The following is a 72,089-nucleotide window of genomic DNA, read 5'->3' on the forward strand; positions in this document are numbered from 1 at the left end:
AGATTACCAAGCCATTGCACATCATGTATCTAAGCATGTGTTAACCCTACATGTAATAACCTAGTTAACCTCTTCCACTTTTTTTCTTAATCTTTGGCCGAACCCACCCCTCACCACCTTCAGTTTTCTTTCAAACTCTCTTAAATATCCTCTCAAGAACCCCCCCCCCCCCACCCTTTCCTCCTCAAAATTTCGTGAGTTTGTGTTTGTGTTTCAAGAGAACTTCATCAAGAATTCATCCATTTTGGTAAGCTATTCTTACTCAAGAAGTTTAACTTCATGATTTTGTTAAAAATTATTACTCATTTTCTCTTCAAACCGTGATCTATGCACCATGAAGCTCTTAGAACTCGAAAAACTCATCAAGGGGGTAGACTAGGCCGAAAACAACATCATTTCCCCTCATCTCTTCATCAAAACCGAGTCCAAACCCCAAAGTGAGTTCATACCCCTTGTTTTCAGTTTTACTATGTTTTGGGGGAGGATACAAGTTGCTTATGTGATTGATATATGTATTTGTGCATGTTTATGTCTGTTTTCTAAGTTATATGTTGTGATTATGTGAAGAAACATCATAAATCTCGAACACCCTATCAAATCTTGATAATATTTGTAGACTAAAACACTTTATGCAACTTACCATAAAGATGAAAGTGTTAAATATGTTAAGGATGTTGAAAAACTAAAAAAAAATCTTGTAAAGGGACCATTTTTTGACAAATGAACAAAAAGATGAAGCTTTTATGATACTTACGGTTTTTTTCAAGGACCAAAGAGTCATTTTTGTATAAAAATGGGTCTTTATGATATTATGGTTTAAAAAAGGGCCAAAAGAGTAAATTTTTCACAAAATGGGCTTAAATTGGGCCTTCACGATTATATGGGCCAAATTTGGAAAAATTATGGTTAAAACGCCACGACAGACAAATTCATCATAATCAAGTATGGTTAAAACGACTCACATAGAGATTCTCTCCATTATAATTTTACGGAACACTTATAAAATCTTGTCGATACGAAAACATACATACACTGATAATCGGTCTTAGGGTTTTGAGACCACGACACTTTTATAAACAGAAAATATCGGATTTTCTAGAGAAACATACAGTTAAACAATATCTTCTACTTACAACAGGAAATACATGATTTTTTTTCCGGATTACATTTTTATATACATTCCAAAAACAGAATACACACATGCATTAATACTTGATCTTGATACATCACTTTCAAACCATATTACAGAAAATATCGGATTTTCTGGTCTTTTACGAACAATACAAAACTTTTCATTCAAACATATTTATAAACTCACCAACATTATATATGCTGACATCTTCAAAATAACTTGTATTCTCAGGGAATCGTTAAGCGGAAAGGTCAACAAGAACATGTAGAATTTGTCATATCTTGTTACCATCAAACATTGAATATTTTGGCATGTAATTTATGATACTATACTTGATGTAAACAATGTTGGTTGTATTTTGATATATATGATGATGGTGCTGCCGTGTTTCAATTATATACATTGTAATGATATTACAAGATGAAGTCACCCAAGCCCCCGTACGTTTCCGCCTTTGGTTCGAGGGTGTGAGATTCTGAGACTTCTTTGGTATTTTTCTCTTTAAGTCTATTGACTACTGGGTAGGCTAGAAAGGCGTGGTAGCCCCTCACATCGGTACTTTTGAAGTTCTGAAGCGAGAGGTGATATAAGGGTTTGTGTTATGGATTGGTACAATTTCATCTGACGGTTGATTAAGGGAAAAGTTCCTTTACACAACATAGATATTTTGCATGGTAAGGACCAAGCCAAACCATGTCGGATGATGATGTCGGAACACCTCGACGTAATAGATATTAAGTTGATTTGGAATAAGTGATGACTAGGACGATGAACTATCCTACGTACATATGTTTTCAGTGCCTTCAGTTTTATCCTTGGTATTATTACTATGACCCTATTGTACCAAAATTAACAAGTACAAACTAAACGAGGGTTCTGATAATTTGAAATAAGGAACTTTCATGAAATGATCCATACTAGGTCTCTCTATAACCGTTTGGTGTACACTAGTCATGTATAATTAAGATTGGAAAGACAGTTGACTGAGTGACGCTGCCTAAAATCCACAACCAAACAAGGAACAGGAAATGAGGCGAAATCACTCACTATAAGTCCACAAATCTTAATTATAAATGACCCTAATGTATACACTAAACCATCATAGCTTGACCTGTTAGGGTTCTGAGTTTTATATGAGTGATGTGATTTGGTTCGAACGAGAGAGTAATTATAATTATAATTAATTCTTGGGGTTTTGAAGCATATCAAAATTATAGCATGGTTCTTTGATGCTTCCCCATATTCTGGGGTCAAACTCCTCCTGCTCCCCCGCTATTTTTCTCTGTTGGACAGTCCTTCTTGAAATGTCCTATTTCACCACAAAGGTGAGATATTTGATTGGTTCCAACATTGGTGGTTGAAGTAAGGTGCCGGATCGGATTTCTACAGAAATGGGTTGTGTGCCCGTTCCTGTTGCAGTTCATGCAATGTACCACTCATCAGACTCCCAGGTGATGGAAGTTGCACTTTTTGCAATTGGGTAGATTTCCAGCATAATGCCTTGCTGGGATAGGGGTAACCGGGACATCAGTAGGAACGGTAGTAGGAGCAACAGATGTCGTGGCCGTAGAGGCTACCACAAGTTGTTGTCTCCTGGCTAACTTTTAATATGATTTGCACTTCTTTTTATCCCAGAAAATCCGTTTCTTGCTCTTAGATTTGAGGTCCGGAGTGTCTTTACAAGCAGGCACTCATTGTTGTACTTGGTTATCACTGTGATTGGGATTGTCGATAACATTTGCATTGTTAGCATTAAGGTGATTCATGATAGCTGCTACAACAATTGTGACTGCAACTTGAAAAGTAGCCGAATCTATCTAAAGGATTGGTGTTTTGCCAGTGGGTTGGTTACGTTTCTAGGGAGGCATGATTATGTTACACGATAAGAAAATGAGTTCGTGAGCAACGATGGTTGTCTCTAGATGTATTCCAATCATTTATATATATACATATATATATATATATATATATATATATATATATATATATATACATATAAATTTTTTGTTTTGTTATACTGTTCTCAATGATTCAACCTACATCCCTATGATAAAGTCCTGGTAAAGAGTAGAAGTAAATTTCTAGAATGGTTATAAGACGAGTGTCATCGGAACTAAGCTATCTTTGGTTGATGGATATCATGTTCGAACTTTCGAAAAGATTTGAAAGTATTTCATAATCGAGTCTACATAAAATAGACTTATGAAATTGAGAAATAATCACTCTCAATTGAGATTTCGTGATCTGATTTATTGTTATTAGTCATGATAAGAAAAGACGATAAGCTCAATACCTAATCTGACTAATGTAATCACTAACTCACTAGGTTGCATTAATTATTAATTATTAATGTGACGAAAAGGCACTCAAACACTTCGTATGTAACACACATGGTTTTCCTCTATTCTCCGTTCTATTATGGGTGGTAATGATTTGTTCTCTCTTGGTATCTATATGGTGTCCTTCTCCTCCATGGGTATATTGAGTTCCTGTGTCGTCTTACTTCCGATTCCAACACTACTCCCCATTACTTCATAATGGAGACTTTGAATCTCGGAAGTTCATGCGAACCTCTCATCGGTGCCCTTAATAAGGTAAAGCCATTTGGTGGTTTCTATAGTTTCTTTACTCCTCATATGTTTGTTTCTCGGAATTCACCTAATGAAACTCTGCTAGATGCTTGTTGATTCCTCTGTTGGTTGTTGTGGTGAGGTGGTTGCATCTATCTATGTGTTTTACACGAGAATGGGAATGTCTACAGAATCTATGAGATTAATAAAAATTATTTTTTTATGGAGATGATCCTTTCTGGTCTTTCTATAATCACGAAGTGTGTACAGATTATATATAATCCAGATCAAATAGACCTTCGAATAAGTGATTCTACTCTAAAACCACATCCAAACAAGGAACATGAAGTAGGGTGAAAATCACTTATGCTAAGTCTATAAAATCTCAACTATATATAACCTTAAAGTATACACCTAGTAATTATAGACCTACCACAAAAAGGTCTTTTTAACAATTCCCTAAAGTTATTTATGGTACCTAAAATACTTCTATAGTATTTTAATTATATGTTTGATTCTTGAACTTCTAGATATATGAAGTTGATAAGTTTTCAGTTTTGTTGTTACAGCATCCTAAAATACTCCTATAGTATTTTAACCTTTATGTTTGGTTCTAGAATTCTTCTGGTACCTAGGTAAGTTTTAGACTTGTTGCAACACTACAATCACTCCGAAACACATGTTGGTCATATTTCAAATAAATATAGTTGATCATGCTATATTGATCCCACATAGGATTACATAACTGCCCACGTTTAACTGTTGTGTCCAACATCCAAATACTTTTGTTTTGTTCTTCTTGTGATACTCGTTCTAGTGTGTGTGTGTGTGTCTGTATATATATATATATATATATATATATATATATATATATATATATATATATATATATATATATTCTGTATGTATTTATACTTTTATAAAATATTGCTATATTTTAAAGTATAACTCTTGGTCAGAGTGTTTTTATCCCAATGTATTTATAGTTGTATATCTTTTATAACTGATATATACTGAGTTCACTATAAACAATGCTCCGATACCAATTTGTCACACCCCCAAACCAGAACGGCGGAAATGTTCGGGAGCGGAGGACGTCATGTCAACTATCACAACACATGCATTATAGTTATCAAAGTACAAAGAACCAATGCATTGATAATGTATAAGGTTTTACATAAGTGTTTAAACATTACATATTCAAACATCAAAAGTAGACATAGTTAAAGACAAAAGATGCAGCATGGTACTAGGATGTCTTCTCAAAAGCTCTGGGAGTGTACCTGTCTACTGGATTCCTGAGAATACAAACTATTTTGAAAGAGAGGATCAACATTTAATTTGGTGAGTTCATAAGTATTAGTTATTATTGCTTTAGTTTTAAGAAGGTGATTGATTAAGTTTTATAAAATCCTATATTTTCTGCTTTACAATTGAAAAGTAGCTTTAATCTCATAAAACAGTTATGTTTAAGTATTATTGTACTTATAATATAGTTTAACATAATTTTAACTCTCGATAAAATTATAAGAAAAATGTTTTCCATTTTGTTTGTGAAAGGTAGTTTTAATCCCATTAAACCGTTCTGTAAAGTAGTTTTAATCCCATAAAATCGTTCTGTAAAGTAGTTTTAATCCCATAAAACCATTCTGTTTCGTTTGTGGAAAATGATTAATACGATAGTATTTCTTAAAAATACACTATCGGTGTAACAACTACCCTATAATTAAACTGGTGAATTAGGGTTAAAATATGATGAGGTTATAACCATGCTAATTGACTAGTATAAACACGACGATCTTCTAGCATCGAAACTGATGTAACATTTGTTACCCCTTGGCTTGTCTGTCGGACTGTAGCTAACAGTTGGGATGTAGGATTGTCAGTCTCGTATAGATCTATACACATAATGACTGCTCTCCCTCCAAGAGACCTTGGTTACAAAATGCGACATAACAAGTATAATGCTATTCCGTTAAGTAGTATCTCACATTTTTGGTTTATCTAGTTTTAAGTAAAGATTGAATTATATCCTTCTCTTAACAAAGTATTTTAAAACTGGTATACTTATCTAGTAAAAATAGATTTCTCGTTTTTTCATAAATTATACTTATTATAATTCATACGTTCGTTAGCATGATCTCTCATGAATGTACCCTTTTGCTCAACGTGATACAAAGGTAACAATATTGATGGAAGTAACCTTATATATATATATATATATATATATATATATATATATATATATATATATATATAAGAAGGAAACGACATTCGGACAAATAACATCACCTTAAGCCCACATCCAAACAAGGAAAAGGAAATAAGGCAACTCATTTGTCCTAAGCCCTTTAAGTCTTATTTATATACCTAGACATATATGAACATGATTTTGACAAATATAACATAAAAGAGTTTATAAAACATTTTCAAAGACTTTAACAGTATTAAAAGAGTTTAACAATATTAAAAGAGTTTAACAGTGTTTAAAAAGAGTCTACATGACTTTAAAGAGTTTACATGAATTTAAAGAGTTTACATTACTTTAAGTCATTTTGGAAGTATTTGGTACTCTTTTATTGTTAACACAATATTTAAAAGCATAAGAAAACCTTTTATGTGATTGATATCACAGGTAAATATTAACACAATTTAATTGTGTTCAACTTGCGTTACCCCCCCCCCCCTCCCCTTAAAAGCATTTAAAAACATTAAAAAGGTAGATTATAGGGGTATGAACTCACCTTATGTGAGTGATTCGATTGAAGACTGGGATAAGAGTGTTACTCCTATGAGTGGAGTTCCTGAGCACAAATGAGTCCTAAATAACATATAATTATACATATAGGCATGATAATAGTGATTATAACCACAAAGGTGTGAGGGAATCAACCTAGGATGCAAGAACAACTCACCAAATGAGGGTTGGAAGCAAGTTATTAGGTTGAATGAGGGTTCACGGCCCTAAGGATTGATCACGGCCCAAGAACACATGAAGTGTTCACGGTCCACTTTAATGTTCACGGCCCAACATGAATGGTTCATGGCCTAATGTTGAATGTTTGAAGGGTTCACGGCCAGAACCTTGAAGATCTTGAAGTTCTAGATGAGAAGATAATGAATCAAAATGAAAGGAAGAGGGCTTTCAAGTAACAACAAGAAGAAGGGTGAGTTACTTACATTGTTGAGGTGATAGAAGGCCCTTTTGTGGATGATACTTGAGAGAGAACTCAAGTTCACGGCTGGAAGGAGTAGAAATGAATGAAAACTGAAGCAAAAACCTACTTATAGGGAGGAGATCACGGCAAACAGAGAGTTCACGGCCGTAAACAAGGTTTACGACCATGAACCTCACATGATGGTGTTCCTGGCTCGGGTGCAGTCTTCTGATCTCAAGCTAATACTTCATAACACACAACTCTTAAGTGTACAAGGCTCAAAAACCTATAATGTAACACTTAATAAATTAGAATGACAATAGAATGAGTCTGGACCTTTGATTGGTTTGGTTGACTTATAAAATAGAAATTTCGGGTCGTCACAGAGTGCATGAAAAAGCTCTCTTTTCTCCATGCTTGACGAATTAGCCATTTTTGGATACTTTTATGATCTAGGGTTTAGCTTTTAGTTGGTATGTGGCTAGTGTAAGGATAAAGTTGGAAAGTTTATCCATTAGGTAATTGTTTATTACGAGATATGAAAGTATTGGCCTTTGGCTTAAGGGTTTAAGAGGTTTTTTTAAATGGTTGAATATCACCTTAAGCATACTGCGTATATATGGGGGCGTGGTGCGACTTATGTTGAAAATATCATTTATTTTTTTGTATTGGGCACGACACTCTTGTATGAGGGTTTAGTGTGCCTATTTGATTTTTAGGGTTGTTGGCTTTTACTTTGACCGTTGACTTCTTGACAAATTTGACTTTTGGACAAATTGGTGGATATAAAAGTTATAGACTAAGGTATGGCCTTTATTTGGCCTTCAAACGGTTCGTGAGACTGTTACTGCGGGATTTGTGCGTTTGGCTATGGTTTATTTAGTTTTCGATCCAAGTGAGTTATCTCACTATACTATGTACTACAAACTATATCCCTTGTATGTTAGGATGTAGTGATATTGTAATATGATGATAAGGCCAGTAGGCTAGTATAGGTTTTGATTGCATGATTGTTTTATTGTAGGATATCTTATATTGAGTGGTTGTTTGTGGAACAACACGAGAGTTGGAAGCCTAGATTACGCATGGTTGATGGCAGATCAACATGAGAGCTGTGAGCCTAGATACCCATTTTCGAAGAATACATTAACATTAGAGCCATTTTTGTCACTAAGTGGATCGGCATGAGACACTGGATTCTAATCCTCTACTTTTGTAAGTATCTATCGACGAATCAACTATGCTACATTGTAGGCAACTCAAGTCGTTTGGTTTAATGAAAAGCAAGACAAAAATATACCAACTCGTAATTGTAGGAAATTGGATAAAATGCTTTGAATCACCATAAGAACAACCATATCTCATTAAGATTTACATGAGATAATCGTTAAGAGTCGCTACTAGCTAGAGGATGAATTTGCTGAGATGAAGGTGAACCATTATTAAAAAAGAGACAAATAGCCGAGATATCATCGCTTGCAAACCCTTTCCTCTTCCGTTTCCAGGCTCGCCCCGCAAACTCCACCAATCGTTTTGCCGATTTAGCCTTGTCAACGGTAGACGACACGATCTCCACTGCTTCTTCATTCGAAACTACATCCCACACCTACACGAATTAATTCACAAAAAATAAAATAGACAATTAGTTTTCTAAGATCTTCTCTAGCAATTTCTACACTCTAAGGCTTAATATATTACATGAGCATTGGGCTTGTCAATTGTTAAATAGATAAAGCTTAACATATTTTCTTCCATCTAAAAAGGTGTAACAAGATGATATCGTTTTTCTTGTTCAATCGTGTCTAGTTCAGTCTATAGTTCGGTATAATATAGTATATACGTATGTAAGTTGAAATAATCATAAGTACCCCATCGGAAGCAAGCACGATAAATTGGTCTTTCCTAGTTATACGTCTTTCTGTTACTTGAGGCACAGATATAAGTCCAAAATCTTTGACACAATAGTCACCAAAGGCTCTTGACATAGCCAGACCAGGTGACTCCTCATTTGGTAACCATAGCCGGTGCACACCAGGCTCATCTTCTAAACAAAAAACCCGTCCTTTGCATTCAACTATTCGCTCAGCCTCATCTGTACAAACGTAAATGAATAAGTTATCATATTATCCTCCATGACATGAATGCATATGATAATTTTAAAGTGAAGGGCCTCTAAAGATACTTACGAGGTAGATTTGGCTTGAAATCAACAGTAAGTTGTACTGGTACCAAGCACCCATCATCGCTAGTTGTAGCCAGTACTGCACGTGAATCCCCAACATTTGCTATCACTAGAAGTTCACCCTGGATTGAAAACAATAATAATAATAATAATAATAATATATAATTGGTAATTAAGTTTCGTCGATCTTTTTTGAAGGTTATTAGTTAGGAGATCAATAAATACAAAACAAGTCTACCTAACCTACCTGTTTAACAACAGCTAAAGCAGTGGTTCCACTATGAAAAGAATCAAATTTACGGCATTCTCGTAGATCGTGATCAACAGAAGCACAAGTCCTTATGAAAGAATTCTTCCATACATGGAATCTGTCGAGCTTTTTAACTTTAACAGGTTGTAAGTCAAGTGAAGCTTCGACTTGCATCATCTCTTCTTGCCAATTGCATAGCAATGTTGAAGGTATCGATTCACATACTCTTTTTGCAACGTAATGTCCCCATGAACCATGACCATCGAAAATCCCACAGAACGTCATTTCTTCCTGTCCTCCAAATTCCTGCACCCATGAGTGACAAATGAAGTTTTTAAGTCAATGGATAATTACGATAATAAAGATTGGAAAAAAAATAAATAATAAATAATATATATATATATATATATATATATATATATATATATATATATATATATATATATATATATATATATATATATATATATATATATATATATATATATATATATATATATACCTCCCATACGATGCAACAATCTTGATTTACCCCCTTTTCGCCTCTTCTGGAGCAAACAGAAGCCAAATTATGGACGTTAATGCAGCCAGAAGATCTTAAGATCAAATCCTTCTTCTTTGCATCTTTTACCATGGTTTCTGATGTCTCTTTTCCACCGTGATCCCCTGAACTCTTCACTTTCTTTGTTGTGGAAAACGATCTTGTTAGCCCACTAAACATGGATGTGAAACGCCCCATAGCTACTATCTAATCCACTATCCTCAACAATCCTGTTTCCACAATATAAAAGTTATATATTTGAGGGTAAATATATATGTAGATTCCGAATAAAAAAACAGAGAATATAACTTTTTGACATGGAATTCCATCAATCCACATAGATTCTGTCGTTTGATTAGTGAATAAATTTGTCATCTTTAACACAAATTGAACCTTTGAATATTCAAAAATACACATTTCTTTTTATCCTATCTGGAAAGATAGCTTCTTTCCAAGAACTGAAACTGTGAATGTGACTGCATTATTCCATTTGCAGTAACATAAACCCAGCTATAAATTTTTCCCAAAAAGAGAAATCAGAAAAAGACCCTTCTCCTAATCGAACAACCCATCCCCATCCACTAACAAGTATCAAAAAAATTTGCAGATAGTATTCATCATCCCACATGGACTTCAACAAATACATATGTCATCTTAAGAAAAAAAATACCCAAGAATATAAAAAGAAATTAAAGGAGAAGAGATTGAGTAGAAAAAACCTTGTTCTTATCGGAAAAATAAACAAGTGGCCGGAGTAAGAGGGAATTCCGACATGAGCATCTGAGATAACAATAAAACGGATGGAGATAATAATAATAATTCATTTGGGTTTCTAGAGAGGAGAGGAAAACAAAGAAAGCGGTGATCGTATATGTATACTCTACACAACTTGTTAAAAACTATTTCTGCACATAAATCCATACGTTATCCTTGTTTTTTTGACGATTGTACAAGCGTCATAAGAGACTGTATTCGCATTATTGACTTGTATGGAACAACTGAATATCCAATATTAAATATACTTCTCTTTATATATTTAATTTTGATATTACGGTAATCGTGAATCTTGATATTTTTGTATGTTTAAAAGATCTTTTCTCAAATATCGCATGGATTTAAAAAAAAAAAAAAAACAAATAGATAAGAATATTAGGACGGTGCATATCAACCACATGACAAAATATTAAGTCGAGTATTTAAAAACTGAATTATTATTATTATTATGAATCAACATATATAATATATATAATGCAAATGAGGTACGACTGCGATTTGTTTTAATAATTAAATACAAAATATCTTGATTGCCAACAATGAAATTCGACATACAAAATTTAATTTTAATATAAGTTCACACAAATTTATCAATATAAATAATCGTAACATGCAATCCATAAAATAATAACACGACACCAACTTGAGTTTATGATTGTTCCTCAGAAAAAATAACTTATTATGAGAATCGGTAACAACTTTGGTACCATTCTGTTTTTTCGAAACCAAAATGTCTGAAGTCTATGGACTACTTTTGCAACCTTATGTAGTACAAGACGGAGACCAAACGGCTACAACATGTAATAAAAAATCTATTTGTTTTTTAACATCTGCAGACTTCTGAAATAAGTTAAAGTAAGGTGTGAAAATGTTTGAAGCAGAGGGTCAAGTGTTGCGCCACGCAGCACACGCACATCAGTTTTTAAGTTAGAAATCTTCTGAAAAACAAAAAGCTACAAAGGGTAAAGTACTGCATCGCGCAACAATAAATCGAGAGAAGTGATTTTTTAGAAAAAAAAAACATACAACACCTTTGAGTACTTGATGTTCTTGTTTAATGACTTAAGTTCCTCGATATTCCACGCCAAACTCCATAATTTAGCTATATTAATAATATGTAATCAATCCAGAAAAAACATGCATTCTTACACCGTGTGTCTGTTGTAGGAAAAATTAGGGTGTGTGGTGGAGATCTAGATACCAACTTAGATCGTGATATCACTTTTCGAACTGATATTTCTACACTATGTTTGGGTTACAAGAAATTCATCCTAGGGTAATCCAAGTGGACACTTACGTTTCAAGGCACAGAAAACGTAAGCCAATATGCTAGAGGATTTTGTGAATGTGTGATGAAAAACTAGAGCTTAAGATCGTAACCCTCTTCTGTAGAGGAAGAGTCGTTTAGATATTAAACAAGATTAGGGTTTCATTAAGGTTGGGCCGTCATTAAAGCAAGTAATGTTAATCCGGATTAGGGTTACCGAAAGTAACGAGTTTCATTAGTTTTACCATAGTCACCCTCAAGAAATTGAATTTTCCATTATGTTCTCACATGCAAAATTCGGTGAGGTTTTGGGGCGCTGCCCCTCGACCCTGCGGGACCCCAGCCAGGGGCTCTGCCCCTTGGACCCTGCTAGAGGCGTTGCCCCTTTGGAAACCACGGACCCGGGGGCGCTTCCCCCGGACCCCCGACTAGTCTTCGAACCGACTTCTAATTCGATCTTATACAAGCGTGCACTCTGCACTACTCCATATATATATATTAGAGTCAATTATGAAGCCCCTTAGCTCAAATGTTAGTTTCAGTTACTTAAAATCACATGGTGAACCTAAAATCACCAACAATCCTCCCCTATTTTAGTGTAACCCTTGAACAAACATAACCTTATCAAAACAAACCAAACCAGTACATAATGAAAATATCAAAACGATTGAATTTCCACTTAGTATCATACACTTGCAAATACTCGAGAATCAGGGTGTTCTAAGAATTAAACCCATCAACCCATTTGAATACCAGAAAGTAAAATACATACTAGTTTATTGAATTTCTAGCATAATACAACTTGACACTATTATATAAGCCGTGTGTCCCAATCCTCTCATGATCGTATCAAGGTCAAGTCCACAACCTCTTGAAATGGGACTACACTTCACAATCACGTAAGTAACTCCTTTCCATGTATCTGCACATACATTTATCAAAGGAATTATTAAGAAGTTAAACTTCAACCTGACTAACTTGCAGAACCGAACACATACCTGGGATGAATACTTTATGTGTTCCAATCTATAAGTATAAGCTTTCCACATTGAATTTAACTCCTAACAATATATTAGGAGGGAATTGGGTGTCTCATCATTATAGAATTAAATGGACTTTAATTACATCCCGATTACAGACTTGTGCACTAAGTCTCTTGTCAGATCTTTAGTCAAGTGATTTGCTAAATTTTGTTGCGATTTCACAAAATCAACCGAAATCACACCATTCATGATTAGTTCTCTAATCATACTATGTATAACACCTAGGTGTCTAGACTTGCCATTATAAACCTGGCTATATGCCTTAGCCAAAGCGGCAGCACTATCACAAAGGATAGAAATAGGTGATATCGGTTTAGACCACAAAGGAATCTCATAGACTAAATTCCTTAGCCACTCTGCTTCTTTACCAACAGCTGCTAACGCAACAAACTCAGATTCCATTGTCGAGTTTGTAATGCAAGATTTCTTCTTGGAAGCCCAAGAAATGGCACCTCCCCCAAGCAAGAATACCCAACAAGACGTTGAGGAATGGTCCTCCATGTTGGTAATCCAAGTTGCATCTGAATGACCTTCTAAAACCGAAGAAGTCCCCAAGTAACTCAAACCATAATTCATGGTTCCCTTGAGATACTTAAACACTCTATTCACTGCTTGCCAATGTTGAGAACTAGGATTGCTAGTGTACATGCTCAACTTACCCACAACAAACGCAATATCAGGTTTGGTACTTGTCATGGCATACATCAAGCTACCAATAGCCTTAGAGTATTCCAATTGTGAAATGGGAACACCATTATTTGGCATTAATTTCACACTTGGGTCCATAGGAGTACTCACAGGAGAACACTCGGTAAAATTAAACCGCTTGAGAATTTTCTCAATATAGTGACTTTGATTCATTGCCAATCTTTTGTTCGTCCTCTTAATTCTTATTCCAATTATTACATCACCATGTCCTAAATCTTTCATGGAGAACTTGGATGACAACAATTTCTTTGTTTCATCTACTTGATTTTGGTCGGTACCAAAAATCAACATGTCATCTACATATAAGCAAATGATCACTCCAGTTCTAGTAGCATCATCAAATCTACTATAAACACATTTGTCACATTGGTTTGTTTTGAAACCAAAAGACAAAATCACCTCATCAAAATTTTGATGCCATTGTTTAGGGGCTTGTTTCAGCCCATACAAAGATTTGACAAGTTTACAAACCACATGCTCTTTACCGGGCATAATGAAACCTTCTGGTTGTTTCATGTAAACTTCCTCGTCAAGATCGCCATTTAAAAATGTTGTTTTCACATCCATTTGGTGAATAACCAGATTGTAGATACTTGCCAAACGAACCAACAATCTAATAGTAGAAATACGTGCAACTGGAGCATATGTATCAAAATAGTCAATACCGGCTTTTTCTCTAAAACCTTGAATGACTAACCGGGCTTTGAATTTGTCAATAGTCCCATTAAACACTCATTTTATTTTTTAAAATCCATTTGCAACCAAGTGGTTTAGAACCCAGAGGCAAATCAGACAACACCCATGTGTTGTTCTCAAGAATTGATGACATTTCATCATCAATTGCTTCCTTCCAAAAGGCACCATCATGAGACTCCATGGCCTCTTGATAGGTCTTAGGATCATCTTCAATACTATATCAATAAGAGTATTCAAGATTAATTTCATCCCTTGAACCTTCCACCAAGTACAGTTGGAAGTTTGGAAGTTGGATCCGAAATTTTTCGCAATTTGACCTCTTTTGCTTCTACAAATATCTTGTGGTTCTTGCACGATACCACCATCTTGACTTTCTGAATTTTGCTCTTTATTAGCATCAAACGTCAGATCCTTGGGCCTTTGAATCGACGAAAACCTCATCTCATCAAAAATTGCGTCGCGTGATTCGATAACAGTGTTACTCGAAACCGAGTCATTAGGTTCTATTACATAAAACCTTTATGCCTTGGAATGTTCAACATATCCAATGAATATGCAATCAATTCCACGTTCTCCCATAATTTTCTTTTTCGGCTCAGTAAGTTTTACAACTGCTCGACATCCCCAAACCCGAAAATAACTCAAATTCGGCTTTTTCTTGAACCAAAGTTCATATGGGACTGTTTTTTCCTTTTATTTGGAACCCTATTTAACAAATAGCAGGTCGTTAACATGGCCTCTCCCTAGAATCCTTCACTCAATCCCGAGTAAGACAATATCGAGTTTACCATTTCTTTTAAAACTCGACTTTTGCGTTCAGCAATGCCATTCTGTTGAGGCGTGTAAGGTGTCGTGGTCTCATTAATGATACCCACTGATTGGAAGTATATGGGATCCATATATTCACCTCCCCTATCAGTCTTGAGACATTTAACCGGAATGCCCAATTGCAATTCCACCTCGGTTTTGTATATTTTGAATTTATCTAAGGCTTCATCCTTAGAGTGCAACAAATACACATAGCAAAACCTAGTGTAGTCATCAATAAAAAAGACTACATACTTTTTATATCCCAAAAAAGGAGTGTAATGAAAATCACACAGGTTACTATATACAAGTTCCAAAGCAGTTGAATTTCTAGTGACACTAGGAAAGGGCTGTTTTGTTACTTTTGTAAGCATGCATGTTTTACATTTATCAGATGTCATATCAAAGGCTGGAACTAATCCATCTTTTGACATCTCATGCATCCTTCTAAAGTTGACATGACCTAATCTTACATGCCAAAGCATAGATTTATCAACATTAGAAGCAGAAGATACAAATGTAGAATTCTGAACAGGTAATAATTTGTCAACAATATTCAAGCGAAACATTCTATTAATTAAATATCCAAAGCCAACAAACACTCCACCCTTAGACAAAACAAACTTATCTGGCTCAATAACTTGTTTAAAATCATCAGAATTCTAACAACTAGAGCTAACAAGATTCTTGCGAATCTTGGGAACAAACAAAACATCAAATAACCTAATTGTCTTTCCAGAAGTAAATTCAAGACACACGACACCTAAACCACAAATAGGAATAAAAGAATCGTCTCCCATTTTCAGCACCGACCCATCTTCAAGCGGAGTTAATGTTTCTGTAACGCTTGTGTTTCCGGGCTTGCCATATTTAGCAATATAATAGTCTAGGTTAACCTTTGTAACCCATTTTGAAATAATAAGAATGTATTATTTGAGTATTATGTGTTTTGTGCTTAATTGCTTAATTATGTGGTCTTATTAATTAAGAATAAAAAAATAAGCGTCAAAAATTAAGTGTAAAATAAACTTAATATCTTTGGTTAATGTTGTAGTAGTCGAAACGAGGTTTCCGAATATATATAGAACGCCCAAATCTGACTTCGTATGAGGAAGTTATGATTTATCGAAGTTCCGGCTTAGCGGTATACAGCCTGAAATACTCGAATTGAGATCGAGCGGTTGTTAGCCGAAGCAATCTAAATGAGAATCGAAGATCTCATTGTTGGTATCGAAGCGATAAAAAGTTAGGCGAGAACGGACGTCAAACGAAGAAGTTATGAATTTATAACGAAAGTTTCTGTCGCGGCCTATTAAAAATAATTAATAAAAATAAAGTCAAAATTAGCCGACGGAGTCTAAACGAAAGTCGTAGAGCGTGGTCTCACCTTTCCGTGGATATAAAGAATGTCGAAAACGGAGTTCGTATGAAGAAGTTATGAATTTCCGAAGTTTATTAATCATTTTGTATTTTTATTTAATTCAAAATCGGAGGCATTATCCGAAGCCGTGTCACCGGTGTAATCCGGAGTACGCCCAGCGTACGAGGTTACGCTATCGCATAACTCCGATAGTGTCGACACTTCGGATGACGCATGCAATGACGATTTCGGACGCGTACGCGCTGCGTACGCCTGTACGCCCCGTGTACTCCGAGGCTCCAGCCTCTATATAAAGGATCCGAAGACAACCATATTTCTTGTTCATTTTCTTCTCTTCTCTCTAGTCTTTTGCATCGTTTTTCGTGCCGAAGCTACCCCAAAGCCCCGGTATCATACTCTAGCCCCGAGGCAAGTTCCGAGATCCCGAAGATCCCGAGAAGCGCGGTTCCCGTGTCGAAGCTCTGCCCGCGAGAAGTTCGATTTTCGAGGAGATCTGCTGAGGAATACTACTTCTATAAGCCGTAGCGCTGTCCGATCATCTTCTGATCAGGTGAGTGTATACTACCTTTCATAAACACGATAATAATACAAATGTGGTTTGAGTGTATTAAGTAAATTGTGGTTTATATGTGTGAGGGTATAGTTACTTTCTTCTAACGAGTAACTATGAAGTATTTTATATGATATACTTGTTATGTGTATATTTTGTGATTGTATGCGTGAATGGATATTCACTTTATTCTATCTCATAGATCTGAATTGTTTTCTATGGAATACGTGTTATGTGGTATGCCTCATCTGTTATGAGGAATATATATATTGAATGAAAATGATATACAGGTTTCTAAACTACGTATGAAAATATATATTTTTATCTACTAATATGTTGGGTAGAACATGGGTAGATAGTTGGTGTGTAATAAACAGATGAGAGGCCTCGATGTTGTTGTTGTTGTTGATCTAGTTATTCAGCGGAGTATGGATAACGACCACGGACTCTTTCTAGACAGTCCAGTGGAACGCTAGCAGGTTCATAACCTGTAGGTGTTGTGAACGATGTGTTCACCGGTGTACTCTATCCCCCTCATGGTTGCCTTTAGGATATCTATTGTTGAGGAAACCCCTTCGCAGTGATGTCCGTCCCGATGAAAATCCTAGATTAGGTCCCTTGAGATAGTTGTTTTAGGGACGTAAAGTGAGGATAACGGGAATGGGTAATCGGGATAGTGATTGGTTGGTGAAATTAAATATAACTTATTTATTGTGGGTTGAAAACCCTATATGCTCACCAGGATCCCAAGCCTGACCCACTCAGTTTTATTTGTATTACAGGAAGTGGCACAAGGGCGTAAGATGGATGGATCATCTTGTTGTTTTGTTTACAAGTCTGTATATGTATATATTTGTTGAATGACTTGTAATGTTTATCGTTTATGCTTTATGGTCTGTATCGAAACATGACATCCCGAGTTTTGATTATATAATGAAATGCATCTCTTGATGAAATGCTTTGATAAATATTATTTTATCATGTTTTGTTTTGGGAACAAATTCCGCAACTCTTTCAAATCAAAAGGATTTACTCTGAAAATATTTAAAAGCATAAATGAAAATCGGTCTTTTCTGGCCGAGATTTTGGGGATGTCACAGTTTCAAACATTCGTTTATCCTTGCATACATGGTTCGTTGCTCCGGAGTCGATCCACCAAGCAACATCATCATCCAGCACATAGAATGATTTTGGGATAAATGAAACATAATAAACATAATTTTGATTAGAATTATCAAATTTAGTCAAAAACTGACCTCCTTTAACTTGGGCCGAAGACGCGTTCACTTTCCCATTGGTTCCACTGTTTCCTGCACCATTGTTGCCCAAATTCACATGACAATCACGCTTGCAATGCCCAACTTGATTGCACCTCCAACAAACCAGATCCTTTGTCTTTTTGTTGGAGTTGCTTGGGACATGTTCCTGCTTACGTTTTCCATGTCCTTTGTGGTTCTGGTTCCTTGGTTTGTTTCCAACCATATGAACCGAGGGCTATCCAGGTTCAACTTTTCCTTTGGGTTTTTTTCATATTTGTCACTTTCCTTCGCATGAAGAGATTCTTTAATACGAATGTGACTAGCAAGTTGAACCAATGACAGTTCCTCTTTTTTATGTTTCAATTTATGTTTGAAGTCTTTCCAAGACGGAGGCAGTTTGTCAATGATAGTGGACACAACTATGGATTTATCCATATTCATTTTGTGCAGTTTAAACTATCCGTATATGCCAAGGAGTTCATTGTATTGTTTAGTGACAAACCTTGAATCTTCCATCTTATAATTATTAAAGTCACTAACCAGAAACTTCTTTCTAGAAGCATCCTCAGTAATGTATTTCAGTTCAAGGGTATCCCATAACTCCTTGGCACACAAGGCTTCACTATGGATATCAAATAAAGCATCAGACATATCGTTCAGAATGTGACCTTTGCAGATGTAGTCATCATTGTCCCACTTTTGTCTCTTTCTTGTCTCTTCAGCCATCTCAACAACACCTTTCGCAGGCTCTGCTAGTCTTGGAGTAGTCAGCATGTATGCTGCTTTCAGAGTGGTCAGCATGAAGTGCATCTTTTTCTTCCAATGCCTAAAATCAACGTCTTCAAACTTCTCCAACTTGGCAAACTTAATGGTCATCTCACGGATTGAGTCACCCATCTCCAGAAACATAAAATATCAGTTCGATTGTAGGAATAATTAGGGTATGTGGTGCAGATCTGGATACCAATTTGGATCGTGATACCACTTTCCGAACTGATATTTCTACCCTATGCCTAGGTTACAAGAAATTCATCCTAGGATAATCCAAGTGGACACTTACGTTTCTAAGCACAGAAAACGTAAGCCAATATGCTAGAAGATTTTGTGAATGTGATATTGCCATATTTATACCTATTTTTAGACAATATTTAAGTACATTTTTATATATAAGTTGGTAATTTGCTGAGAATAATGATACTTATGGGCTTAAATGTTATTTGCAGCAAAAAAAAGAAGACACTTTGAAGAAAAGGGACTAAAAACGTTAACGGAAGAAACTTTGGGAGTTTAAAGATTAAAGGACAAGAAAATCAGGAAAAAGCGTCTTCACGTCGTGAGAACTGGAAGATTCACGACGTGAGAATAAGTTCTAGAAGATATGTACGCGGGTGAAGGGATCCTAGACGGGCACGGTTACCTGGAACTCACGACGTGAATATCTTATTATTCACGACGTGAATTATTAAAATCAGCAACTATATATATCCTTAACCATTACGAAGAAGAGGGACTTTTGGCTAGAGAAAGGGGCTCAGAAGGCGATTTTCAGCAGAAGAAAGGTTCTGGAAAGAGGTTTTCAACACCAAAAGAGTGAAGGTCCATAATTTAGTTTACTTATTTGTTCCCTAGGAACATGTTTCACTATACTTTGATTTGTGTTAGTGTGTTAGTTGCTATTATGAGCAGCTGAATCTAGCTACTCTTGTTTAGCTAGATGAAGCTTCCAAATTATGAATAGCTTAATTTTATATGGACATATTTAGTTGGTAAATTGCTTGTGTTTGATTTATAGTTACCTAGCATGGTTGTGTTTGTTTCTCTAGTTGCTTAATTTCATGTTCTATGTAGCTTAGTGACCATTAACTGCATGAACTTGTTTACCTAATGATTTAGTGAACATTAAATTGTTGGAGCTAGGATTGACCAATCTTAGTTAGTAACTAGAGTAAATAAACTTAGCTGTGCTAGAGAACATGGATTGTGACTATAATTACGTTTACATAATAAATCTTACATAGCATATTCATATTCATAATTGGTTCAGTGTTTAATTGTGTGTGACCATACATAGTTTGACATGAATTAATTAATTATTGGTAAAGTTAGACTTAAATTACTAATACAATTAAAACCAACTTGATAATCCATAATTATTAGCTAGCCATCAGGACGAAGTGGATTCAAACTAGACAAGAGTGTTTTTACTTATTGATTGAATTTGAGTTAAGTTCGTCTGAACTTGTAAAATCAGGTAAAACCCTTTCTAAACTTGTTAATAATTAGGTTAATTTGATAGCAAGTAGATTAATTAGTAACACCGTTCCCTGTGATCGACACCCGACTTACCCAAGCTATACTATAATCTGACTAGGTACACTGCCTATAAGTGCATAGTTAGTTTAAGTTTGTTAGGTTATAAATACTAAAATTAGTGGGTACATCCGTGCACATCAAGTTTTTGGCGCCGTTGCAGGGGAACGGCCAGTTTATTAGTTTATTTAGTTGCATTAGATTAATCGACCCTTTTTGTGGGATAAAATCTGTAAAAAGTTAATTAGTTATTTATTTTTATTAGCTTAGTAGCATACTATTTTAACAAAAATTTTGATTTTTGTTTCTGTCACAGAATTCACAACGTGGGCTTTATAAACTCACAACGTGAGAGCTATAATTTTCACTTTTTAGTATTTTCTTATTTTAGTTCAGTTTTACGTTTTTATTTTCTCGAGTTATAGGAATTCATGACCAGAGGATCTACCACACCTTTGGTGCCACCGATTGAAGATCCAGAAGCTGCACTTCACAAGAAGACTGATAAGAAGACGCCACTGCAAGAATTAAAGTCAGCATTTTCAAGAAAGTTGGGAAAGAAGACAGGAGAGTCAAGCTCATCATCATAGAACAAGAGCAAGCTTGAACACTTGGATCAAATACTCGTCCAAACTGAATCCGAATACGATACCGAGCCTGAATTTGAAGAACAGACGAGCGAACCCGAGAACGAGCCAAGGAACGAGATGGCAGCAATTGAAGAGATGTCCATGGGAGCTTACAAGAAGCGGATCCGAGAAGATGTAGGTCCCGGTTTAGTCCAATCCGCAATAACTGCCACTGCCACATTTGAGCTGAAGGGGCACATCTTGACTGCACTGAAGGATATCCCATTTTTTGGGAAAGATCATGAGGATGCTTTTAAGCATTTAGATGAAGTCAATGACATTGCGGATTAGTTCAATGTCCCAAATGTCAACAGAAACACCATCTTTCTTAGGATGCTTCCCATTACTTTCAAGGGAGCTGCTAAAGAGCGGTTAAAATCACTTCCACAGGGTACAATCACCACTTGGTCTCAAATGCGTGAGCAATTTCTGGACCAGTTTTGCCCACCATCCAAGATAGCTAAACTCAAGAAGGCAATAGCCAACTTTGCAACAGCCGGGGGAGTCATTATACGAAGCATGGGAGCGGTACAAGGGCTTGCTTAGAAATTGCGCTCAACATGATCTAAATGTGCAACAAGAGATGTCGATTTTCTATGATGGGGTCAACGTTATGACAAGACAACTCCTTGAATCTCAAGGACCTTTGACAAAGAAAAATCCAAGGGAGGTCAAGGAGCTAATTGAAGAATTCACGAAGCACTCTCACGAATACCATAACCCTAGGCAAGATGGAATCAAAGGCGGTGGAGGAGCCCAAACTGAAGAAATAGCAGCCATGATGGCTATGCTAAATAATATGGACCGGAGGTTGACACAAATGTGTTGGAATAGTGTCTAAGGCTGCAACTATATTAGGGAAGTATTTGACCCGGTTGTGCATGGTCCTTTTGGGTTGCCTTCACCATAGAAACTTGATAGGATGATTTATTAAGGGAGTGTAAATATTATTAATATATTATGAGAATAATATAAAGAATAATATATTGTTATTTGATTAATATAAGTCATAAATTAATTAGAATTAATTTGGTGACTTAAAGAGATTAATTAAATAAAAGGGTATAAACTGTCAATTGTTTGATAGTTAAACTTTAGACTGTAAATCCATATTGGATAGGGGTGGACGGATTCTAGAAGCTAAAGGATAGCTTAAAATCATCCAAGGCTATCTAAGGAATGGATTTGGATTGCTTTAAGAGAAGATTATTCAATTAGGGTTTAAGTTGTAACCCTTAAGGAGTCTACAAGTATATATAGACCCTATGGCATAAGGAATTCGATACTTCATCTAAAGTAAGAGAACCCTGGCCGATTTCCTCCCATCTCCTCTCTCCCAAATCATCCTCCTTGCTAGTTGGTGTTTGTAAGCCATTAGAGGAGTGACAATTGTGACTCTAGAAGCTCCAAGACAACAAGATCAACAAGGAATTCAAAGGTATGATTTTAGATCTGTTTCAATATTGTTATTACACCTAAATAGTCATTAGAAGTCTTGGATTCAAAGCATGTTTGATTAAAAAGCCTAGATCCAAGCATTAGGGTTTTGCATGCGCACATAGGAAAGTTCTTATGGCTAAAACCCATCAGTGGTATCAAAGCCTAGCTTGGTTTTCATTAAATTGTTGCTTAATTGTCTGAAACTAAACTGAAAAATTCGATTTTGTGTTTCTGAGTCATGGACTCGGCGAGTTCCATAGTGGACTCGGCGAGTTGGCCTGACTCGGCGAGTCCCTTGGTGCACTCGGCGAGTCCAAGCATCAGGAATGGCCAGATTCGGGATTTCTTCATGATTATCTTATGGAAACTTACCTTAATCATATTAGATCAACCCTAATCCGATTTTTGATATATATGACTATTATCTTGATCTAATTAAAGATATTTATCAACTAATAAAATATTTAATTTCCTTATATGATAATTAATTAATTATTTTCATTATTTTGGTAATTATCTTGAAAGAAATCTTGAATAAATCAAATATAGATAACTAGGAAATTAATTGTTAATTGAAATTATTTGTTATTTGATCCTCCATGTTTTAAATGTTTAAAACTTGTCCTCAAGTTTTGAAATTTATATTTTGTAATTAAAAGTTTTAATTCAGACAATTTAAATTTCAAACCCTAGATTTTAAAATGTTTAAAATACAACCCTATACTAATATAATATTACAAGATTAATATATATATATATATATATATATATATATATATATATATATATGTATGTATAACTAAAATGCTAGTCTTACCGTTAGTAGGCCTCATTCACGAAGCCGATCTATAAGGTGGGTATAAGGTTGCAGCCTATAAAATGGCGCTTAATGGGTGTACACTCACACCCACCGCTTGCTTGATCGGTGGAGGGTCGTTAGCCGAACGGGTAGGATAGGGCAACCTCATCCTTTCATTAAAAGTATAATAGGAAATACAAAGTAACTACACATATTTTATAATTTCCTAATCTTAGTTACTTTAGGAAAAGTGAATTGATGCAATCCCATGAAATTACACTTTGCACCCTTGCTAAGAAGTTAGTGGAGCGTGTGTGGTTTACCGGCACACTAATTGGTTCTAAGAAAAGGTGGCAAAGGGTGATTCATTGTTTATCATAGTTCGATGGAGCGTGTGTGGTTTACCGGCACATCGAATAGGTGATCGTTACAATGAAGGCACCATGTGAATTTGCATGGTAATGCACACCCGCTTTGTGATCCTCAGTATCCTAGTCACAAACTAGAGGGGCATATCGAGATTTAAACATGTCATTGCATAGTTTCAATGAATCTCATCCGAACCTAGGAATTCTCAATACATTTAGAACTAATAGTTAGGTTTTATGGTGGAGAATTGGTGAATCGTCATTCACTTACCTTCAATTTATTTGCATGTTAGATTACGGCATCCCTTTTCTCATATGTAAATGTTATTGTTGGATCCTAGCCCTAATTTTTCTTATTGGGTGATAATTTGGGATTCATATTCTAATCTATCTTTGTCCTTTCTATTTGTAGATGTCAAACGCAAACAACGCTGCTGCTAGTTCTTTCACGTTGATGAGCCTTTGCCAAAAGGTCACCTTCGATGGAACGAACTTTAGCGAATGGATAAGATACATTCGCACCATTGCTCGCTATGAGGATAAGGAGTATGTCCTCGATGAGAAGATCAACCCTGAAATCGCTACTCCGGCTGAAATCACCGCTTTTGAAACTCATGAGCGAGATGCAACGAAGGTACATTGCATCATGATAGCCACCATGAACTCCGAATTCCAAAAGTCCTACGAGGACATGTACCCATACGAGAAGCATCAAGACTTATTGGAGAGATACCACCAAAACGCGAGACAAGAGCGTTATGAGATTTTCACTACCATGATTTCCGCTAAGATGGGTCATGGACAATCTCTTACCGTGCACCTGCAAAAGATGCAAAGGTATGTCGACCGCCTTCGCAGGTTAAATGTTAACTTTGGGGAAGACTTGGTGATCGACATGGTGCTTCACTCTTTGCCTCCGATGTACAATCAATTTAGGATGACCTACCACATGAACAAAGAGAAGGTCACCCTAAGCAAACTCCAAGGTCTCTTGAGGGTCGCTGAGAGCAACTTCAAAGACAAGTCTGTTGCACCAACTCCTAATCCACCCGCTGCTCCTGTCTTGGCTATTGGTCAAGGAAAGGGAAAGAAGAGGAAGGCCTCGTCTAAGAACTATCGCAAGGTTAAAGCCCGAGATGGTGCCTATTCTAGTGGGACCAAAGTTGATCCCGCTAAGCCCTGCCCTAACCCGAAGGAGTCAGAGTGCCACCACTGCCACAAGATAGGACATTGGAAGAGAAGCTGCCCGGAATACCTGCAAGCCATCAAGGAAGGAAAGATCAAGCCATCTTTTGCAGGTATATATACAATCAAATCTAACGATTCTAATCATGCTATTTCTTGGGTTCTTGATACCGGTTGTGGTTATCACATTTGTTCTAATGTGCAGGGACTAAGAAGAAGTAGGGATGTGGAGCAAGGAAGAATCAATCTAATCATGGGGAACAGAAGATCGCCGCCTGTGATCAAGATTGGAGTGTATTCTTTAGTGCTTAGGAATAATTTATGTTTAGATTTGAACAATTGTTGCTATTCGCCAGAAATGGCTAGAAACATCATTTCATTTCATGGTTTATATAGACAAGGTTTTAGATTTTCTTTTAATAATGAGAATGGTTCTATTTTGGCTTATCTAAATGGTGTCTTTTACTTTGAAGCTATACCATGTAATGGAATTTATGAAACTGTTATGATTGTTCATAACTTAGCAAATGATGTTTTGAATATAGATTCTTCCACTAGTATGGATAAAGCATCCTTGTGGCATTGTCGTCTTGGACATGTCAACAAGAAACGCATAGCCCAACTCCAAAAGGATGGAGTATTGGAGTCATTCGACCTTAGGGAAGATGACACGTGCGAGTCTTGTTTACTTGGAAAGATGACTAAATCACCCTTCACGCGTACGTGTGAAAGGGGTGAGGGTCTATTGGACTTAATACATACCGATGTATGTGGAGCATTTAGATCAACCACGAAGGGTGGGAACCGCTTCTACGTGACTTTTACCGATGATTATAGTAGATATGGGTATATCTATTTAATCAAGCAAAAGTTAGAAACTTTTGAAAAGTTCAAAGAGTTCAAGAATGAAGTGGAGAATCAATTGGGCTGGAAAATCAAGATGCTTCGATCCGATCGAGGAGGAGAGTACCTAAGTCTTGAATTCCACAATTATCTCAAGGAGTGTGGAATAGTTTCGCAATTGACGCCTCCTAGGACACCGCAGTTGAATGGTGTGGCAGAAAGGCGTAATCGAACCTTATTGGATATTGTTCACTCTATGATGAGTCGTGCTTCACTACCTATCTCTTTTTGGGGGTATGCCTTAGAGACTGCCGCCCATATCCTTAACCGAGTCCCTACTAAGAAGGTTGCCAAAACACCACACGAGATGTGGACAGGGAAAGCTCCCTCGTTGGCACATATCAAGGTTTGGGGTTGCGAGGCTTTCGTAAGACGAGATACTCACGACAAGCTCGAACCCCGAAGTGAGCGATGTATTTTCATCGGCTACCCGCAGACATCCTTTGGATATCTCTTTTATAGACCGAAGGACAATGTTGTCTTTGTTGCGAGGAGAGGAGTTTTCCGAGAGCGAGAACTCATAGGCCAAGGAGACAGTGGGAGGCAAATCGAGCTTGAAGAGATTCAAGAGTCGATAGATGAAGGAACCTCTACCGCTGGCACTCAACCCAAGGAGGAAACTCCGGTTGAACCGATTGACGAATCCTTACCTCTTAGACGTTCCGATAGAGTTAGAGTTCTACCCCAGTTTTATGGTTTTCATATTACTACTGAAGGGGACACGTATATTAGTGATGGTACACTAATAAATCTTTGTGAACCTAATAGCTATAAGGAAACCATGGCAGGCCCGGAGTCTGCGAAATGGAAAGAGGCAATGGATAGCGAGATCCAATCCATGTATGATAACCAAGTTTGGAATTTGGTTGATTATGTGCCCGGACGTAAGACCGTTGGGTGCAAATGGATCTTCAAGAAGAAGACCGACGTGGATGGAAACGTACACACATATAAAGCGCGATTGGTTGCGAAGGGCTTTACTCGAACTCCCGGAGTTGACTATGATGAGACCTTCTCACCAGTTGCGAAGATTAAATCTATTAGAGTGATGCTAGCTATTGTCGCATTTCATGATTATGAGATTTGGCAAATGGATGTCAAGACCGCTTTCCTTAACGGAAAGTTGGCTGAGGATGTTTACATGGCTTAGCCAGAGGGGTTTATGGATCCAAAGCATCCGGATAAAGTGTGTAAGCTTGAGAAGTCCATTTATGGACTTAAGCAAGCGTCTCGCAGATGGAATCTTTACTTCGATGAGAAAGTCAAAGAGTTTGGATTTGTACGAAGCGAAGATGAGTTTTGTGTATATGTCAAAGCCAGTGGGAGTATAGTAAGCTTCCTCGTTCTATATGTCGATGACATATTACTCATAGGAAACGACATCCCGACTCTGCAGGAGGTTAAGTCCTGGCTCGGGAAGTGCTTCGCTATGAAAGACCTTGGATAGGCTTCTTACATTTTGGGAACAAGGATAGTAAGAGAAAGAAGTAAGAGACTAAATGGACTTAGTCAGAATACTTACTTGGAGAAGGTACTAAAACGTTTTAGTATGGAAAACTCGAAGAAGGGAGAATTACCGATACAAAGTAATGCCAAGTTGAGTAAGACTCAAAGTTCGAGTACCGAAGCTGAGATAGCAGAAATGAGCCGAGTTCCATACGCTTCCGCAGTTGGCTCAATCATGTACGCTATGACTTGTACTCGCCCTGATGTAGGCTTCGTTTTGAGCATGGTTAGCAGATATCAAGGGAATCATGGCAGAGCACATTTGATTGCGGTGAACAATATCCTTAATTACCTTCGGAGGACAAAGGAATGGTTCTTAGTCCTCGGAGGGAGTGATGACTTGAAGGTGCGAGGGTATACTGACGCCAGCTTTCAAACCGACAGGAACAACTATCTTTCGCAGTCGGGCTGGGTTTTTACCCTGAATGGAGGAGCAGTGACATGGAAAAGTTCCAAGCAGGAAACCGTAGCTGATTCGACGTGCGAATCAAAGTACATTGCAGCGAGCGAAGCGTCGAAGGAGGCAATATGGCTAAAGAACTTCATCGGTGATCTTGGAGTTGTACCTGCCATAAAGGAGCCCATGGAGATTTTCTGTGATAACGAAGGAGCGGTTGCCTTGACCAAGGAACCGAGGGATCATGGTAGATCACGACATATCGACATAAAATATCATTTCATTAGACATCGTGTAGAAGAAGGACAACTCGTAGTGAAGAGGATATCATCAGAAGATAACCCAGCAGATCCGCTTACGAAGGGACTGAGTAGGGTTAAGCACTTGCAGCATGCTAGGAGTATTGGGCTGAAGGATGATATTAGCATAGATTAGATAGTGCTAGAAACGTGTAACGGATAAATGTAATTAACATTTGATGATTAAATAAAGGAGTTTTATTTATGAGTAATGTTACTGTCTTATGTTAATTGTTTAACTATTGTTGCACTTTGCATGTTTTGACTTCCAGAATAATTGAGTTTATTAGGAATAATCGAATTGTTCAAATTGTCCACAATCGTTCATATGTTGGAAGTAGATATGAATGAAGATTGTCATGAATTGGAATGTAGATTGTCTAAATGGTGTTAGACATAGCAAAGGGTTGCTACAACGTTCATGAGTGCTTATGAACTAGTTTTGAGCATTGGAACAAACCCACGCTTGCTGGAATCACCTTATGGAATATGATATAAAAGGGTGATCGCAAGACGATAATATCATATAGTCTTAAAACCTAGATATATGGTTTGTTATTTGTTAATTGATTGTACATTGATAATGCGAAAACGCATTGGTAACTCAATGTTATAAAACGCATTGTTGTGTATAGTTGATTATTAAATAAGTAAATGCATATAAGTCGAAGTTTATCTGTAACTTTTACCTAATAAGGTAAAAGCGATATCTCGGCCGCTCGATGATTTGATTTGACTTATGTGCCGGGCCCGGTCAGAACTGAATTGATGTGTTCGATTAAGTTCTATGTCAAATAAATCAGAGATCGAGAAACCTAAATTCTTGACTAATCATTCCATAGGATTGTCGGCATGATATCTAACAGAGGACTGTACGATCCCTTATCTAAAGGACAAAATTGATTAGATCAGAGTTTGACAGCGTCTTTGAGAGCCACGATTGCAAACCGAATTGTACTTGTACATATAGTTGCTAGACTTATCCAAGTGGGAGACTGTTGGAATAGTGTCTAAGGCTGCAACTATATTAGGGAAGTATTTGACTCGGTTGTGCATGGTCCTTTTGGGTTGCCTTCACCATAGAAACTTGATAGGATGATTTATTATGGGAGAGTAAATATTATTAATATATTATGAGAATAATATAAAGAATAATATATTGTTATTTGATTAATATAAGTCATAAATTAATTAGAATTAATTTGGTGACTTAAAGAGATTAATTAAATAAAAGGGTATAAACTGTCAATTGTTTGATAGTTAAAATTTAGACTGTAAATCCATATTGGATAGGGGTGGACGGATTCTAGAAGCTAAAGGATAGCTTAAAATCGTCCAAGGCTATCTAAGGAATGGATTTGGATTGCTTTAAGAGAAGATTATCCAATTAGGGTTTAAGCTGTAACCCTTAAGGAGTCTACAAGTATAAATAGGCCCTATGGCATAAGGAATTCGATACTTCATCTAAAGTAAGAGAACCCTGGCCGATTTGCTCCCCTCTCCTCTCTCCCAAATCATCCACCTTGCTAGTTGGTGTTTGTAAGCCATTAGAGGAGTGACAATTGTGACTCTAGAAGCTCCAAGACAACAAGATCAACAAGGAATTCAAAGGTATGATTTTAGATTTGTTTCAATATTGTTATTACACCTAAATAGTCATTAGAAGTCTTGGATTCAAAGCATGTTTGATTAGAAAGCCTAGATCCAAGCATTAGGGTTTTGCATGCGCACATAGGAAAGTTCTTATGGCTAAACCCCATCAAAATGGAGCACTCAATTCATGCCATAAGAGTGGGTTGTGAGAGGTGTAGTGGTCCACACTTGACTAAGGACTGCAATTTAGATGAGTTTGGGCACAGAAAAGCTCAAGTGTGCTACTCGAGTGGGGATAAGTTTGATGAAGACTGGAGGAAACCAAAGAAGGAGTGGCTGCCATATGAAGAGTATAAGACGCAAAAAGAAGAGAAGTATAGGCAGACAGGTCGAGACTTCTATCAAAAGGAGCAGTCACCAGCTGAGAAGAAACCCGATCTCGAGACCATGTTGATGAAGTTTATGGAAGCTTCGGAAAAGTGACACGATGCTACTGATTCTGCTATTAATGAACAGGAAACTTTAATAAAGAATCAGCAAGCCTCCATCAATAACCTTGAAGTACAACTTTGTCAACTAGCCACTCTGGTTCATGAGAAGTTGTGCCCGAAAAATCCCGAAACAAAGGCCCAATCTCATGTAATGGCCATAGATACTGAAGAAGAGACCATCTCTGAGTTCTTAGAAGCCTTAGAAGTTGAACAACAGCAGCCCGATCCAAAGTTGAAGAAGCCCAAGCTCGAAAATCAAGATGCTGCTGAATTGAAGAATTCACGACGTAAACCATATAAGTTCATGACGTGGGCCCGTCATGAACAGAAAAATTTTGTAGCTTGCTCGTTTCATCAGCCGCCTTTGCCTTTTCCCTCCCGAGCTGCCCTTAGTTCACTGGAAAGAGAGCATATAGAGTTTGTTAAGCACGTGAAGGGTATCCCGATTAATACTCCTTTTGTCGAGTCCTTATAAAATTCCCGAGCATCAGAAATTACTGCAAGACTTGATAGACACTCACAAGCAATTAAAGAAGCATTCTAAGGTGATTCTAAGTGAGCAATGCTCAAAAGCTGTGTTGGGAGAGACACTTAAGAAGATGGGAGATCCTGGACGCCTCACTCTTCCGTGTGAATTTGGTAACAAAATGAAGGTTAATGCTTTAGCTGATTCTGGAGCTAGCATTAATTTGATGCCTTATTCATTTTATCAGAAGTTGGAAATTTAGAAGATGAAGACTACAAGAATGACTATTCATATGGCGAACAGTTCAGTGACACAGCCCTGGGGCTGTGTGGAGGATATTCTAGTAAAAATTGGAAAATTTGTTTTTACAATAGATTTTGTAGTGTTGGATATGAAGGAAGATCCTGATGTTCCAATTATCATTGGTCGTCCATTGCTTAACACTGTTGGAGCTCTTGTTCAAGAAGAGGTGTTCACAATTAATGAAGACAATGAATTAGAAGAACTAGAAAAGCTTATGGAAGAAGAGCTCAAGGCAGTTCATCAAGTCAAAAGAACAAAACCACGAGCATATATTCCATATTTGGTTGAAGTCATTGCTTACAAGAGTCCACCTTCTTGGGTAAGCAAGGAAGATGAGATGACAAGTGATGAAGAGGAGGTTACTTCAAGGGTGACAAAGCCAGTAGTGAAAGAGGAGAAGGATGCTATGGAGTGCAGGGAGGAAACTAAAAGGACCACACGCAAGCTTGATGAAGAAGAGGTCAAAGCTAAAAAGGAGAATTCGAAGAAGGCGTACAAAAGACGAGTTCAAGCTTACAAGAGGCGTTTCAAGGAACAAAAGATCCTAGTGGTGGATTCTTCCGAGGACTCAACGTAGGAGGCATGGAGTCCAGCTCAAGACTCCAAGAAAAAAGAAGCGTTTCTCGGGAAGCAACCCAAGTTTGGTTTGCATTTTTTTTTCTTTCTTTTCTTTTTGCATTTTAGTCTTAAAAACATAGATCATGTCATCCAACTCGATTATAACATAATTAAACACTGAATGTGGGGACCCAAAAATGGAAGTAGTAATAATTGAGAATATAGTTTAAAGTCAAATTTGATTTAGTATAAATTTTTCCTTCCAGACAACATTCACGATGTGACTTCTTCAGAATTCACGACGTGAATCGTGAATAAACCGGATAATAAGTCAATGATATAGTTTAGCCCATTTTATAAGTGGCCCAAGACCAATCCGTGAGTGCATAGCCTAAAATTTAGCCCAGACTAAACTCACGATGTGAATCCTTCAGGATTGACGACGTGAATTTTGAATAACACGGGACCATAGATTAAAGGAATGAGAACCAGTTGACTATCTCTTTGTTTATTCCTCACGAAGTAAAAACGAGATCTGGTCCCCCCTTGGCCCCCATTGCTCTGATTTTGGCTGACAACTCCTCTATTTCTCTTTGTGCTTACGTAATACTTCCATCAAAGGTAATAATTCTTAATTGCTATGTTTAATTTTTACTCTAATAGTTGAATTTAGGGCTAGGGTTTGTTCATATGTTAAAATGTATAAAATATGCCCTAAGAATCGTGAATTACCCTTGGAATGTAGTTGATTATTGGTTGAAAATGTCATAGGAGTAAACCCCCAGCACTATCATGGTCAATTTGTATAGAAACCAAACGAAACTTCAAACCTAACTACGAACTCACACCGTGAATTTTTAAGAATTCACGACGTGAATTCTGGGTTGTGCAGTCTTTTTGTTCCTTTTATTTCTTAACTATCGGGTTGTTGTTTTGGCTGTGTTTGTTCCTTGTTTTTGCAGAAATGACATCTAAAAGAGACTTACTTCTTGGGATTGAGAGTTTACACCCATTTTACGAATTTCCAACCACTACACCCCGGGATGTTTACACACGATGGAATACTCAGTTGGGATGGATTTACAACCGGGAGTTTGTTGTTGCTCCCACTAATTAGTGGGCAAGGCTGAGGGAGGTTGGCTTGGTTGATAGGATGTCCCAATACCTAACAAAAATCTTTTTGGGCGATGGATTTCAATTAACATGCAAGGGGTGGTTTAACTTGTTTAACATCCAGGAGCGTGTTTATAAGGAGCTTTGCGTGGAGTTTTTTTTTTCCACGGTGACATTCCATGACAATGTTAGAGATCCTACTTTTCCCCGAGCTTTGGTCTTTCATTTAGGCGGGGAGTATCGGGAGTGCAGTTTAGTGGAGTTTTCTCGCCGTATGGGGCTATATGAAGCTCATGAGACCATCACTCATGAGTTTATTTTATTTTTGAGGGACGCCACGTGGGTGTATGCGGATGGGGTTTCGGGGCCAGAGTTTTGGAGCAGCATTGCCGCTGGAGTGTTTAATTCCAGTGTATCTCCCGAGAGTAGCATCAAAAGCCCGATACACCACCTCATCCATCGCTTAATCACTTTCTCCATTCATCACAAACGCCACGGTGATAAAGTTACTAAAATTAACTTGTTCTTTTTATTGTGCATCTTACTGTAACATCCCGAAATATCAAGAGTAGAGTTGAAGGGCCAAAAGAGTAAATTGGGAAAGAGCGACTCGGCGAGTCCATGGGTGGACTCGGCGAGTAGAGTCGCGACTTGGTCGCGTGTTAAGTAGCCGACTCGGCGAGTCAGTAAGATGGACTCGGCGAGTAGGCGCTGAGTGGAGAAAACCCTAATTCTCGGGGTTGAGCCCTATATAAAGAACATAACATCCATTCCCCCAGCCTCTTTACTCATCCTCAAGTCCAGAAACCCTAACCTTCGTATGTGAGTGGATCAAGTTGCATTTGGGTGCTTGGAGAAGCAATTGTTGAGGAAATCTTGAAGGGTAGGAGGCTTGGAGCAAGGGGCTTTGCTTGGATTTGAGTTCCATTGCATTTGGGGCGTTCTTTTGAGGTAATATCTCGTCCTTGGCTGTTACTCTTATGGATTCATCATTTTGGGGTTTGTAGGGAGCTTATCTTGGTATGTTTTGGAGTTTGGAAGTTAGATCTGAGGTTGCTACCTCAGATCTGGTGTGGTGATGGTCCAAATGTGCATTAAGTCCCTGTGTTGAGTGTTGGGTGAAGCTATCATGTCCCAAACCCTAGCCCTAATGTGAAAAATGCATAGATCTCTTTGGATTCACGTAAAGTTTGCCACTTTACGTGATGGATGGGTTGTAGGAGGCTAGATCTATGTTTTGGATCAATTGCATGGCCTGGGATGTTTCTGTATGGATTCAGACCGATAGTACTCGGCGAGTCACAAGGGTGGACTCGACGAGTTGCTTGAAGATAGGATGGAACTCGACTAGTTGGAAGGACAACTCGGCAAGTTGGATGAAGATGGACTGGAACTCGACGAGTTGTATGAACAACTCGGCGAGTAGGTTGAAGATAGCCTTAGACTCGGTGAGTCTGTGATTAGACTCGGCGAGTCTTGTCGAAGAGTCCCAATATATTCTGGTTGAGTCGAGAATCGGCGAGTCAAGGGATGACTCGGTGAGTTGTAGGCGAGTGGACTCAAAGTTGTTGGACTCGGCGAGTCTCGGGGTGACTCGGCGAGTTAGGTCGCGGATTGAGGGAAGTTCTGAGCTTGGGGACTCGACGAGTCATCAGGTTGACTCGGCGAGTAGAGTCAGTCAGGGGTTGACTTTGACCTTGTCTTTGACCAAGGGTTGACCAGTGGTTTCCAGGGGCATTTTGGTAATTGTTGGTTATTATTTTGAGTTCAGTGCTTTGTTGTTGTTCAGTGGAGGAGTTCATGTCGGAGTTTGGAGTAGCGGGATCTTATCCTTTCAGCCGGCAGTTTCGAGGTGAGTTATCCTCACTATATCAACAGGGTCTAAGGCACCAAGGCTGGCCCTTATCGGATTGAGATCCGGGTAGTTGTTGTTATGTTATTGCTTTGATATGTTTGCATCCTCAGAGCTAGGATGGTATATGTTAGAGACCTGATTGAGATCGGTATCTTGAGAGATAGGTAGATGCTATGCTAGTGATCTGTTAGGTCGGTATCCTGGTTAGGATGATGATATGTTATATGATTTGTTGATCTACTTGTTGACTGTGAATTGCTATATGATTGTATGTATATGTGCACATGGTTGTTGGACTGGAGTTGGGTTGAGGCGGGTCCTGCTTTGTGCTGTAGGCCAAGATACCCAGGGCGGACCGGTTGTTTCGAAGGCCCAGCGAGCGGTCCGGATAGGCTGTAGGCCCCAAGAGGGCGGACCAGACGTGCCGAGGCTCGGAGAGTGGACCAGGCCGACTGAAGGCCCGGTGTGGGCGGACCAGTCATACTGTAAACTTAGAGAGTGGACCAGGTGGATTGAAGGCCCGGCGCGGGCAGACCAATCACATTGTAGACTCGATGTATGTGGTTAGATTCGGAGAGTGGACCAGGTGGATTGAAGGCCCGGTTCAGGCGGACCAATCACACTGTAGACTCGAGGTTTATGGCTAGACTCAGAGGGTGGACCAGGTGGACTGTAGGCCGGTGCGGCGGACCAGTCACACAGTAGACCCGAAGTGCATGGCTGTTCTGTGATCAGATATGTTGTGGCATGTTATGCGTGTATGGTATAAGTGGTTGGTATTTTGGGGATATCTCACTAAGCTTTCGGGCTTACAGTTGTGGTTTTATGGTTTTTAGGTTCTTTAGGAGACCGTGGCAAGGCGAAGGCGTGATCGTACCGCTCCTCATGATTTTGTAGTAATGTGATTCTGGGGATACTTAAATGTTTTGTATTGAAAACCTTTTTGTAATGATTTAATGGAATCGAGTTGTATTTGAAAATTTTAAAATTGGTTGTATTTTTCGGTCGTTACACTTACAACCGGGTGTTTGCAGCAATATTCCATATTTCTTGGCACGTTATTTGGCGGACTATGCGACAAGTGCTCGTCCTGGAAGCCCCATTTGTGGAGAGCATTTCGTTACACGATTGGCCCGATCTTATGGCCTCCTTGTTCCTGACATCACTCGTTCTCTAACATGTATTGAGGGGAATGAGTCCAGTATAGGCTATCTGGAAACAATGAGGGTGGTAAAAAATTATGGGACACATTGGAGAATTCTTCGAGATGATGATGATGAGGATCCGGCCGACCAACTTGAACCACAACCGAGGCCGAGGCGCAGGAACATGAGAGGACGGGGAGAGAGCGGGCAGCCAATACATCCACCCGCATCCATGGTGGGAGCACCTTTTGGGAGTGACATGGCTGGTTATTTTGACCAGTTATCTTTGAGTGTGAATTGGATCGGAGGTACTATGGAGAATGTTGTTCGACACCTTGGAGTGGAGCAGCCGCCTCATTTGGGGTATCATTACCCAATTTGCCCAAGATGGACGAAGTATGGCGGACGTGGAGGTGACGGAGCGGGCACGAGCGGAACGAACGCTGAGGAGGAGGATGATTGATTGTTTGTTTATTTTTATTTTGTTTGGTTTGTTTTGGTTTGTTTTGGTTTGTTTTTATTGTGTTTTGTTTATTTTGTTGGGATTGTAAGAACTATTAAGATATTATGTTACTTTTATTCTTCTTTGGTGGTTATTTCTCAGAAATTGCTAGGAGCGCCTAAATAGGATATCGAGATATAAGTGCGTACGTCTTTAGCCAGGAGTGTTTAAAGTCGAGAGTCGAGACCTATATTTTAAAATAAGTGTGGGGTGAGTCAAGAGAGTCGATAGTCAGCGAAAGAGTCAAAAACCGGTGAATTTAGAAGAGTCTTAATACATTAAGACATTGGGTTGAATTGTGCACATTAAAAGAAGATTTGGCTAAATGTTTTTCTGATTGCCCAGTTTTCACGACGTGAACTCTTGTTAGTCACGTCGTGAATCAGTTCTCAGGGGTTCCCAGGATACGCATGATTGCAACTTCACGTCGTGACTTTTCTTATCTCTCGTTGTGAATTGGTGTTCTTCACAAGTTCAAGGCCCTTGACATATTATTATTCCATGGGTTGATACCATTCTTCTTGTCATTATTCTGGAGATTATTTTGGCTCATTTTCACTACTATACAATGTGGCGTATGCTTTCCCACATTGTTCGTTCTATTTTGAAGATTTCCACCACATTTTTAGAAGATTGAAGGCTCGATTTCATGTTTTGCCGGTACATTCCTTATCTCGCGAGTTTAAGATCCAAGTTTCTATTTCTCAGAGTCCATATTCAAGATGCACGTTTTCCACACTTTTGGAGATGCTCACACCACTATTCCAGGGAAGTCTATTCCTTTTTCTCCCTTTTTCTTTAATTTTGATTTATTTTATGCATACATTGAGGGCATTGTATGAAATAAGTGTGGGGTAGGGGTAGAAAAAGTAAATTACTAGAAAATTTGAAAATTGAAATTTTTAATAATTATATCTAGTAATAATAATTTGAACTGTAGTTGCTAGTGTTATATCGGATGATCCGATAAAAGTTCAAATGTTTAGTTGAGCCAATACACGTTATAGTGCATTTGTGGCCTCCCTTGTTTCAGTGAAATCATGGAACAAAAACATAACCCCACTTGGTTTGAGTGATACAATATGTTTAGCAGCCTAAATCTGAAATGTATCCAGGAAAGCTATTTCTTAACCAATAAAGGTTGAAGTTAAGCGCCCCTGATTAAGCATGTAGGTTTTGAGTGAAAAAAGTGAGTTATACATGTAAAAAAAGAAAGAGAAATTACTGAAAAGTAAGAATTCTTGAAGAATTTTGGAGCTATCAAAGTATGAAGATCAAAGATCAAAGTTCTAAGGAATCAAAAGTTGAAGATGCCAGAAATCATGAAAGAAGTGAATTCAAACAAATCAAGATTAAACTATCAAAGAAGTGGAGAATTCAAGAGCTCCAAGTATTGGTATCTTAAAGTTGTAATTCTATAGTTTATGTATGCTTTCGTAGCTTTACAAAAATACTTTGAGCTTACGTGAGATTTCTGTGCATGGATTCGGAGGGTTGCATAAAATGAGCATTGTTCAAAAGAAGTGGGCGAGTGTTTATGAAGATTGTGAGTATTTAAAGTATGGGGGGTACTTTAGGAAAATTTTAGACACAAATGCATGCGTTGAGGTCTTGGCAAAATGGCTGAGCTGGAATCGGATTGTTCTATGTGATGCTAGTAATAAATGGTTAAGTTTAAATTTGCTTGAGGGCAAGCAAAGCCCAAGTGTGGGGTATTTTGATATCGCCATATTTATACCTATTTTTATGCAATATTTAAGTACATTTTTATATATAAGTTGGTAATTTGTTTAGAATAATGATACTTATGGGCTTAAATGTTATTTGCAGCCAAAAAAGAAGACATTTTGAAGAAAAGAGACTAAAAACGTTAAAGGAAGAAACTTTGGGAGTTAAAAGATTAAAGGACAAGAAAATCAGGAAAAAAACGTCTTTACGTCATGAGAACTGGAAGATTCACGACGTGAGAATAAGTTCTAGAAGATATGTACGCGGGTGAAGGAATCCTTGACGGACACGGTTATCTGAAACTCATAACGTGAATATCTTATTATTCACGACATGAATTATTAAAATAAGCAACTAACGTTCTGGAAAGAGGTTTTCAACACCGAAAGAGTGAAGATCCATAATTTAGTTTACTTATTTGTTACCTAGGAACATGTTTCACTATACTTTGATTTGCGTTAGTGTGTTAGTTGCTATTATGAGTAGTTGAATCTAGCTACTCTTGTTTAGCTAGATGAAGCTTCCAACTTATGAATAGTTTAATTTTATATGGATTTATTTAGTTGGTAAATTGCTTGTGTTTGATTTATAGTTACCTAGCATGCTTTTGTTTGTTTCTCTAGTTGCTTAATTTCATGTTCTATGTAGCTTAGTGACCATTAACTGCATGAACATGTTTACCTAATGATTTAGTGAACATTAAATTTTTGGAGCTAGGATTGACCAATCTTAGTTAGTAACTAGAGTAAATAAACTTCGTTGTGCTAGAGAATGTGGATTGTGACTATAATTGTGTTTACATAATAAATCTTACATAGCATATTCATATTCATAATTGGTTCTGTGTTTAATTGTGTGTGACCATACATAGTTTGACATGAATTAATTAATTATTGGTAAAGTTAAACTTAAATTACTAATACAATTAAAACCAACTTGATAATCCATAATTATTAGCTAGCCATAAGGACGAAGTGGATTCGAACTAGACGAGTGTTTTTACTAATTGATTGAATTTGAGTTAAGTTCGTCTGATCTTGTCAAATCAGATAAAAACCTTTCTAAACTTGTTAATAATTAGGCTAATTTGATAGCAAGTAGATTAATTAGTAACACCGTTCCCTGTGATCGACACCCGACTTACCCAAGCTATACTATAATCTGACTAGGTACAATGCCTATAAGTGCATAGTTAGTTTAAGTTTGTTAGGATATAAATATTAAAATTAGTGGGTACTTCCGTGCACATCAGAATGTATGATGAAAAACGAGAGCTTAAGATCGTAACCCTCTTCTGTAGAAGAAGAGTCGTTTATATGCTAAACAAGATTAGGGTTTCATTAGGGTTGGGCCGTCATTAGTTGTTTTGGAAGCAAGTAATGTTAATCCGAATTAGGGTTACCAAAACTAACGAGTTTCGTTACTTTTACCATAGTCACCCTCAAGAAATTGAATTTTTCATTATGTTCCCACATGCAAAATTCGGTGAGGTTTTGGGGCGCTACCCCAAACCCCGCGGGGGTGCTGCTCCTCGGTCCCATGAGACCCCAGCCAGGGGCTCTGCCCCTTGGACCTCGCTAGGGTCGCTATCCCTTTGGAAACCCCGGACCTAGGGGCGCTGCCCCCGGACCCCTGACTAGTCGTCAAACTGGCTTCTAATTCGATCTTATATATGCATGCACTCTGCACTACTCCATACATATATTAGAGTACAAATTATGAAGCCCCTTAGCTCACATGTTAGTTCTAGTTACTTAAAATGACATGGTGACACTAAAATCACCAACATGTGTGTGTGTGTTTATATATATATATATATATATATATATATATATATATATATATATATATATATATATATATATATATATTGCACTCCTATTGAAATAAAAATTGATCGATGGGCTCGAAGAAGATACATTAAAATCATAAACTCGCATCAAGTAAGAGCTTACTACCTGTTCAATGCATTTTAACTATATATTTCATGTAAAATACATAAGGTTGTAATTTGTAAATAACTGATTAAAAAATAGAAAAATGACAATGTCATGTGGTTTGTTATCTGACATAAAATTGATCCCTAAAATGCTTCAAAATTATTCAACTTGACTACTTGCAAATGATAACTTAATTATAAGTGAAGCACGTGTTTTTGGTAGCATATCATCATAATGAAATAAATAAATAAATAATTGAAATGTCATTCTATATGAAAGAGACAATTAATAGTAACTTTACACAATTTGTTCTAAAATAGAGAAATATTTTATATCACAATTACGGTTGTAGATAAGTCAACGAATTAAAATAAGTCAAAGTAATAATTTGATTTATATATTTTTTGTTAAAGATAAACACATGTTTAACATCTCAAAATTGATACAAAATATTAAAGTTTTTATTTTAAATCAACGTTTAATATAGAAATATACTTTTATATTGCTAAAAGTAAAAGGATATCCGATTTCTATCATTCTTCCGATAATATAACAAAAATTTTCAAATGATATAATCGGGTGTTACATCAAAAGAGAAAAAATAAAATAAAATAAAAAATAAAATAAAACGCCTTCTAAATGTTCAAGTGTGCTATCTACAAGCTAAGTGTAAAAACGAGAGTGAGACGAGGTAATTTTCGTATATTCATTCATAACCTCGAGAAATCAATTTGAAATAATCATGTATCAATACCAAAATTATAGTTTTCGTCAACACTCCCATTTAAGGTGGAAATAAAACCATAAACACACAAAATTCTCAACTTTAACACTTTAATTTAGTCACTATAAGCCACTTCGATCAAACATGACACTTTACAACTCAATCGTCACTACAAATATTTAACTCTACTCTTTATACTGATCACTCATTTACAAACGAACAAGAACAAAAGTGTATGAAACCCTAAAGAGCTGAAACCCTAACTATAAATGAGAGAGAATAAGAAAGCATTGGTGAGTGTGTGTTGAGTAAATAATCCCTAAGTGACTCTCTATCCATATATAGTCGGGTCATCCAAAGACCCATGGATCACATAGATCCGCAGTCATCACCTCTCATCTTTCACATAAACAAACTTTAACCCAATAGTATCTCATAAGTGCACATGCAGTCCCTCTTATAAGAATTTATTACAAACAAAGTATTTATGACTTACACTTTATACCTTGCAAACAATTATAATAAAAAATAAATAAAAAAAATAACAAATAGATTAGAAATAAGATTGAATCATAAGGAATCAATCTTATTATTATTTATTTTAGGTTATTACTTTTTATAAAGCACATCAACTAAACATATTCTTTAGTTAATATATCAACTAAACATATTCTTTCAGTCAAAAAATTATGCTAAACAAGTACCAAAGACTTGGTTAGTATATCAGCATTTGAAGTGCAAATTTTATCTTAACCATTTTCAAAATACCATTTGTTATCTTTCTCTTACAAAATATAAATCAAATGCTTTGTCGTTTCATGGAAAATTAGGTTTAGAGCCAAGTTTAATAATTGAATCATTATCACAGTATACAGAAACTTGTGTTAAATCCTTTTTTCAAGATCAAATAAAACCTTCAGAATCCAAATAATTTCACAAGTAATAGAGTCAAGAACTTTATACTAAGATTCAGTTGATGATCGAGAGATAGTAAATTGTTTCTTATTTTTCCAAGAAATTAGAGAATTATTAATATAAACCATATAACCTTTAACTAATCTTCCTTTACCAACACTACCTTTAAGATATCTTAAAAATCTGGAAGCAATGCTCAAACGAAACTTTCTAGGATTATACATGAATTAACTTAGAATCTGAACACCATAGGAAATATTTGGTCTAGTAATTGTGAGATGGATCAACTTAAGTTTCTGAAATCATTTATATTCACCAACAAATCATTATTTTTATCTAGACCTCTGGTTTAATCATAAATTAAGTTTCCAAAGGTGTTTTTACTGGTTTACATCATCTCATTCAGAAATCATGCAAAAGCTCAAGACGGTACTTTCATTGATTTAGACACAAACCATTATCAATATTAACTACCTCAATGCCAAGAAAATATTTCAACTCTCCAAGATCTTTATTAAAAACTGTGTTTTTATTAAATCTTTAACCTTTTCCAATGCATTCTTATGACTTCCAATGATAATTATATCATCAACATATACAAGTAAAACAATAATAGAATAAAGAGTAGTCATTAACACTTTATTTAAAACCAAAACTTAATAGAGAGGAACAAAGTTGTTCTTTCTATTTTCTAGGAACTTGTTTTAATCCATACAAAGACTTAACATGCTTACAGGCTCTAGTATCATTTTTAGTACAATATCCCTAAGGAAGAGACATATAATTGTCTTCAGAAATTTTATCATAAAGAAAGACATTATTAATATAAAGTGGATATAATGACTACGAACTATTAATAACAAAAGATATAACAATACGAATTGTAACACTTTTAGCAAAATGGGATAATGTTTCCTTCTAATTTATATGTTCTCTCTGATTGTAATCTCTAACAACTAAACAAGTCGTATATTGTTCTATTTCACCATTTGGTTTATACTTAATTTATATACCCACTTACACACTATAGGTCTTTTATTTTTAGGTAGTTCCATTACATCCCAAGTGTGATTATGACTAAGTGCCTACATCTCATCATTTATAGCTTTGATCCAGTTTCGATCAGATGAAGCGTCATCATAATTATTTGGTTTGATAGTTTTATTTAAGTTTGAAAAAAAAATTTCATTACTTAAAGGATAGTAATTTATAGTTTTTTATATACCATATTTGTGTTAACCTTTAATTACATAATCAACAAACCTTACATGCAATCGTGTTTCACTTTTAGACCTAGAGAACCTAATAGAATAATCAAAAGAAGGAAAAGTATTTAATTGACTACTTACCTTAGATTGACCTAATGTATTAGGAATAGAACCACTAATGGGAGGCATAGTTGCCTCACCATTCTGGTTGCTAAATTCACTAGCATCGGTGTCATTTAGGTTATGGACTGTGTTAACGTATCCCACTAAGAATACGTCAAATGTAATGGAGCTCTTATCTGATAAACATGGTAGTCAAGGATCAATGTATGCCTAGTGCCCAGACCACACCCTCACCCTCGCGACCTCATGACTATTCCTTGACGCCCATGCACTGAAGCCAACTCAGAGACAAAATAGTATCGGTCATCCCCCAGGGCGATAGGTGTAATGCTCAGGGCCATGCCTCCTGAGAATTCTACACCAACGGCGGCTAACCAATAGTCGAGCATGATTCACCATTAGGAAGCCTCCATGATAGTCGGCCCAGCAGGGACCAAAAGGTACTGTCAGGATCTAGTCCTCGCCATGACAGGTATAAATAGAACTCCTCTCTTTTAGGAGAGGGGATCACCACTCACTCACTCTTAAACTAAACATGTATTCTCTCGACTAGTCACTAAGTTGACCGTTAGAGCTTTGTTCTGGGAGCCCATCTCGGACGACAACTGACAAACTTTTTCGCTTTTTTGTGATTCTTAGGCTTAACTCCATTGAGACAACGAAAGGTGACGTTAAGTCAAGGAAATATATTACAACATGTGGTGTCATCCGGACGTGTAATCAGAGCTACACAACCAGTAAAATCACCTTAAGCAATCGAAAATGGCAGATAAATGACCTGTGCCGAGGGAAGGTGGAGAAGTCATCCTGATCAGACCAATGCTATCCCTCGATGACACTGGTTCATCTGCACCAGGAGGGCAAACACAAGCGGCATAGGCAGTCAACTCAACGGCAGAAGCCATAGCCAATATATGGCGTACACTATCGTCGCAGCAAAACACCTAGTTACAAAACCAACACAACACCACAAACAGTACCCACTTGCCAGTCACGGCAAGCTGATAATAGAATGCAACCACCACAACGGTGAGCGGAAGACAATCATACAACCTCCCTAGTAAAAGGTGACGACCCACCAATTTTCTCCTGTGGCAAAGATGACACCCATTCTATTCTTCACACAACAACCTGATGGGTTTTATGCATAAGAAACAATCCTATGTGCTCATACAAACCCTAATGCTTGGATCTAGGTTTCTCTATTGTACATGCTTTGAATCCAAGATTAATAAACTTAGATCTAACATATTATAAACTGAATTAGGGTTTAGAGAATTACCTTTGATTGTTATATTGCAATAACAATCAATTCCTTGCTTTGATTGGTTTTAGAAAGCTTAGTGCCTCAAGTGCTGCACCTCTAAGGGAGTCACAAACACCTTATGCAACTTGGATGAAGAGGAGAAGAAAGGAGGCTGCCCAAAACGAATAGAAACCCCAGAGAATCAGTTGTTCACGTTTTGGGGCCTAAGGTGTCCTTTATATACTAGCGTGTGCTGCTAGGGTTTCAATCAAAACCCTAATGGACAGCTTAAACTCTAAGCAGCCCATGGAACCTTCTGGATAAGGCCATGGACGAAAATATGATGGGCTCCCATCATAATTTTGTTCACCCCTTGTTCCTTTAGCATTCCTTAGCCCAATAACTCAATTATCCAATAATTGAAGTCCAGTCTCTTAAATTTAATTAATCTCTTTTAGCCACAAAATTAATTCTTAATTAATTCTTGACCAATATTACTTCAACAATATGATTTCTCCTTTAATATATTATTCTCATAATATATTAATAAATCATATTTAAACCTTTCTTTCCTTAATTCATCCTACATATTGCTATGGTGAAGGAAACCCAAAAGGACCATGCTCATAATCGGGTCAAGTACATACCAAAATAGTTATGGACTAAGACAGCAATCCAACAGTCTCCCACTTGGATAAGTCTAATAACTATTTTCCGTATGACTTCAGAACCTGATCAACAATCGTAGCTTTCAAAAGCGCTGTCAACTCTGATCTTATCAGAAAGCATGTCCTTTAGATAAGGGATTATATATTCCTCCATTCTGAAGATATCGTATAGACATAAGACATGAATTTTAATCATTCTCTCTATACTGTTTCCCGACTTCTGATTTATGACGACTGACAACAGACTACAATTGAACACATCAACTTAGTCCCGGCTTGGCCAAGCGCTTAGGTGTCATCACTAAATCATCGAGAGGCCCACATATATCGCTTTTATCCCACTTTGGGTAAAAGGAATGGATAAACTTCGACTCATATGCTTGCTTGCATTCACTGATCGAAGCACACACAACAATAAGTTTTATAACGCCAAGTTATTGGTGCGTTTACTTATTATCAATGTGCAACTGACCAACAAATAACAACTCACACGTCTCGGTTTCAAGAATATACAATATTATCACCTCACTAATCACTCATAATATAACCATGAAGTGATCCAAGTGAGTGTGGGTTTAGTCCAATACTCTAATCTTATCAAAGCAATCATGAACTCTGCAGCAAACTTGTGCTATATCGAAACCTTTCAGACAATCTACAGACTCTTCATGACAGTCTTCCTTCATACTTACTTCCAACGTATGACCGACTGTGAAGGTTCGAATAACCTAGTTATTCTGGAAGTCAAAACATGCAAACTGAAACATAACAATAATACTTAATCCTATATGGCTCCAAACTTGTGAGAGTAAATAAAACACTTCTATTTATCCACCATATTGATTACTCATTATTTATCATTTCATGTTTCGGATAATCAACTCATTACTTGAATTACAACAACAATTGTCCCATGCTCTAAGCATGCACACCTTGTTTCCTATGGTCCATGCTTTGTGAAATTGATCAACTGAAAACTTTTCCAATGATGCTCATTTCACAATTCCTTAATCCTAACTGTTAGTGTAAGAACTTTAAGTTCTTGCCACTACTAGAATATGCTAGATTCTAACATTTTATGCAACGATCCTTTTGTAAAGTCATAGCACAAAAGTCGCCCACACTTGGCTAATGAAATCACAAAGTACTTTCTTAGAAATTGTTACAAGACAATTCCATAGATGTGAAGTCTCACATTCAAAGTACATTCCTTTGAACTTCCTTTTGCATAAAGTTTTCTAATCTAGACATAGAATCTCAATATCCAACTCCCAATATGCAAACATTTCCACATTTGCCATATGATAACTCATTCTTAATAAAATCTTATCTATTCATAATAATGTCGATATGGTCCATCCAATACCATACTTCCAACTACTCACAAGCGACCAATCCTCAGAGAACTTTGGATCGTCCTTTGATAGTTGTTTAATTATTTTAGTCAAAACCAATTCTAGTCCTTTTTCCCTCTTAATGCGCTATACATTTGGAAAATTTTAGAATGGTAAAATATTATAGCATTTGCAATCGATCCTTTACCCGAAGCGTATGGGACATGATGGATAATGTCTTACATAAAGATATGATAGTTTACCAATCTTTTGCCATAATATTTTATGTGTCATGTTCTCACAATTCGAACTATGAATAGGGATGCCATAATCATAATCGAATTTTGAGAACACATTATATATCCTTTGACTAAATTTATTAAAATTTCTCAATCTAAGCTTTAGATTTTCAAACGAAGTATAATATTCTCTCCCTTAATTATAGCAAAACAACTTTTCAACCCATGCAACTTTGCAAATTGAATCTTTGTTTTTCTATAATTAATATTGCTAACTTGCAATATTTGCCATAATAATCATACAAGCATAACACTTATGCTCCCACTATCATGATGATTATCATATAAGCATAACACTTATGCTCCCACTAGCTTTCACATGTATTCAGAAAACAAATGAACTTCCAGAAAACAATGCCTATTGAATTTCTGAAATTCATATTTCTAATACCAGATGCTTCGATAAGCCTTTATCTAAGCTTCTTAAACTTATACACATTTGCCTTAGATAGCTCATATGTGTATTTGAAAAATTTAGAACTTATGTTACTAAGTTCCAAATGTTGAAACTAACTGCCAAATCTCACAATTCGAACTATGGAAAGGGATGTCGTAACCATAATCGAATTTGAGCATACAATTTTCACAATTGCTATCTTCTTAACATCTCTCTTAGCGAAAGCATTTCCTCACTGTCATTTTCATGAAGGAGGGAAGCTTATGACACTTAGTTTTTATGGTGTATGAGTTCATATCCATGTGAATTTGCCAAAACCAAGTTTAAAACAAATCCAAACTCATATGGATTGAACTTTCTTAATCTTGATTTCTTTCCTTATGGTAACACGAGTGCCTACCATGTCTTCCAAGTAGTTTAGTAACTTGTCCTTACATATCAATGTACTTTCCATCGACTAAGGTGCTAGTATGCATTCAAATGAGAACTCATAGAACTCACATACACAATTAACTCAATTGGAATGGCACATAAACAAAATAATGTCAACACGATAGGTTGTAATCCTCAAGTCGTGTGCTAGTGATGATCGATAAGGTTTATTCTTGATTTGTTCTTGAAACCTTTCAAGACCATTAAAACTCCCACTGACTCCTTGACATATAAGATTCTCTTGTCAAGAAACATTTCTTGACAAAGCAAATATTCAAGAGTTAGTGTAGTTCTTATCAAGACAAAACACTTCACATAATTGGTCCTAGTTGGTCTTTGTCTTATCCACGACAGCACAACTTGCCAATTTCAAACGTGCAAGAATGAGAAACCTTTTCCAAATTCCACATTTGATGAATGTTATAAACCTACTTAAGACTTTTCACTCAATGTAACAATCTTGGAGTATGACTCTAAGACTTGATATTGGAACGAAGTATGATTGACTCTTTGATTTAACCATTTCTACAATTCTCGATTCCTCTTCTTAGACATGCAATTGCACTAAGACTCACTTAGAGGATCAATTGAGACACGGTTCTTAATCATTAAGACTTATCATAAAACACAATAAAAGGTACTCTCCCTTCTTCTTAGAATATAGAAACTTTTATCTTTCTTCCTTCTTGATTTTCCTTAATCGTTCTGCTATTGATTGAAACCCTTTCAGTTAACTCAGAATTATATTCAATCTTATAAGTATAACCATATTTACTAAACGTTAGTAAATCATGACGAATATCTTTGTTACTCTTGTGGTAGACTTGATCAACGTACGACCTAGTGTACTCGATCTCCTAGTCCTTCAATTGACACTTTGTCAAAGAATTAGTCTAAGTTTCCCAAATGTGAAAGTTTTTCATTCATCATAGAATACACATTACATGATTCCAAGTTTCTGCCCAATTGAAACTTGGGTGATGAGAAACTCTCCCTATTTGGTAAACTTCTGACATTTCCAAAAATAACATAATTAAGAATCAAATCCATTATTGCTAACAATAGAAGTACACAAACATCAATTTTTCATATATGCCGTTGTAAGGATAAACAAATAAGATAAAATCAAAATTCATTTTTTTGCGGAAAAATTTGTCCTTACAATGCGATTCAATTGAAAAACTATGTTATTACATATTTCTTAACAATCTATTCTAACTCCAAGTAGTAGCTCAAGAATCCAATCTTCAAGTAATGCGATCGAAATCCATTTCTTCACGATCAGATTCAGATTCAGCTCACTTCTTCCCTTAAGCTTCCTCTCTTTTCTTCGATCCTACAAAACATCAAAATGTAATCTTATCACATCATGTATTACGAATCTAGAACAGGAACTTAAAAGAGTTAGATAATGGATTTTACCTGAAGTAGAGCCATACGTCTTAACTCTCCCATCTCATAGATCTCTCAGGTAAATAGGGCAGCTTCGTTTCCAATGCCCCTTCTCTTGTCAATAAAAGAAAATGGACTTCTTTGGCATAGCACATCGGACAATCATAGACTTTGCTCTTTCTGGACTTCCAATGTTGCCAGTGTCCATTGAAGTTTGGGAATTTGATTCACCAGACAAATTTGCTTGATTATCACGCCAAATCATTGCTGATTCAGCAGCTATAAGCAAATAGGTGAGATCAATAAGGGTCACATCATGGTCCATCATATAGCACTCTCTTACGAACTCACTATATGATTCAGGAAGTGACTGAAGAACCCAGTCAACAGCCAACTCACTTGAAATCTCGACACCCAACATGTTTAACCTATCAATGTGTGACTTCATCTCTAAGACGTGTGCACACACAGGTTTCCCATCTTCGTGTTTACTTGCCAAAAGGGCTTGAGTGAGCTTGAACTTTTCAAGCTTTTGAACTTGTGGGTTAGGGAGAACAATTAGAGGAGGTGGAGGAAGTGAAGCATGACTCTCATTTCCTTGATCGTATCTCGAAACGTCATTTTCATTTGGAAAACTTGTTCCATGGGATTTGGGAAGACCATGATTGTCAGAACTAGACATCTACAAAACGGCAGAAAGTTCAAGTTAAGATGACAGAGTCCTTAATAAAACATCCGAATGAGTTATTAAGGCTAGGATCCAACACAATACTCTACAACCTAGAAGAGGGATGCCGTAATCTAGTTGCAGAATATTTGAAGGTAGGTAAATGACGATTTACCAATTTCCACCATGAAAAACGAAAAAGAAGTTTAAGTTTTAAATGAATTGAAACTCATAGATCTTTTGAGATTCATTGAACTTTTCAATGGCATGTTTACTCTTGATTATGCGTTTCTATTTGTGACTGGGATGCCGAGGATCACAAATAAGGTGTGAATAACCATACGAATCACGTCGTGCACCCAATGCTACTATCACCTAATCAATGTGTCGGTTAGCCACACACGCTCCATTGATCTATGACAAACATCGAGTCACCTTTCGCTACCAATGTCATCCCCAAATTAGTGTGCCGGTTAACCACACACGCTCCACTAATGTTTGACAAGCGTACGAAGTGTAATCCTATGGATTAGCATACAATTTCACATTTTCCTAAAGTAACTATGATTTGGGAATTTGAAAAAGCATTTAGTTACTTTGTACTTCATTATACTTATAATGGAAGGTTTCTGTCGTATCCTACCCGTTCGGCTAACGACCCTCCACTAGTCAAGAGTGTGGTGGATAAGAGGGGATACCATTTAATCGCCATTTTATAGGCAATTTCCTTAAACACCCCTTATAGACCAGCTTTGTGAATGAGGCCTACTAACGGTAAGACTGACTGTTTACTCATACATATATATAATATTAGACTTTTAATGTTATATATAGTATAGGGTGTATTTTACACTTTTAAAATACTAGATGGTTTAACTTAGTGAATTATACTTTTAATTTAATTAAATGTAAACCAAAACTTTATGGATTTATTAAATCACCTTTAATTATACACTTTAATTAATTAATAAAACCATAAGTGTGTGATTTGAACTTTTCAAATTATTAGGGTTTTAGAATTTAACATTTCAAAAATTAAACTTTTAATCAACGTTTAAATTCCAAAACTTGAGGGCAAGTTTTGAAACATTTCAAAACATTAGGGTTTAACTTATTTAAATTTCATAAACAAAACTTTTAAGTTCAAATTTAAACTATAAAACCTAAATGGTGCAATTGAAACTTTTTCACATCACAAAGGATCAAATAACAGCTAATATAAGTTAAACAATTAATTTAGTCATTATCTGTATTTGACCTAATCTTATTTTAGTCACCAGATAATTACCAAATAATTTAGAATGATCCATATTTATCATATAAACAACCAATATTCAAAAGATTTGAAATTATCTATTGTTTTGGCAAGGATAATCATTAATTTAATATAAAAATCGGATTTTAACTTCAAAAAAACGAACTAGGCATTAAATCCAAGTCGAAACAGCAGCTAAATCTCGAAATACCCTCTGTCTGACGCTCGAACTCGCCGAGTAGGGGCTAACTCGCCGAGTCCAGATACTGACTCGCCGAGTTGAGTCGGGCAGAGGCCAAAAACTTGATTTTTAGTAAACAAAACAATTAAGTATCACATACAACTGAAACCAATAGAGGCTCTGATACCACTGATGGGTTTTATGCATAAGAAACAATCCTATATGCTCATACAAACCCTAATGCTTGGATCTAGGTTTCTCTATTGTACATGCTTTGAATCCAAGACTAATAAACTTAGATCTAACATATTATAAACTGAATTGGGGATTATAGAATTACCTTTGATTGTTATATTGCAATAACAATCAATTCCTTGCTTTGATTGGTTTTAGAAAGCTTAGTGCCTCAAGTGTTGCACCTCTAATGGAGTCATAAACACCTTATGCAACTTGGATGAAGAGGAGAAGAAAGGAGGCTGCCCAAAACGACTAGAAACCCTAGAGAATCAGTTGTTCATGTTTTGGGGCCTAAGGGGTCCTTTATATACTTGTGTGTGCTGCTAGGGTTTCAGTCAAAACCCTAATGGACAGCTTAAACTCTAAGCAGCCCATGGAACATTTTGGATAAGGCCATGGACGAAAATATGATGGGCTCCCATCATAATTTCGTTCACCCCTTGTTCCTTTAGCATTCCTTAGCCCAATAACTCAATTATCCAATAATTACAGTCCAGTCCCCTAAATTTAATTAATCTCTTTTAGCCACAAAATTAATTCTTAATTAATTCTTGACCAATATTACTTAAACAATATGATTTCTCCTTTAATATATTATTCTCATAATATATTAATAAATCATATTTAAACCTTTCTCTCCTTAATTCATCCTACATATTGCTATGGTGAAGGCAACCCAAAAGGACCATGCTCATAATCGGGTCAAGTACATACCAAAATAGTTATGGACTTAGACACTAATCCAACACAACCAATGTTTAACCTCTACTTCCATCACTTTCAAGGAGCCCCCCCCCCCCCCCCCCCCCTCAAGCACTACATTCTCAAGACCAAAATACCAATACAACACTAGAGCATGGGGAAAACTCACATACGCTAGGGTAGCGGGACTCTAACTCACTATCCTAACAGTTTATGTACACAAGCATGACGCAACCATCATATGTTCCACAAACGGCATTGTACAATAAAGGGTACAACTATGGATATGACCAAGGATACAACATTCCATACAACGCCCAACAAAATATGCAATACGGTGGTTTCCCCTCTATAGATAGACTAGTAAGAAGTGTCGGTGTTGCATTCTACCCAAATTTCTTGTACTATGAGATCCCCCACTCAGTAATGATCCCAAATATACCCCAATACAATGGTACGATAGACTCGGACAAACAAATAGTTACTTACGAATTGACGATTATGTCGCTCCAAATGAACAAGAGGTTCAACTCCACATATTTTCCTGTCATGTTATCGATGAATGCAAGCAAATTGTTTAAAGCACTCCGTCCGGGAAGTATCTCATTGTAACACCGTAAATTTTCAAACCAAAATTTTCATTTTTAAAAACACATAAAAGTCATATATTATATTTCATAAGATCACATGTGTCTCAAATGTCAACATAAATCCACAAATAAAAGTCAAATCCCAGAATCCTCAACAAAGTCTTGAACAGGTGTGTACAATCATGTCAGCGCCTTTCCGCAGTCCTGAGAAGTACCTGAAACACATATCACACAACACGGTAAGCACAAAGCTTAGTGAGTTCCCCAAAATACGACATACACAAATAATAAGCCTCTCATGGCTGTAACTCGGCATGGACCCTCCAATCTCATGCGTCTCGGTGTGGACCCTCCAGTCGTGTGTCTCAGTGAGGACCCTCCGGTCTCATAGCTCGGTTTGGATCCTCCGGTCCTGTCTCAGTGGAACCCTCCGGTCCCATAACTCGGTTTGGACCCTCCGATCCCATCTCAGTACAACACATAATATAGCATATATATATATATATATATATATATATATATATATATATATATATATATATATATATATATATATCACACAGTTAAAATGCATAATATGACGTAACTCAAATAAGCACAAAAGACCCTCCGGTCACACATATATACCACTCATGGTAAGTATAGTGAGAAGAATCGCCTCGTAAGTAAGCAAAGAAAATTGGATACCCCTCGAACTATTTAATCTCTGCCTACATGTAATAAGCATCTCTAATTAACTCATAAAGATGACAATGTCTTATAACTCATAATAAACTCTTTCTAACTCTTGAGATTGGTAAAAGACCGTTTTACCCCTCCATGGCCCCCATAAACCCTGTCTTGACCAAACCCTAAAGTCTACAGAAGCCAACACTCGAGTCAACTGCCCATGTTTACCCAACTCGCCGAGTGCACCTATGTGACTCGCCGAGTCCCTACTGTTCCTATGAATGTCGCAAAAACCCAACTTAACTCGTCGAGTTGTGTCATCAACTCGCCGAGTCACCCTTGTCCAAACTCATCGAGGAAAACCCTAACCGACTCACACAAGATGCTTATTACGTACAAATGATGCTTGAGGATGAAACACTTTTGTATCCAAAGTACCTTAAGCTTCCAAGATGGTTTCGTTTCCTTCTCTTTCCTTCAAGAACATCACAAATGCACTCTTAAGCTCATAAAGGCTCACACAAGGAATTAGGGTTTGTATGGGATGAAAAGGGGAATAAGAATGAAGGGGTCTCAATGAGACAATAATGCTTAAATAGGGTTCAAACACTAAAAATTAGGGATTAGGTTTCTACCATGTGCACCCAGCTTGCAAAAGGGTACGCCTAGGGTACATACAAGATGGCGCGCTTTCAGTTAAGTTGCAAAGGGAACAATTTCCAATATATTTTATATATAGGGGTAGAAATGGAAAGTAAATGTATCAAGGTGTTATAATTCTCCCGTACTTGAATCAGACTTCTTCCTCAAAGTCCGTTGTCGCGAGTAACTTAGGGTGGTGCTCTCGCATCTCTGTCTCTGGTTCCCAAGTCCATTCGGAACCCTTCTGATGCTGCCACTACACCTTGACCAATGAAACCAACTTGTTTAGCAAGGCCTTTTTTTCAATCCAAAATCGACACTAGTCTATCAACATAGTTCAGGCGATCAATTAATTTCATACTCAAAATTCCGAGAATCTAAAACCTTGATCCAAGTACATCCTGTTGGGGCACTTGCACACCTCAGATGCAAAATTCCAAGATCTTTATTGGACTTAGGTTATGGTCTATTATTTCATTTCATACTCGAAATATTTTTGGTAAAAATATTTGCAAAAGTTGAAAAATCGGACGTTTCGGGCCAATTAGGCACGAAACTTTAAACGCGATTTCCCAAAGTTCTACAACTCAAAAAATTAATTCGTTCTGATTTTTCAAATCCTTGAACTCGAATCTATCATACGCCCCTTTCGAAAAAAAATATTAGGTGTCGGGATTTTGGCACACAAAACTAGAAGCATTTTTGGGAATTTTTGAGAGTGTGACATCACCATGTACTTGCAAGGCTTGCATTGCATGATCAAAATCAGCCAAATTTGGCCTCTTCCTTCCTCCCCACATCCAAAACATCTCCCCCGTCTCCTTGGTTGAGTACACACATAAACAAGAGTAAAGATATGATTGATATGGAGTGTTTGACTTTCTAACTAAGCATGAGGTGCATGGTGTGTGAGAGGTTTACTAGGGCTATAAAAGGAGAGCTTGGCTCTCCATTTTCATCACCATTCACCATCCATCACTTCTCCCTTTCTCTCCTCCTCTTTCTCGATTTAGAAACACCACCGAGGACCACCATCCCCCCACCATAAACCACCACATCCCTAGCCCTTTCCCTAATGTTTTGACGACTAAACAACCCCCCCCCCCCCCGTCAAACCCCCTGTCACCTTTTTCCCCTTTCCCCCTCCTACCCTTCATCATTAATTGTCGTAAAAAGGCCACGAAAGGGCTACCGGAGCAGCACCTCATCACCGACTGCCATCGCCAAACCACTTTGCTGCCATCGTGAAACAGCCCACAACCACCACCTTGCCACTTTTGGATTGCTATTACTTTTTTGGTGTTTCCTAGTTCTAGATTGAATTTTTGGGTGTTGTTTTGTCGGTTTAAATCAAGACTAAACTGGGCTCCAAGCTCGTTGCTATTAGTATCATATTGTGGTGCTTCCCGAACAAATCACATCCTCGAGTCAAAAACTATAAATCACATGTTTAAGGTGAGTGTTACGACCCATCTTTTAAGTTTTTACATTCTTTTAGGGAGAATACATGTGCTTTTATGTTTGCTTTTACAAAACATAAAATAAGATTTTATCATTTTATGTGAAAAGTACAAATCATATTTAGTTTATATAATGTTATTTTGACATATAACAAGTTATGTACATATAAACTAGTTTTCAAACTTGATACACACACGCACACACACACACATATATATATATATATATATATATATATATATATATATATATATATGTGTGTGTGTGTGTGTGTGTGTGTGTTTTTAAAATGAAGCAACTAGTCATGATAACATATGCCATTTTACTACAAGCACTATGATTTTATGTGAAAATTGCATGTCAAATCATACGTCATAAAAATTGATCACCTTTGTAGTACTTCAAAAGTCAAACCATTACCAGGCATATATATATATATATATATATATATATATATAAATATATATATATATATATATATATATATATATATATATTGTAACGCCAGTTTATTTAAATAAAAAAACTTTATTAATGATTGACTCATAGCCCTAAAATTTATAATTATATAGCAAGGTGTTGGTTTTGGGAAGCCAAATATCATAAGTTGGATTATTCGGGGGTAAAATGCATGTTCGGATTTAATTTGTCAGTATTTATGAAGGCAGAGACTAAGTGGTAACTTCTAGGACTTCATTTGAAGAGATTTTGAGGCTAAGGGGCTGTTTGGTAAACTTGGGATTGGATTTGTGAGGAATTATGGAAGCAGGGGTGAAATTGGTTAATTTCGTACCTAAGTTGTAATGAATTTTTAATGTTGGGGTTTAATGGGTAAATATAGGATTTGATTGAAAAGGATCCTATGGGGAGGGACTAAACTTGTATAATGAGCAATGTTTTGAGTGGAGCGGGATTTAAACCCGATGACTCCTTGCTTCCCGTTTAAAGCATCGCTAGCAAAACCCTAACCAAAAATGATGAGGCAACCGCTATACTCGAACCTTTCAACCGCTACCACCAGACTTTCTCTCGTCCTCCAACCTGTGGAAGCTCCGATCAACTGCTATCTTTAGTCCTTAGAGGATTCAGTCCTTAATGGGTTAAGTAGGAAACTTAACCCTAATCATCATTTTATGGGAAACCCTAATTTCACTTGGGTTTATTATTGGGCCTCTCCATTAGGCCTTGATGATTGGATTATTAATGGGCCATCCAAGAATAATCATATGGACTAAATTAATTTAATGGGCCTAGGGTAAGGCCATGTAAGGGGGTTTGGCCAAATTTGGAAAATTGGGCCATAAATGGGCCATAAATGGGCCATAGTTTGGGCCTTAATGATTATATGTTATTAGACCATTAGACTGGTAAAGGGTAGACTGGACTTTTGGTTCGGCCTTAGAATGAGACCATGCAGAGGTTTGGGCCCAATTTGGAAAATTGGCCCATATGTTGGGCTTTAATTCCTAGTTGGCTTTGGGCTTATGGATTGGGCCTTGGGCTTATATAAGCCAAGCCTAGGGTAATGAAGTAATTATCCAAGTATGTATTATGGTTATATGTTGGGAGCTAATTATTAATTGGGTGTTGTTATGGTGTTGACAGTTCGGGAATCTGTCATCCAACAGCTGGGGTTGAGTCTGCGCGACTTCAGCAAGTGTGGGATTGTGTCTACGGGACTTCAATAGTGTGAGGTGAGTTACCTTCCAGTAGCGGTGGGTCTACGGCCACAATGCCGGCCCACTAGTAGGAGTTGTATGATAGATAATTGTCTTTGTGATATTCATCTAGGTATGTTGCTACCTGTTATGTTTATGTTCTTTCATGATATGTGTTTATGTGGTAGTAGTAAGGGGTGAAATAGTCCCTGGTTGTCGGGTGAAATAGACCGACGGGTACATCAAGCACCCCAGAATGGCTTGACCTGGGTACGTCAAACACCCCAGAATGGTTTGACCTGGGTAAGTCAGACACCCCAGAATTGTCTGACAGTACATTATGTTATGCTATGTGTTATATGGTAGTAGTAGGGGTGAAATAGTCCCCGGTTGTCGGGTGAAATAGACCGACGGGTACGTCAAGCACCCCAGAATGGCTTGATTTGGGTACGTCAAACACCATAGAATGGTTTGACCTGGATAAGTCAGGAGCCCCAAAATTGCCTGACAATATATTGTATGGTATGTGGATTGATGGGGGAACTCACTAAGCTTTGTGCTTACGGTTTTTCGTTTTGGTTTTAGGTACTTCATTTTCAAAGGAAAGGAGTTGGCTCGATCACAGCGCATCACACTATGGTTTTCCGCACATGAGATCTTTGGGATCACACTATGATATTGTTTTATGATAATATGTTTCGACTATTTCTACTTAGCTTTTGACATGACATGATATTATGGATGTTATCTTATACTGTTGGTTTATGATAACTTATTTAAAAATGAAAATTTTGGCCTTGAATTTTGGGATGTTACAAGTTCGTATCAGAGCCTTGGTTTGAGGGATTCGGACAGACTCCCGGGTGTGTCTGAACTCAAACTAAGGACTTGGTATGAAAATTTTCCAAAGTAAAACCCGTTTATAAAAAGAAGTGAAAAGAATTTGAGAAAGGAACTGAACTTTGAAAGAACAAAGTGTGTAATGCGTGCAATCAGCCGAGCTCAAGTAAGTTTTCCCAAAGATACCCATACATGTTATGTTATGATCTGATATGATTATGAGAACTGCATGCTAGATTAAGGATGAGGATCTAGGAGGATGCCTTATATGCCTATTGTATGTGCTTATATAGTTGCATGCTAGTACTGATCAGCCAGTGATAGGATAGCCTGTTTAGGTTATGCCTGATTGTACGAGCCTTTAAATTGCATGTACAGATTCCTGATTAGAGGATAAAATGATTTGATTTGAACATGATTGTTAGAGTTTCCATTGTCTGAATGCTATGTGGTTTGTGCTTTATGGGACTTTTAGTAATGTGATCTAACTATTAAGTGAATATGCTGAGTCACATGTGGCACAGGCTGGATAATCTCAGAGTGATAAATTTGACTCTATTGCGCAGCTCTCGTTTGAGTCTAACCGTTCTAGGGATGAGTCTTTTACTCGAAGGATTATCTGATCTCCGTTGCATGTGGCTATACTCATGAGGTAGCTAGTTGACATTACTGGGATTCTTTCAGCAGCTGAGGACTGGGTGGGTTCGGGAACCTAGGAAACCCTAGGATATGTTTCAGTGGGTTAGTAGTGAGGCTCAGTGGGACTTGGGTGTACCAGTTTGAGAAAGTGACTTAGAGGATTCAGGAGGATTGTTGAGGAAAGTATGGATAGGTGTGGAAGGTAGTATTGGGCCCGTACTACTGAAAGCACAGGATCCATACTCGAATCAGTGAGAGTCTTGGAGAATCTGAGAAGCTTCGGGGAAGAGTTAGTGACCCGTTTTAGGGATAGAGGATGTTCTCGTGTTGCAGCTTGGCCATTGGCAAGTGCGCTAGCGAGCGTGACAGGGTTTCAAACCCTGAAGGATACGACTTCCAAGAGTTTATAGATAAGAGATCAATTTGGAGCACTTTGAGAAAAGGTTCGTGCTAGGTGAGTATAGTAGAGGGTCCCGGGAAGAGACCCATGACTTTTGATCATCGAGTGAAGGACCAGCAGGGCCAGAGTCAGTGCAGCACGTACAGGATAATGCATAATGGAGTTTGTTGGTCCGAGGTTTTAGGCTACTACAGGGTAACAGGGTTGGTCATGTCAGCAGAAGGTGACTACTATTCCTCCTGATGTTGCAAGTATGTCATCTTCTACTGCCACTTGATGGATATTGGGAATACGTATCGCTTTGGAATTGTGAGTGAGTTGGATAAGTCATATCTCGGGTCAGTTTTCTGCTAGTGTTGGGGATTATAGAGGACCATATATGCCATCCTACATGCCGAAAGGTCCTTGATGAACCCACAGAGGGATGTAACATGCGGAGTGAATTCTGCGCGTACCGTTATTTTTCCGGATCTTTGTCGGGATCTATGCAAGAGTATTATTTCAAGGATACTCGGTCAGGGTTAGAGTGATTGTTCTACAGTGAAGTCATCGTTTAGTGGTTCTATCATTGTTCAGGTGTGGTCGACGATTGTCTATGGATGAACTTTGGAGTTCAAGGCACTATAGTTGCTAGGACAGGACTGGTAACATGAAGAGGGTAGTGTCAGTTGCGAGTGCTAGACACATGGGTGTTCTGTCATTGGATGTTAAAGAGATTTGGATTTCTCGTGTGGACTATGTTTGGTGCTGCGAGATTGGAAGTAGGAACGAGGACTCGCCAGCCAGAGTGAAGATTAAGGCCTCTAGTTGTCAGCATGAGAGGTGGATTGAGATGTCAGACTGGACCAGATTTCAAGAGTACTCATCATGAATTCTGAGTATGGGCGATCTTAAGGTTTAACCGGTGATTAATCGCTAGCATTGGGTAAGCTCAGGTTGTCATTAGTGGGATACTAGAAAGTGAGAAGGATTGGGAATCCTTCAATTCTCGCATGCCGTGAAGACTTAGTTGAATCTAAGTGGGGGAGTGACTTTTTGTAAAGTTCCCCAAATGTGAGTATGGTTGTGCGAGGTGCAATCTCTTGGGCACCTTGTCAACAAGAAGGGTATTATGGGCGATCTAGCCAAGATAGAGGCCGTAATGTAGTGGGAGATTCCGAGGTCTCCATCTGAGATTTGGAGTTTCCTAAGTCTAGCGGGTTATTACTGGAGATTTATCCCTTTGACCCGACTGACCAAGAAATCGGTGGCCTTTTGCTGGGGACCTGAGCAACAGGCAGCCTTCGAGCCTCTCAGATAGCGGTTGTGCGAGACACTGATTCTCATCCTGCCAGAGGGTGTAGATGATTTCGTGGTTTACTGTGACGCTTTGATCACGGGCATGGGTACAGTACTGATACAGTGGGGTCACGTGATAGCAGGTTCTGAGAACCAGGTTAGAGTTCTGGTTAGGACTCAAGTTCAGTGGTGTGTGTTCGACCCGGTTTGGAAAGTCTTGTAAGACTATGGGGGTATCCGTAGCATTCACTAGCAGTCAGATAGTGTTAGAGTGTTGTAAGTCTACGGGGGTAGTCGTAGCATTCACTACTAGTAAGTTAGCATGAAAAGTATTGTAAGACTGCGGGGGGTAGCCATAGCATTCACTAGCGGTCAGATAGTGATAGAGTGTCGTGAGATTATGGGTGTAGCCGTAGCATTCACTAGGTAGATGACATGAGTGTGTTGTTAGAACGCGGAAGGAACAGTAGTACCCACCAGTTCGGGTGTAGTAGTAAGGATATGGAAATCCACGGATTGGATTTTAGAATTACCTAGAAGGATTGGATCAGGTTGAGTTAGTGATACGACTGAAGGAGTGCCACTATAGTTGTAGGATCAGGGAAGCAATGGATTGTCTAAGATTTCTTGTGATATAAGGCTACCATCGGTTAGGTAGCAATCTCTTTTAGCCTGTATTTGGTGACGTCAGGATTCGATGCATGGACCCGATCGGTTGGATCAGGGGTTGTTAGAGCCACACTGGCATGATAACAAGTGGAAACTAGTTCCAGAGAAGGATTTCGTTCAGAAGTCGACTAAGTAGGGAGCCCTTTGGCTCCGCAGCCGGGCTGGAACCTGGTGTTTCAGGTGATTAGGAACGGACTGAGACCAGGGAAGTCTCATTATATTTTGAAAAACAGCCATGTGGCAACATGCTGCTTCAGACAGCTCAGTTTTCGGGCAGATTCAGCATTTTGGCAGTATTAGTAGTTGTGATTTAGGTTGCAAGTACAGATCGAATAGCTGGTTGATTAGGAAGTGACAAGTCACTGACAGCGGGATTAGCCGAGCCTTAGCCAAGAAGAAGTGATATGTAGGGGTAATTAGGTTTGTGATCCTGTTTTATAGTGGGAACCTCGAACTATCAGAGGTTGAGTAGACAATTGATGGGCAAACAGACTAGATTCGTCGTTGATGATTCAGAATGGGTGGTCTGTCAGGGATTCAGACCATCTCGAGACAGCAGATTCAGAAGAAGTGGAAGTGAACTTGTTGCGAGGGATCCGTTCACCTATAGATTTTAGGGCCTTGCGGAGATTGGTCACAGCTACCCTGGGAAGGCTAGGGTGTACTCTGGTATGGTGACCATGTTACTAGAGTGGTTGGGTGTGTAAGAAATAGTAAGGAGTGATTTCGAGGACGAAATCTAATTTAATTGGGGGAGAGTTGTAACGCCAATTTATTTAAATAAACAAAAAAAATTAATTAATGAATGACTCGTAGCCCTAAAGTTTATAATTATATAGCAATGTGTTGGTTTTGGGAAGCCAAATGTCATAAGTTGGATTATTCGGGGGTAAAATGTAAGTTCGGATTTAATTTGTAAGTATTTATGAAGGCAGGGACTAAATGGTAACTTCTGGGACTTCATTTGAAGAGATTTTGAGGCTAAGGGGCTGTTTGGTAAACTTCGGATCGGATTTGTGAGGAATTATGGAAGCAGGGGTGAAATTGGTAAATTTCGTACCTTAGTTGTAATGACTTTCTAATGTTGGGGTTTATTGGGTAAATATAGGATTTGATTGGAAAAGGATCCTATGGGGAGGGACTAAAGTTGTATAATGAGCAAAGTTTTGAGTTGAGCGGGATTTAAACCCGATGACTCCTTGCTTCCCGTTTAAAGCATCGCTACCAAAACCCTAACCCAAAATGATGAGGAAGCCGCTATACTCGAACCTTTCAGCTGCCACCACCAAACTTTCTCACGTCCTCCAACCTGTGGAAGCTCCGATCAACTGTTGTCTCTAGTCGAAGTCGTTGCCGCCGCTAGAGCCATTAAGGATAGTCGATAAATCGTAAGAAAGGAGCCGAGAACGATGAAGATGAGGCTGTGAATGACCCGAAGGCCCGATAAGGCTAAACCATGATTGATTGTTGCCCTTATTCCGACGCCGCTGCTGTTGCTGACGTCCTTCTTCTGCCCTCCGTCGTTGCCACCGTCGTTCACGACCACCACGACTGTTGTAGCTGTTTCTAATCATTACTACCCTTCTTCTTCTATTTATTCCGTCGCCATGTCTGCCGCTATATGTTGTTGCTGCCGGAAAAACCCAAGGAAGAACCACCATGGTTGTCGACCATAGTAGCTGCCACCTCAAGGAACACCATAGTGATTGTGTGTGTTGATGTATGGGTTAATTTTGTGTGTGTGTTTATTTCCTTAGTGTGTGTTTGGCCGGAATTCTAGGTTCAAGGCATCACCACCACCGCGAGGTGGTGGCTGCTACCATCTGTCACCGCTGGCCACTACTAGGATGGCTACTGGTGTGTCTATATTAGTGTGTGTGTGATATCGGATTTTGCGTTGTAAATTGTAACAAGAATGGTATAATGAAAAGAAATTGAAAACCACTACCTTAGGGTGGTAGTTGCCGCCTCCTGCCGCCACAGGCCGTCGTGTCGGGTGGCGGTGTGTTTTGCCTCGTTGTGATCGATTCGTTTTGGGTGCTTGAAACCCTAGTGGGCCTTGTAAGCCCTAATGGGCCCAATGAAGCTTAATGGACCCTAATTGACCCAATAAAACCCTAATGGGCTTAATGATATTCTAGTGGGCCTAATAGGCCCAATAAAGCTCTAATTGACCTAAAAGCCCAACAAATTGATAAATGGGCTAATATTTGGATTGGAAAACCCTAATGCCAATAAAACCTTAATTTGGAGAAATAATCGGGACACACGGGAATTATTTAATAACTTGAGAAATTAAATAATAATCATTGGCAAGGACTACTCTAAGCAATATTGGACTTAATGGATTAAGTCCTTAGAGGATTAAGTCCTTAATGGGTTAAGTAGGAAAGTTAACCCTAATCATAATTTTATGGGAAACCCTAATTTCACTTGAGTTTATTATTGGGCCTTTCCATTAGGCCTTGATGATTGGATTATTAATGGGCCATCCAAGAATAATCATATGGACTAAAATAATTTAATGGGCCTAGGGTAAGGCCATGTAAAGGTGTTTCGGCCTAATTTGGAAAATTAGGCCATAGTTTGGGCCTTATTGATTATATGATATTGGACCATTAGACTGTCAAAGGTTAGACTGGACTTTTGGTTGGGCCTTAGAATGAGACCATGCAGAGGTTTGGGCCCAATTTGGAAAATTGGGCTATATGTTGGGCTTTGATTCCTAGTTGCCTTTGGGCCTATGGATTGGGCCTTGGGCTTATATAAGCCAAGCCTGGGGTAATGAAGTAATTATCCAAGTATGTATTATGGTTATGTGTTGGGACCCAATTATTAATTGGGTGTTGTTTTGGTGTTGACAATTCGGGAATTTGTCATCCAACAGCTGGGGTTGAGTCTGCAGGACTTCAGCAAGTGTGGGATTGTGTCTACGGGACTTCAACAGTGTGAGGTGAGTTACCTTCCAGTAGCGGCGGGTCTACGGCCACAATGTCGGCCCACTAGTAGGAGTTGTATATTAGATGATTGTCTTTGTGATATTCATCTAGGTTTTCTGCTACCTGTTATGTTTATGTGCTTTCATGATATGTGTTTATGTGGTAGTAGTAGTAGTAGTAGTAGTAGGGGTGAAATACTCCCCGGTTGTCGGGAGAAATTGACCGACGGGTACGTCAAGCACCCCATAATGGCTTGACCTGGGTACGTCAAACACCCCAGAATGGTTTGACCTGGGTAAGTCAGACACCCCAGAATTGTCTGACAGTACATTATGTTATGCTATGTGTTATATGGTAGTAGTAGGGGGTGAAATTGTCCCCGTTTGTCTGGTGAAATAGACCGACGGGTACGTCAAGCACCCCAGAATGCCTTGACCTGGGTTCGTCAAACACCCCAGAATGGTTTGACCTGGGTAAGTCAGGCGCCCCAGAATTGCCTGACAATATATTGTATGGTATGTGGTATGATGGGGGGAACTCACTAAGCTTTGTGCTTACAGTTTTTAGTTTTGGTTTCAAGTACTTCGTTTTCAAAGGAAAGGAGTTGGCTCGATCGCAGCGCATCACACTATGGTTTTCTGCACATGAGATCTTTGGGATTACACTCTGATATTGTTTTATGATAATATGTTTTGACTATTTCTACTTAGGTTTTGACATGACATGATATTATGGATGTTATCTTATACTGCTGGTTTATGATAACTTATTTAAAAATGAAAATTATGGCCTTGAATTTTGGGTTGCTATATATATATATATATATATATATATATATATATATATATATATATATATATATATATATATATATATATATATATATATCTGTGTGTGTGTGGGTGGGTGGGTGTGTTTAAATACATATTTATATAAGTTATAATTATTATAACTTAGAGTTTATACATGTACTTATGATCACTACTTTGAAACGTACCTCTTTATAAAAAGCGAGTACATTACACTCTGACGTATATACTGAACATACTCGGCTTTATAAACATTATAAACTGAAATTCATTGTGACTAGTGACTTATCCACATATAATTTTGGGTTGAGAGTTATTCATATACAGTAGTTAAAGGCTTTATAGTGAGACACTATTCATTAACTAAGTCTAACATTTAGCATACCCATACTACTATAATCGTTAATCTTTGGAGAGAGATTCGTATGTAAAGATATATACGGGGTTGACATCCCACCCGCTGTTGCTATCTACAACCTTGACTGATCTGTCGAAGGAGGTGATTACTATCTACAACCGTTACTACAACATCCAATGAAGCGTTGTTGGGGGGGGGGGGGGGGGACATTAACTGCAATATCTCTCTTTTTTCTATAAACCATAGGCTTGGTTTTTGTCAGTTCAAAACAGTTATAAGTATTTTACTTATGGAAAAACATCTTTTGGTATTCAAAGTTTATACAAAGGCTCTTTACAAACTCACTTTTTAAGTATTGTTTTACTTACAAAGAAAATACTTTTTAGACTTTTTAAAAGTATAATTACTGCTCTAGCAGAAAACCTATAACTCTCACCAACCTTGTGTTAACCCTCAAAACTACATGTATTCTCAGGAAACCACTAAACAGACATTACAAGATGGAATAATCATAGATTTCAGACGGCCTAGTTTACTAGCTTTTGTTATATTTGCCTACATGTTTAAGGCAATTCATGTACTATTATTATTTATAAAAACCTTGTATTCAAACTTCAAAATGTAATATAATTACTGTTTGTGTATTGTTGTATTTGTGTTATATATTCAGTTTACCTGTAATCCATGAGCTAAGTCGTACAGTCCGGCATTGTTCCATCGCCCCGGCCGGGGATGTGACATATATATATATATATATATATATATATATATATATATATATATATATATATATATATATATATATAAAGAAATTGGAGGAATAAAAGTGCGGTTCAGCATTTCTTGCAATTGCTTCGTGAATTCTTCAAGTCACTCGAGTCTTTGATAGGCTGTGGAAGCCTATTTCTCGACTTCTTCTAATTTGTAGCTTTGTGCTTCCTCTTTTCATTTTTGTTGGGTTCTTGCTAATTTTAATAAAGTTTGTAACTCAAAAGAAATCGGTATTAACCATGTCGATGAGGCAAATACATTATGTACCACCACCAAGGACCAAGTTGCAAGTTGGACGAATCTTCAAGGACCAACTTGTGTCAGAACCGGAAGGACCAACTTGTAGCAAATAGTGCGGATGTTTCCCCAAATACCACCCAACACTTACGACAACACGGGTAATTCGTCCCTTTGGCCATTATATAGGATTTTCATTTTAATAAATGTATTACTGTTTCATAAAGTTAAAATAATAATAATAATAATAATAATAATAATAATAATAATAATAATAATAATAAAGTGGGTATTTTTCATATCTACAGTTTGACGAGTGTTTTTCAAGATATTTTTTTTACGAAATGTGTACAAAAACACTTTACAGTATGGGTTTATTAAAAAAAATAAAAAATAAATAAATAAATAAATAAATAAAATACTTTATAACGATAACAAACCAAATAACAAAAAATATTATAATATTTTTGTTAATATAATAATTTGTTTGCAATATAATTAGTTATAGTAGTTTTAATGGGCTAAACACAATACTCTAATTATATATAGTAATTTAAAAAGTACATCACATTTTCATCTATATAATAACTTATTTTAATATAATTTGGGGGAAAGGGATAATAACTTAAGAGGGTAACATACGATTGTTTTTTGTCACATTTGGTCACTAAACCTTTTTTTCATCATGTAATTGCCCTTTAACTTGTTGCTTTGTGTAGATTTTCCCCTCCCGACTGCTTATTGTCGGTTTCAACGGTTGAATCGGTCCTGGGTGTCTTTTTATCCTATGTGGCAAATGAGGTGGCATGTAGGGCTAATTAATAAGGCTAGTATTAAAAGAGGAATGTTGGTGGTTCCTTTATTATGCCCTAATACCCGATGATGGCTTCCTCCTACAGCTTCTCCTCGACCTTTGATCGATCATGCAAGACGACAGTACACAATACAAAAGTGTAACATCCCAAAATGTCAGAGTACAATCTCAGGGTTCTCAAAGCGGAAATCATATGTGTGTGATGCGCTGCTACCCTACCGACTCCTTCCCCTTAGCTGAAGAGATACCTGAAACCAAAACTAGAAACGGTAAGCACGAAGCTTAGTGAATTCCCCCATCATACCGCGTACCATACAACCATACATACTGCCGGGCAGTTCTGGGGTGTTTGACCTATCCGTGTCAAGCCATTCTGGGGTGTTGACCTACCCATGTCAAGCCATTCTGGGGTGCTATCCGATGGGTTTTAAGTACTACATCATTCCTATGGTCTACATGCAAACCATAAAGCTTTGGATCTAGTTTGTCTAATGAACATTTAATAATCATCCAAAGCCATAAACCCTAGATCTAGCATACAATAATCAATATTATCATAATATAGGTCTTAGATCTTACCTTTGATGGTTATGTAGCAATAACAATCTATTCCTTCTTGTAATTGGCTTTTGAAAGCTTAGTGTCACAAGTGTCACACCTCTAATGGCTCACAAACACCAAGAGCAAGAGGATGACTTAGGAGAGGAGAAGAAGGCATAAAAAACGTCCAAGAAACTCCAAGGAATGCTTAGCCACGTTTTTGGTTGCCCTAGGGGTCTTTATATAGTGAGGCTATTAGGGTTTTGAACTAGGAAACCCTAATCTGACTACTTAGCCCCTAAGCAGCCCATAGACTCCCTCCTTAGAGGCCTTGGACAAATTCTCATGGGTTTCCCCATAGATTTCGTCCACTCCAACCTTTATGGAGTCCATTAGCCCAATATCCAACTATCACACAATTGACAGTTCTACCCCCTTTATTTAATTAATGTCTTTTAGCCATAAAATTAATTTTTATTAATTCTTAACTAATATTAAGTAAATAATATGATTTCTCTTTTAATATATTATTCATATAATATATTAATAAATCATAATTAATCTCTTTCTCCACAAATCATCCTATCAAGTTGCTTTGGTGAAGGCAACCCAAAAGGACCATGCTCACAATCGGGTCAAGTACATACCAAAATAGTTATGGAATTAGACACTAATCCAACAGTCTCCCACTTGGATAAGTCTAACAACTATTCTGCATAAGACTTCAAACCTGATTAGCAGTCCTAGCTTTCAACAGCGGTTGTCAACTCTGATCTTATCAGAAGTGTGTCCTTTAGATAAAGGATCATATATTCCTCCATTCTAGATATCGTATGAACTGAGACATGGATTTAAATCATACTCTCTGTTCATGTGTTGTTTCCCGATTTCCGATTTATGACGACTGACAACAGACTACAATTGAACACATCAACTTAGTCGCAGCTTGGCCAAGCGCTTAGGTATCATCACTAAATCATGTAGGGGCCCATAGATATCGCTTTTATCACATTTTGGGTAAAAGGAACAAATAAACATCGACTCAATGCTCGCTTGTACTAACTCACCGAATCACACACAACAATTTGTTTTATACTACCAAGTTACTGGTGCGTTTACATATTATCAATGTGTAACCGACTCGCAAGATACAACTCACACATCTCAGTTTCAAGAATATAAGATATTATCATCTCACCAATCACTCGTGATAAAATCCATGAAGCAATCCAAGTGAGCGTGGGTTTAATCCAATGCCCAAATCATATTCATAAGCACTCATGAACGTTGTAGCAAACATTTGCTATGTCTAATACACTTTACGCAATCTACAAACCAATTCATGACAATCTTCTTTCATACCTACTCCTAAAGTATGAGCGACTGTGGAACGTTCGAATAATCTTATTATTCAGGAAGTCAAAACATGCAAAGTGAAACACAAGAACAATCGAACCCAATATGGCCCTAAGCATAACACTTATGCTCCCACTAGCTTTGACACGTATTAAGAAATTAGCTGGACTTCTAGAAACCAATACTTATTGACTTTATTTACAAAAGTTCAGATTTCTAAAACCGAGATGCTTCGATAAGCCTTTATCTAAGCTTCTCGAACTCATACACCTTTCCTTAGATAACCTCTATGTGTGTTTAAACAATTTTAGAACTTATAACAATAAGTCGAAAATGTTCAGACCCATTTGCCATTTCCCACAATTCGATCTATGAAGAGGGATGCCATAATCGTAATCGAATTTGAGAAATGCAAATGACATAATGCTATCTTCAAAATCTCTCTTAGTGAAAGCGTTTCCTCACAATCATTTCCATGAAGGAGAGAAACCTTATGACACTCAGATTTTGTGGTGTATGTGTTCCTATCCATATGAATTTGTCATAACCATAATGTCACACCCCCGAACCAGACGGCGGAAACGTCCGGGGGCTGTCGTGACTCAATTGAATACCATAACATTGAATATATATGAAACATAACAACATTCGTCACCGTGCATTAATATATTACAACCAGCAGTGTTTACATGTCATACATTGTTTAAACATTACATTCCCAAAAATTAAATTGTTTGATTCTTACATAAACAAACTGCAACCGTCACTGAATATGATTTCCCTTGATTCACTGGTTCCCTGAGAATACAAGTATTTTGAAAAACGTCAACATATGAAATGTTGGTGAATTCATAAGTAGTGGTTGAAATCGAATGTTTGTATTGTTTGAAAAACCGCCAGAAAATCCGATATTTTCTGAAAAGAAAAGCTTTTGAAAACGTTTGTGAGGATCCATAGGTATGCTTGTTTGTTTCTATACTAAAAAAAAAATTTCATTTAAGTTGTATGCATTTCAAATCTGTATGTATTGAAAACCCTAGGAAAACCCGATGTTCTCCTAGTTCCTTGAATTGTATGAAGTTACATTGAAACCATTGCATAGCGTATAGTGTCAGTCCCAGGCGACGTTGGAAGGTTCTCGAGCAGGATTATTTACTACAAACCCGCGTTACACAAACGCCTAGTTTATAGTTATACTAACGACTCCGAACGCGTCGTCAGTACTAATCGCGTTATCCAATCGCCCTGACTAGGTGTCGTCCCACATCCGAAGAGTAAGAGGACACGAAGGCCTCGATGACTCTATTAATCGGTTGGGGATAATATGCGTGCGAGGGGTCCCCGACCCGCCTCGTAAAATATGCAGACTTTTCTAGCAATACCAAGGACCCTTGGGGACCAGTGGTATACAAGCCATTGAAAGTCCCTCTACGTTGTGCCGAGTCGGTGAAACTCAACACTTCGTAGAAAATATGCGTCTTCGGGCCTTAAGATCAGGTCATTGGGCTAGCTAGGCCCAACAAGCAAGATTTTACACTTTTGGGGCCCGAAGATGGTGCGTAGACGTCTGTGCACACTCGTATGTAAGCTAAGTTCCCAAACGTTATTTATATGAACCGTAGTGTTGTAGAGTTAGTAGTTGTAGATTTCTATTGGCTCGAGACCGAGCCAATTCGTTTAACAACGACTTTTGGTATTGTAATGTGTTGTATTTCGTCGATAGTCGCGATGCTATTATTTAATCAAATTGTGTATATTGAATTAGCCTTGAAATATTTCTGTTTTCAGCCCCTCATTATTTGTAAAATTTACATTTTCACCCCTTTTATTTAATATTTCCCGGTTTGGTCCTTAAACTAATTTTCTTGACATTTTAACACCAAAAATTATTGAAAATAATATTTTTCAGCATATTTTTCATAGAAAACAGTTTAAGTCCCTAAAAATGCAGTTTTCTCGGTTTTAATCCCTTCTTTTCGCAACTTTGACAATTTTGGCCCAAATTGGAAAATTTTTGCAACTTTGGTCCTTTTTAAATTTAAAAAGCATTTTAAACCTTTTAAAAGGATTTGGAACACTTATAGTCCACTGTTTTACAGAAAATCACAGTTTTGGCCCTCCAAAACAGAAAAATTCGCATAATGGGCCTCATTGGGCCAAAAATGTCATTTTTAGCCCATTAAGCTTGAAATTCATGTTTTTAATCCTCTCATTAAGTATAATTTCAGAAATAGTTTTATGGAAACTGTTTTGGCACACTTCATCCATCAGAATCTGTGAAATGTCAATTTGGGCCCTTAATTTTGTATTTTTCACATTTTTGGCCCAAAATTTGTGTTTTTAGCTTAAAGAAAATTGTTACTAAACCATTTAGCTATCTTTCTTGAAACACTTTGTATTTAGAAACATATTTGAAGCTAAAGTCATTTAACACAAGATATATCTCGGTTTTGAGGGGTTTTATGGCTAGATCCAACATTAAAACACATAAAAGCATACATATAAGCATGGAAATCATACAAGGCATACAAACACATATAGATCTACACTTTCACTTGTATTCCCCCCCCCCCCCCCCCCACAAAACTCATAAAAACAGAAAATAGGGGGTATGAAGCTCACCTTGGGTGTTGATTCGGTTTTTGAAGAAAGATTGGAAGAAATGAAGTGATTTTTGGCCTTTGCTCCCTTCCTTGGTAGATCTCGAGTTTGAGATGGTTCTAGGGTGTAAGATCATGATTTTTGCATAGTTTAGGAAAGGATTTTGATAACAAAAAAGAATTTAAATCATAGATCTATGCATAATCTTACCTTAGATGAAGAATTTTGTGGAGATTTCCTCTTGAATGCTTCCTAGAACTCGAGATTTTTGAGTGGAGAGGGAGAGTTGTTCTTGAGTGATCTAGAGAGGATTTGTGAGGGATTTGTGGTGTGTGTGTGTGCTTGTGGCCGAGAATGAGAGAGAGGAAGGAGTGAGGTGATTTTTGAAGTGATACTTGCATGGGAAAAGGAAATATCTTGCATGGAGATCCTATGGACAATAATGAGGTGGCATACTTAAGTCAACTCTTCCTTATCTTCTTGGATTTGGGCCTTTGGGCCGAGATTTTTGAAAGGGAAAAGAAAAATTTGGGCTTTTTCCCTTAAGCCCAAAATTAGAGTTAGTTAGAGTGTGTTTTATGCTTAAAAGAATGTAGTATGATTTTTATATTTTTATTGGACTAGTTTAGGTTATTCATGGCTCAAAGCTTTCAATTCATTTCATTATAGGCCCAACATGGCCCAAAATGTTGAAATAAATTAGTGTGGGTCCAATTAGAGCCCAATTAGGGTTCTAAGCCCATGATAGTCTAATTGGATGCTTATTGGTCCGTTTGGATCCAATAAGGAAGTTCTAGTCCAAGGTATACCTAAACAAGAACTTCTAGGGTTTTCCAATTGTTTGATGACTATTTGTAGTACTTGTATGATGTATTTGATTGAAGTTTTTGATTCACATTTACTTGAATGTATAGATTACATAGCTCAAAATTTTCAGTTGTGACATCATCCCCCCGTTAGAGGGAATTTCGTCCCGAAATTCTGTTTGAAAGCTAGATTTGAGAATGCTAGAATAGGTGAGGGTACTTTTGTCTCATTTGATCTTCGCGTTCCCAAGTGAATTCTGGTCCACGCTTTGCGTTCCACCGTACTTTCACGATCGGGATGCGACTCTGCTTAGTACGCTTCACCTCCCTGTCCATGATTTCGACTGGTTCTTCGACGAACAGGAGATTCTCATTAATTTCGAT

The 72,089-nt window shown here is 37.4% G+C and overlaps 1 protein-coding gene and 1 non-coding gene across 3 annotated transcripts; both read right to left on the bottom strand.

Moving 5' to 3' along the window:
• Positions 1 to 8,170: 8,170 nt before the first annotated feature.
• Positions 8,171 to 10,810, bottom strand: LOC145073261 (putative protein phosphatase 2C 34). 2 transcript variants are annotated; one of them, XM_079019816.1, is made up of 6 exons: positions 10,553 to 10,810; positions 9,825 to 10,063; positions 9,290 to 9,598; positions 9,047 to 9,164; positions 8,729 to 8,952; positions 8,171 to 8,466 (listed from the first exon to the last, which is right to left on the bottom strand). In XM_079019816.1, the coding sequence occupies exons 2-6, from the start codon at positions 10,029 to 10,031 to the stop codon at positions 8,248 to 8,250; spliced, it is 1,077 nt and encodes a 358-aa protein (XP_078875942.1). In that variant the 5' UTR covers positions 10,032 to 10,063; positions 10,553 to 10,810; the 3' UTR covers positions 8,171 to 8,247. The 2 variants fall into 2 exon arrangements, with proteins under 2 accessions (XP_078875942.1, XP_078875941.1); XM_079019815.1 differs by having other exon boundaries at positions 9,795 to 10,063; positions 10,553 to 10,807.
• A 10,909-nt stretch (positions 10,811 to 21,719) lies between these two features.
• On the bottom strand, positions 21,720 to 21,824 carry LOC145077547 (small nucleolar RNA R71). The gene has a single exon (XR_013693289.1). It is a non-coding gene; the product is annotated as a small nucleolar RNA R71 (small nucleolar RNA).
• Between the last annotated feature and the right edge of the window lie 50,265 nt (positions 21,825 to 72,089).

This window comes from Lactuca serriola, chromosome 9 (assembly GCF_051521515.1).
Source record: "Lactuca serriola cultivar US96UC23 chromosome 9, Lser_US96UC23_V15, whole genome shotgun sequence".
Taxonomy (NCBI): Eukaryota; Viridiplantae; Streptophyta; class Magnoliopsida; order Asterales; family Asteraceae; genus Lactuca; species Lactuca serriola.

What these genes read in the sequence shown, in the direction of transcription:
- LOC145073261 (XM_079019815.1), bottom strand. Translation starts at nt 10,031, where the DNA reads ATGGGGCGTTTCACATCCATGTTTAGTGGGCTAACAAGATCGTTTTCC. An exon ending in ATTGTTGCATCGTATGGGAG is followed by an intron (nt 9,599 to 9,794) that starts GTATATATATAT and finishes TCATGGGTGCAG; the next exon opens with GAATTTGGAGGACAGGAAGA. An exon ending in TCGTGCTTGCTTCCGATGGG is followed by an intron (nt 8,467 to 8,728) that starts GTACTTATGATT and finishes TAATTCGTGTAG; the next exon opens with GTGTGGGATGTAGTTTCGAA.